At 34.8% G+C, this 72089-nt stretch overlaps 6 protein-coding genes and 1 long non-coding RNA gene across 9 annotated transcripts; 4 read left to right on the top strand and 3 right to left on the bottom strand.

Moving 5' to 3' along the window:
- Nucleotides 1–19572: 19572 nt before the first annotated feature.
- LOC125587020 lies at nucleotides 19573–22818 on the bottom strand. 2 transcript variants are annotated; one of them, XR_007323608.1, is made up of 2 exons: nucleotides 20014–22818; nucleotides 19573–19937 (listed from the first exon to the last, which is right to left on the bottom strand). It is a non-coding gene; the product is annotated as an uncharacterized LOC125587020 (long non-coding RNA). The 2 variants fall into 2 exon arrangements; XR_007323607.1 differs by having other exon boundaries at nucleotides 19573–19934.
- A 4442-nt stretch (nucleotides 22819–27260) lies between these two features.
- LOC106401813 (protein DETOXIFICATION 42) lies at nucleotides 27261–30983 on the top strand. 2 transcript variants are annotated; one of them, XR_007323606.1, is made up of 14 exons: nucleotides 27261–27606; nucleotides 28000–28052; nucleotides 28184–28346; nucleotides 28430–28551; nucleotides 28661–28876; nucleotides 28965–29149; nucleotides 29258–29393; nucleotides 29474–29570; nucleotides 29652–29752; nucleotides 29851–30014; nucleotides 30091–30162; nucleotides 30289–30359; nucleotides 30435–30652; nucleotides 30744–30983. XR_007323606.1 is itself a non-coding variant. In XM_013842413.3 (14 exons), exons 3-14 carry the CDS (start codon nucleotides 28264–28266, stop codon nucleotides 30784–30786), a joined length of 1554 nt encoding a protein of 517 aa, XP_013697867.1. In that variant the 5' UTR covers nucleotides 27264–27606; nucleotides 28000–28052; nucleotides 28184–28263; the 3' UTR covers nucleotides 30787–30983. The 2 variants fall into 2 exon arrangements, 1 of the variants encoding a protein (XP_013697867.1); XM_013842413.3 differs by having other exon boundaries at nucleotides 27264–27606; nucleotides 30243–30359.
- Nucleotides 30984–42440: 11457 nt separating this feature from the next.
- LOC106356989 (cyclin-dependent protein kinase inhibitor SMR9) lies at nucleotides 42441–43241 on the top strand. Its single transcript, XM_048757105.1, has one exon. It carries the CDS (start codon nucleotides 42783–42785, stop codon nucleotides 43140–43142), a length of 360 nt encoding a protein of 119 aa, XP_048613062.1. The 5' UTR covers nucleotides 42441–42782; the 3' UTR covers nucleotides 43143–43241.
- A 10905-nt stretch (nucleotides 43242–54146) lies between these two features.
- On the bottom strand, nucleotides 54147–59509 carry LOC125587019. The gene is made up of 2 exons (XM_048757104.1): nucleotides 59313–59509; nucleotides 54147–58988 (listed from the first exon to the last, which is right to left on the bottom strand). Exon 2 carries the CDS (start codon nucleotides 58044–58046, stop codon nucleotides 57000–57002), a length of 1047 nt encoding a protein of 348 aa, XP_048613061.1. The 5' UTR covers nucleotides 58047–58988; nucleotides 59313–59509; the 3' UTR covers nucleotides 54147–56999.
- On the bottom strand, nucleotides 59081–60079 carry LOC106353600. The gene is made up of 2 exons (XM_013793356.3): nucleotides 59797–60079; nucleotides 59081–59640 (listed from the first exon to the last, which is right to left on the bottom strand). Exons 1-2 carry the CDS (start codon nucleotides 60077–60079, stop codon nucleotides 59468–59470), a joined length of 456 nt encoding a protein of 151 aa, XP_013648810.1. The 3' UTR covers nucleotides 59081–59467.
- A 106-nt stretch (nucleotides 60080–60185) lies between these two features.
- On the top strand, nucleotides 60186–61134 carry LOC106356988 (stress-response A/B barrel domain-containing protein DABB1-like). Its single transcript, XM_013796685.3, has one exon. It carries the CDS (start codon nucleotides 60186–60188, stop codon nucleotides 61017–61019), a length of 834 nt encoding a protein of 277 aa, XP_013652139.2. The 3' UTR covers nucleotides 61020–61134.
- Nucleotides 61135–68098: 6964 nt separating this feature from the next.
- LOC111206153 lies at nucleotides 68099–69133 on the top strand. Its single transcript, XM_048757349.1, has one exon. It carries the CDS (start codon nucleotides 68099–68101, stop codon nucleotides 69131–69133), a length of 1035 nt encoding a protein of 344 aa, XP_048613306.1.
- Nucleotides 69134–72089: the final 2956 nt, after the last annotated feature.

Genomic DNA, 72089 nt, shown 5'->3' with positions numbered 1-72089 from the left:
TATTAATCTCAACAACTCCTCTGTCATTTTGAAGATCGATCCATTTTCGAAGTCCAACTTTTATTATTTTCCAAACTTTAACGACCTCTAAATGTGGGTTTTTTTTATTATAGTGAAGTTACCAAGTTTCCGTAAATATGCTGATATTTGTTGATGACTGTCTAAATGTGGGTTTTTTTTTTTTTGAAAATTACAAGATATTTACGGGGCTGTAGTAGGAGTTGGATTTCTCGAAGAATATGGGGGTGATTGGTTGAGATTGTAGGAGCTGTGCACAGCCTTTTTAATTTCTACATCCATTTTTTAAAGCAATCATGCTTTTATTTTAAAAACTAAATCTAAAACCAAAACATTATAAAAAGAAATATGTTTTCTTTATAAAGCAATCTCTCTAGAGATATTGGGTCCGATTGGTAATGGCTGTAGCTTTAAAAAATTTGCTGTAGAAAAAAATCTGTAGACTTTTTGTTGTGGCATTAGATTTTAGTGCTGTAGAATTTTATGGAAAGCGCTAAAAAATTGCTTTGGATATTTGGCTCTGCAGAACACTTGTACAGCTGTAGGTTATTTCAAGAGTTGTGGTTTCAAAAAAAAATTTAAACTTGATTGCTCTGAATTTGGTGCTGTAGAAATAAATAGGGCTGTGGACAGCACCTACAGCAACTACCAATCACCCCCATTATACAGTGTTCTGGAAAATTTCTACAGCAAAATAAATTAAAGCTAAAGCTAAAAATCTAGAGCATAAATCTAAGAGCAAAAAAATAGAAAGCCACAGCCTCTACCAATCACCCCCTATATGATAGAACCTACTCACGGGAACAATTGAGTAAGTATTTCACGTTTGAAATTAAAAGTTACTCATTTAATTACTTTTGTATTGTCTAAATGAATATTTTTCACTGATTATAGTAATGTTGTCATCAAGTGTGTCGCTTATGGAACACTTGCTCATGTTTTCCAAGACTTATGGAATTCTACAAATGCAAATGTTGTACTCTATGTGTTACAATTTTGGTAAATTAATTGGAGAGTAGGTAATATATTGTACTAATTTGTAATAAACATATTGTTGGATCTGATATTCCCTTCATATATTGCTGAATAATTTTTTTTTTCATTTTAAGGTCAATTGAAGCACAATGTGGGAACCGAAATTCGCCCTGTCGATTTCCGTTTAAATTAAGAAAGTTAGGATAACCATAATTTCCCAGAGATCTCGAATATCTGCTAAACCACACGCCAAGCAATCAGAACACGAAATAAAGACGAGAAAAATAAGAAATCGAAAAGAGAGCAAAATAGATCTTATTCCGAATCCGCGTTTGAGCGTTACAACAAGGTAAGAGCCTGGGCTACGAGAGCTGTCGGCGAGATTCCTAGTTCTAAGAACCCTAAGACTGCAAGACCTAATTGAGTCGCAGATCGAATAACAAAAACAGAAAGTTACCTAAAATTGCTTTAAGTGCTAAGTTTGCTCTGAAAAAGTTCTCTCTTTGTGCCTCTCGCCTAGGACTCCTTATATACTCACTCCAAGGTCGGTTTGAGCTTTTCCCTTCCTGCCTTTAAGGCGTCATAACTCAAAAATGGAGATATTCCATTTTTTTCCGATTTTCATGATTATCCGCGGAAACTTAACATTTATCTGCGGAGTTTTGACTTTTATCCTTTCTTGCGGATTAAATATAAACCGGCATAGTATCTATGGGCTTTTCCTTAAAAAAATCGTAAGTGGGTTTCTAATCGCATTTTAAACCTATTTGGGCCATCTTTAGATTCGAAACCTTTATCACGATTTTTATCGATAAGAATGAACTTTCCGCGATTTTTATCGTAAAGTTAAATGATAACTCCGATCGATGGGACCGAGAGGCTTGATCGGTCGCTACGTAGAGACCGATTCGTTGCGGATCTGTCGCTACGTAGCGACCGACTGTGAGGCTTGATCGGTCGCTACGTAGCGACCGACTCGCTGCGAATCAGTCGCTACGTAGCGACCGACCGAGAGGCAATCGGCTTGTTCGTGGGTCGGTCGTTACGTGGCGACCTTGTTTGCATCTTTTTCTGTCGTTTCATGAACGTGTTCTTTAGTTTCGATGAATGAACCAAGATTAACGCAATATTTCACCGCAAAACTTTTTTGTAAATGTAATATTTCTGAAGAATACTTTCGTAAAAACGTTCATGTTAATTTTTACGGATATTTGGATGTTAACTTCGTCGTGACCGTTTTTTGACCCCAACAGTTAGCCCCCTAGCCCGTTAGAATCGTGGATTGCGACGAGATTCTAGCGCGCGGTTTTGGCGAGTTAGGCAAGATAGGCCTGTTGGACGAAGTTTATATTCAAAAATTCCGCGGAAAAATATTGATGAAGAAATATATATATATATATATATATATAAATCAAAATCTTAAACTCCTACCTCTATAAGTAGTGAGCTCCCATCCTTCATTCCCTTCACACATTTCTTTCTTTCCGAACTCTCTCTAGCTTCTTTTCTCACTTTTAGCTCTCAAGATGTCTTCTTCCCAAAACGACAAGAAGAGTTCTGATGCTGAGATGGCTGAGGCCTCCTCCCAGGCGCCGGGGTCAACCCCTTCCGACAACGCTCCGGCCTGTGTCGCCGGTTTCCTCTCTTTCCGAGAGAAGATGGCTCGTCGTAAGGCTGAGAAGGAAATGGCCCGCGCCGACGCCGATCTCCCGTCCTCTTCCGTTCTGGTTGTCGCTCCGACTCACGAACTCGAGGTTCAGGTTCCGCAAGGTACGGGAGCGCAAGTCAAAACGGGCATCCGTTCATGCCAGATGCTTTGGTGCAGCCTTCTGGATCGTCTACGACTCCGATTCTCATCGAGGGCAACGAAAAGGCCACTGAGGCGATGCCTCCTCCTCCAGCTAGGAAGGAGATTGTCCTGGCATTGCGTGCTCCTAGCGCTACTCCGATTGTTCAACCAAAGGGCCGGAAGAGAAAGTGTGTTAGGTGCAACGACGGGGAATCTTCGCAGCATGAAGGATTGAATCTGGCGTCAGGACTCCACGAAAAGGTTTGTTCTTCACTTTGGCTTTTTATTCTTAGAGCGTGAGGTCTTGTTTAGCCCTGTTTTGCTCCGCATCTCTAATTGTTTTACCTCATCTCGCAGTTTGTGTCGCTGATTGATGGGATGATCAGCGAATGCGGTTCCGAGGTCAGTCGTCTTGCGAGAGATTTGACCGAGATGCATGGCATACTGTCTGAGTCTGGAGCCGTGTTGAAAGCTCTCGAGGATTCTCATTCCGTAAAGGTGTCTAAGCTTGAGGTTCAGATCGGAGAGCTTGAGAGGGACCTTGGGAAGACGGCGAGTTCTTTGCTTAAGGAGAAAAAGGCTAAGAAGACCAAGTCCTCGGAGGTATGTCGACTTCAGCGTCAGATCGAAAGTGGTGAAGGGTCGATGAACCGTGGGATTGAGAAGGCCAAGGATGCATTCCGCGTTGAGTTCCAGACCCGTTTGGCGAAGATCTTCGGCTTTCTGGGCTCCCTCGAGTGCATTCGCAGCAGGGATTTGGCCCTGGCGTCTATCGATGGTGGGATGGCCGTGGTTCAGGCACTCCAGGGTGAATCCCCTTTGTCCTTGCAGGCCGAGGAAGCCAGATTTTCCGCTTGCAAGGGAGATCTGGCGGATGCGGACGGAGTTTCGACCTTTTCTTGGCCGATCTAAAGTCCGAGTGTTTCCTCCCGACGTGTTCAGAAGACCCAGAGGGGCAAGATCATGTGGTCGGGGAAAACGGAAGCGGTGCGGCCCCGAGCTTGGAAAAGGCGATGGGTGAAGGGGAGGTTTAGATTCCAGATGACAATCAAGGTTACGATCTCGCTTGAGAGATTTTTTTTTTTTGTTATGAATTAGTACTTGCTCCGGCCTTGTATGGTCGTGTTTATGTTTTGGGACTGGCCGCTTGTGATTTTGAATCCCCGCCGCGTTGCGGCTTTTTATGAATGAATATTCAGTTTGCGTTTATGTGAGTAAGTGGAGGGTGTAGAAGGAAGCTTATGAGTTGTCATTTCATATCTTTCTTCCAAATGGAATGCTATATTTGTGGCTCGTTTCGAGAATTTTCTGCAAAGTCCTAACTTCGTGGGATTTCTGGGGACGTTGAATATAAGCATAGAGGCATGCTTTAGGATCTCGTATCTTTTGAAATCATACCTTGAGATGTTAAAGACCAGTGTGATGGGTTTAGGGTAAGACATAGGTTTAATTCTGGTTTTAATGGGTGCGATGACTAATTCGACTTACGTATCACGTTACAGTTTCGACCTAATTCCATACTGATTTAAAGTCCGCGACAGGTTCTCGGCTTATATGACTTGTCTGGTTGGAATCGAGCATCTCTCCAAGGACAATTTTTAAGTCTCCTGGAAGTGCTGACCAAAATTTTGGATTTCTTTTATAGCGTTATTACCCTTGTGTCGGATGTATGAGAGTCATCTTTGCGAGATGGCTTAGTCTGAGTAGGACGTTGGGAGTTCGATGTGTGATGTGCCTCAGTCCATGGATAAGTACATGGAACCAGCTCCGCATGGAGATCAGGACATTCTGAACAATTCAAACGAGGTTCATCCATCCAACCGTACCGATCAGTCTAACCGAGCCATGTACCGGATCGACCCGCATTAGTTCGGAATGGAGTTTCGGCTGGAACCACGATCAGACGACCGAACTGACCGTACCAGAGCTCGTCTTTCCCGACCATCTCGACATTCTAAGGACAATAGTCGAGCCAGACTTAGCTTGGGTCGTGAAGAACCTGAAGACAGACATGGATTCTCACCCGACGGACCATCCAGACAGTCCCGCAGGAGTCCTTATTGTTACCGTCGTGCATCTATCAGGTTCGGATGAACCTGGAGAGTAGCCGAAGGGTTTCCTTGACCAGAAATTGGACCCGAAGGGTCATCTTTGACCAATCTGCATGGAAGACTGAGTCTTTGACTCATTAATAATATTCTAGTCAATGTTTCTATTTTCTATGCCTTGTTTTCCCACAATTCTCTTTAATTCTCTTTGACTACAAGTAGTATAAATATGTAATCTCTTCCATGAATAAAATCAGTCTATGTTTTGAGTTTATTTTCGTTTCCTCTCTGAGTGAGAGAGAGAGTTCTTTAGCTAGTTCATTGGTGTGAACCGGCTTGTTGATTTGGTGGTTAGCCAATTCATCTTTGTGTGTTGTTTGGTGGTTAGCCAACGCACTACATTCTTTCTTCGGTGGTTAGCCTTAGATCGTGGGTATATCAAGATTCATTATGCATCTCTTGACGATCCTTTCAATCCATCTCAGTTCCAGAAGTGCCATTTGCCTTCTCGGATCATATCCAACACCCAGCTAAAGTAATCCTTCAATCTATGACATATAAAGTGGTATCAGAGCCACTTTGGCTGGTTTGTTTTCTTTTATCTTTCATCTTCTCACCTCTCCATGGTTTTCTTTTCTTATTTTTTGGATCTGGACTGTTCCTTTACTCCCTTGTGATCGCCTATTATAAAAAACAAAAAACGTTTTCGCTTGAATCACTTCTGAAGAGAAATCCAGGGGGAGTGGTGGAAGAGAAACCATGCTGGATGAAGAGAAACCAAGCCTTAGGAGACAGTTAAGGCGGATCCATATCAAAAATCTCTTCATCTTTCTTTATCTTTTCTTTTTGCCACAAAAGTTTGTTTTAGGTTTTCATTGCTGAATTTTGACTGCCTATCATCCTTTGAACCAGTGGAAAGAACTCTGAGTGATCACTTAAAAATCGTGAGCTAAACACTTTGAGAGTGTGAGGATTTTTATTTCCTAACTCTTTTGTTAAGTGTTTTCAGGATGTTTGGACTTCTCAAGAAATCAAAACCACAACAAGACGTTTACTTTCCTTTTAAAACCGTGTTAGAAAAAGATCAAATGATTTTTGGAAATAAGAAACAATTTGCTTCTAATGGGTTTGATTTTGTGCAGAAACAAAGAAACCAAAGGAAGAGACAAAACAGGTTCGATGATGATGAGAAGTGGGTCAGAAGTGGTGATAGTCCCTTCACCAAAGCCAAGAGAAGCAACCGGGATGTGTTTTATCAGAATGAGCTTCAGACTTATGTCAGTTTGGAGAAGATGTTGCATAAGGCAATTCATGCTATCCGGCAACTCAAAAAGAAGGGAAACACCAACACTTCTCCTGCACCAAAACAGCAAAGTAATTTTTCTCCTCTTTCAAATTCTGATTTGAAAACTAATGTGTTGTCTTCTGATAAAAGCAAAGCTGTGAAACCCACAAGAAAAGCTCATTCTACCAGGTACTTCAAATGTCATAGGATCGGTCATTACGCTAACAAGTGTCAAAAGCAAAGACCGTTGATGACTTTGGAGAATGAGAACGTTGAAACCGAGCCAGAAAAGGAAGACCCATAGCAAATTTTCGATGACTTCACAAATGAGCCAATGGAGGGGCTAGATGAAGAACAAATCTGTGGTCATCAAGCAAACAAAGAAGGATCTTCTTCCATTCAAAAACCGGACCGAACTCAAGGTGAGCATTGTGCTGATTATAATTCTTTTGCTTATAATCCTTTTCCATTTAATGTTACAGATTTAAGGACAAATCTTTTTGAAGAAGGAGGGAATGATGTGCCTCAGTCCATGGATCAGTACATGGAACAAGCTCCGCATGGAGATCAGGACGTTCTGAACAATTCAAACGAGGTTCATCCATCCAACCGTACCGATCAGACTAACCGAGCCGTGTACCGGATCGACCTGCGTTCGACCGGAATGGAGTTTCGGCTGGAACCACGATCAGACGACCGAACTGACCGTACCAGAGCTCGTCTTTCCCGACCATCTCGACATTCTAAGGACAATAGTCGAGCCGGACTTAGCTTGGGTCATGAAGAACCTGAAGACAGACATGGATTCTCACCTGGCGGACCATCCGGACAGTCCCGCAGGAGTCCTTATCGTTACCGCCGTGCATCTATCAGGTTCGGATGAATCTGGACAATAGCCGAAGGGTTACCTTGACCAGAACGTGAACCGAAGGGTCATCTTTGACCAATCTGCATGGAAGACTGAGTCTTTGACTCATTAATAATACTCTAGTCAATGTTTCTATTTTCTATGCCTTATTTTCCCACAATTCTCTTTAATTCTCTTTGAATACAAGTAGTATAAATATGTAATCTCTTCCATGAATAAAATCAGTCTAAGTTTGAGTTATATTTTTGTTTCTCCTTTTCTCTGAGTGAGAGAGAGAGTTCTTTAGCTACTTCATTGGTGTGAACCGGCTTGTTGATTTGGTGGTCAACCAATTCATCTTTGTGTGTTGTTTGGTGGTTAGCCAACGCACTACATTATTTCTACGGTGGTTAGCCTTAGATCGTGGGTATATCAAGAGCCATTCCGCATCTCTTGACGATCCTTTCAATCCATCTCAGTTCCAGAAGAGCCATTTGCCTTCTCGGATATATCCAACACCCAGCTAAAGTGATCCTCCAATTTAGGGCGCATCAATGTGATCAGCAACGAACTTGGTGGTAGACACTATCGTCTGGATCTTCACGAAGAGTATGTGTTTGAGAGGATGTTAATGCGTATGATAGTTCCTCTTTTTGAGACCAGGATTTCGCCTACGCGATGTTTGGCAGGAAGTAGTTTCTTAGGTGTTTTTGCGACGTCTCGCAATGCCAAAGGTTGATTTTTCCATAGTGACTGGTGAATTTGCGAATTCTTTTAGGACTCGAATATAATTTGTGGATCGAAGATGATTGTGCGGTTTGTAAGGTATAAAAGTTTCAAAAATATCGAAAGCCTGGTCAGATATTTTGAACTCATGAGTATACGAGTACGCGTATATGTACCCACTCCCCCTTTTTTAGAGAGGGGTACAGCTGAATTTGTCTTCCGACAAACTGCCTACGTACCCCTTTCGGAGATCAAGCCGTCTCGTAGTTCGGTGGTTGTGAAGTGATTTGTTAAGTGATAGTATTTTTTGAGATGCATTGCATTCTTAGTTTTTGGAATTTTTACGCCTTGCATGTTGGCTATCTCGTAGGAACCTGGTCGGACGACTTTTATGACCTTGTAGGGTCCTTCCCAGTTTGCTCCTAGTTTTCCCGCGTTTCGCTCAGCGGTGTTTTGGAAGACTTTGCGCATAATTAAATCTCCTTCGTTGAATCGGCGATTTCGAACGTTGGAGTTATAGTATTTTGCGGCTGCGTGTTGATAATTTTGAATTCGGATGAGCGCTCGATCTCGGTTTTCGTTGATGAGGTCGAGATTGTCTAGGAGCATGGCGTTGTTGAGCTCTTCTCGTTCAGGCAGTAATCTTCTTCGGACCCCGGGAAATTTGACTTCCGCGGGAATCATGCATTCTGTCCCGTACACGAGGGCAAAAGGCGTTTTTCCCGTTGCTCGTCTTGGGGTCGTACGATGTGACCAGAGGACTCCCTCGAGTTCCTCCGCCCACCTGTCTTTTTAGGGTCTAGGTGTTTCTTAAGTCCGTCTAGAACGGTCTTATTGATTGTCTCGGCTTGACCGTTGCATTGTGGATATCTGGGAGTTGATTTGTTTAATCATATCTTCCATTTTTTGCAAAATGCTTTGAACCGGGTGGAGATGAACTGTGATCCATTGTCAGTTACGATCTCGTAAGGAACTCCATGTCTACAAATAATGTTTTTCCATACGAAACTTTCGACTTGGACATCTTTTATACTTGTGTATGACTCTGCCTCCACCCACTTTGAGAAGAAATCAGTAAGGACTAAGAGGAAACGCTTTTGCTTTGATTTGTGAAGGGGTCCGATGATGTCCATGGCCCAGCGCATGAAGGGATATGGTGATGTGAGGGAAGAATGAACTTCTGCTGGTTGTCGGATGGTCGGAGCATGCCTTTGGCATTTTTCGCATCTTCGTGTGAATTTCTCACAATCTCCGATCATCGTCGGCCAGTAGTATCCGTGGCGTTTGATTTTCACTGCAAGTGACCTTCCACCGGAATGGTTTCCGCAGGATCCAGAATGGATTTCTTCCATGACTTTTCTCGCCTTTTCTCCTTCCAAACACGTCATGAGCGGTTCGGAAAATTTCCACTTGTAAATTTCACCGTCGACTGTCACGTAACGCGCGGCTTGGGTTCCGATTTTGCGGGCTGCCCATTTTTCGGGGGGTAATTTTCCGTCGATGATGTAGGCTCAAATCGTTTCCAGCCATGGCGTATCACAGCCGTAGTCGGATTGTTCTGATCTCTCTTCTGGCTGTACCGCGATCTCCTCTACATCGTCGTCTTGATCCCCGATGAGGTTGATAACGATTGGTGGTCCGATACTCGGGTGCTCGATGAATTCGACCGGAATCACTCTTTTAAGACATGGGTCTGAACTTGACGCCAGGGCCGCGAGAGCATCGGCTTGGACGTTTCCGGAGCGGGGAATTCACGTGAGATTTCGGACCAGTTTGAGATATGTATCCATTCTTTCATACCTTTCTTTGTATTCTCCGCTATATTGACTTGCGAATAGCTGAGAATCACAGTAGGCGTGGATGTTGCGTATCTTCAATTCGTGGGCTAATCGTAGCCCTGCAATGAGCGCTTCGTACTCGGCCTCGTTGTTGGACGCGTGGAATTCTAGCCTAAACGATTGTTCTAGGATTTCATTGGTCGGTGATGTGAGGCGAATTCTGATGCCTGATCCTTGCTTAGATGACGATCCGTAGATGTGAAGGACCCATGTTGAATTTGGTTCTTTGTTAGTCATGTTTCCCGTCGGTAGCTCTACCAAAAAGTCTGCTAGTACTTGGGATTTTGCACTCGTTCTTGGTCGGTATTCTATATCGTACTCACTTAACTCGATTGCCCATTTGGCTAGTCTTCCCGACTTGCTTGGACTATGCAAAATCGTCCGCAGAGGGAAGGTCTTGAGGATGACGATCGTATGGGATTGGAAATACGGTCGGAGCTTTGTGCCGATGTTACGACTGCGTGTGCTAATTTTTCCAATAGCGGATACCGTGACTCAGCGTCTAGCAAAGTTTTGCTTATGTAGAAAATAGGTTTCTGTTCACCGTGCTCCTCTCTGATCAGGACGCCGCTTACAGCCGTTGCCGATACTGCGATATATAAGAACAAGGGTTCTCCTTCGACAGGTTTTACGAGAACCGGAGGAGTAGCTAAGTAGTTTTTCAGCTGTTGAAAAGCATTTTCGCACTTTTCTGACCACTCGAATTTTTTGTTCCCCCGTAGGATATCGTAGAAAGGTAAGCATTTGTCCGTTGATCGCGAGATGAATCGGTTAAGTCCTGCGACTCTCCCGGTTAATCTCTGTACTTCCTGCTTGTTTTTGGGTGAAGCCATGTCGATCAGTGCACCGAACGGTTTTGGATTAGCTTCGATACCGCGGTATGTAACCAGGTAACCGAGGAATTCCCCTGATGCCACGGCGAATCTGCATTTCGCCGGGTTAAGCTTCATGTTGTGCAAGTTTAACCGCGCGGAACATTCCTCAAGATGAGACACGTGATCTTCCGCATGGAGGGATTTGACCAGCATGTCGTCTATGTAGACCTCCATAGTTTTACCGAGTTGTTTGGAGAACATCCGGTTCACGAGTCGTTGATAAGTTGCGCCGGCGTTTTTGAGGCCGAAAGGCATCACTTTGTAACCATAAGTTCCGCGATCCGTAATAAATGCTGTTTTTTCGCGATCGTCAGGGTTCATCATAATTTAATTGTAACCCGAGAAGGCATCCATAAAAGATAAGAGTTTGTTTCCTGCTGTTGCTTCGACTAATCGATCGATGTGCGGTAAGGGGAAGCTATCCTTTGGACAGGCTTTGTTAAGGTCAGTGAAGTCAACGCAGACTCGCCACTTCCCGTTTTTCTTCTTGACCACTACAGGATTGGCGAGCCAGTCCGGGTACCTTACTTCTGTTATCGACCCGACCTTAAGCAGTCTTTCGACTTCGTCGTTGACCGCATTAGCGCGTTCAGGTCCCGGCTTTCGTCTTTTCTGTTAGACTGGTTTGAAGGTTGGATCGATATTCAGCTCGTGGCAGGCTATGTTGTTGTCAATCCCCGGCATGTCTTCTGCAGCCCAAGCGAATGCGTAGAGATTCTTTTTTAGACAAGTTATGAGCTTAGTCTTTAAAGGCTCATGGAGGTTGGATCCGATTTCGACGCATCGTTTGGGGAATGCTTCGTCAAGACATAGTGATACCACGGGTTCGCAGGTTGGCTCGCGCTTTTTCTCTAGAAATCAATGCTTTCAAAAAGAGGTATATCCCATGAATTCATTGTCTGAATTTGGTAAGTAGGTATCTTTAGTTTGTTAAACTAATTTTTAGTGTTTTCTTGGTATAGAATTGTAAACCAGGAGGTCAAGATCTTTTCGGGGCATTTTATTTTTTTCTGATTTTTAGTTATTTCTTTATAATTTGGGATCGTTAGTACTTTTTTTTACGTATGTTTCTTCTAATATTATAATCATAATTTTATTATGACAGAAATAATTTTATTTCCTATGTTTTGTTTTGTCTTAAATTCATAATAAATTAATATAAGTTATTGCACACTATTATACATTTTTTTCCTTACAATATATCTAATTTACACATAACCAATTACACAATCTTTTTTTTTAACAATTAAGTTTACATTATATATACATGCACAATTTATGGATTAAAAAAAAAAACTCTTTTCGGTAACTCACTCCGCGCAGGACGTGGGTTATCACCTAGTTTACTATTTATATTACATAGACTCTAAGTTACATTTTACCGTCTAACATTATTATTATCATCGCCATACAATGCAATAAATTTTGGCTATAAAATATCCCTCTATATATTAATTGAAAAAACATTACAATTTCTTTTTAATGATCTTAGAATCATTAAAGAAATATGTTGGTACATCTAATTATATAATAGACTTTTTATTAAACTAACCATAAATTCATTATTAATAATATTTATTATTTTTTAAATAAAAGTTTTGTAATTTCCTAATGTGACTAAAGTATATATGACAATTAATAATTTAGAATAGTAAAGATTTGATAAAAAAATAATGCATCTTCTATCATATTTGTTTAATTTTAAACAATTGAAATATATTAAACAATCACATTAACCATATAATAAAAATTTAGAATTTTCTGTATATGTTATATTTTGAATTTTTTAAAAAGACTATAAATTACTAAAATTGTTAAAAGTCTCACATTCAAATTTTGTGATCCTTGGTTTAAAATTTTTGTTAAGACAAAATACAAATTATTACAAAATCATATAAGAAAAAAGTCTAATTTAATTAATTATTAAGATTAAAAGATATATATCATTTTAAAATAAAATATATACCATATAAAATACGTTAATATTTTAATTTCAAAATTTAATTTGAATAATTCTTTTTTTATAAAAGTTTTGAACGAAAGTTGACAACTTAATTTTTTAAAAAATTATAAATTACTAAGACTATTAATCCCACAATGAAAATTTTGTTATCAGTAATTTAAAGTTTTTGCTATAAAAGATACTAATGATAAAAAAATCATATGAGTAGAAAACATCATTCAATAGAAATTAATATTAAAAATATACTATGTATGTTAATATCATTTAAATTTAATTACATATCCTATCAAATATAAAAAAAAATTATTATTTGAATTAATAAATTAATTTATATGTTCGCACCAATTTAACTATACATGTAATAGTTATTAACTTTTAATTATTCAATTAATATATTTATTTATTTCATAATATTTAAAAATATATAATACATAAAATAATTTATCTATATAATGTTCATTCTGCGCGAGTTTAACCTGGTATACCATTATAACATAATCTAATACTACTCATGCTCCCTAAAACGCACAGGTTACGGTCTATGTCATATGTATAATCTACTGTAGGCCTTTGAGTTGATGAATATCAAATCCAAACTTGAACTATTTGTTCAGTTAAATTTCGCACCCCTAAAAAATTTGAGTAAATATTTTTTACACGTACTATGTAAATTTTAATTATATCAAGTACATTTTTGAGATTTCTTCTAACGATCTACGTGAAGAAAATATCCAATATGCAGTGTAGAGACATGGTACTGCAGACCTACCAATTGGATAGGTATCTATGATATCCTATTAAAGATATTTCTACTCAACATCTCTCTTCCTACGTGGCTCATCTTGAGGTTATTTTCAGTAGTCAAATTAAATACGCTACAGATCGTGTGGGGTGTTTAAGCCTTTAAGGGTATTTAGCTAATTTAGTCTCATTAGTATATATATCTGCCAATTGTCTCTAAAGAAAAATGAGTTTTTTTCACAGCTACAATTTTACTACTCAAACTTGAGTTGGCATTGATAATTTAACTTAGAACAACTAATGTAGCAAAGCACTGTATGAAAAGATGTTACAATCTTAGCTAAAGAATCTGAAATTCTATTTTTTTTCCCTTGGAATATGACATATCTTGAAGTCTGGAAAGCATATCTTCGGTGTTTTTATCGTCTCCAATTCAGTTGCAAAACTTGGCCAAGCGTGAGTCTCCTTTATCATCGCGATCAGATCTTTGCAATATGTTCTAAAGCTTTGACATGATGAATGTTGTAGCATGCTCTCCATTTCTCATCTCAGTGCTTCCACTTCCGAATGTAAACCAGTCTCTCGCCTTTTAAGGTTTTGCGTTCTCATAAATTGGATCTTTTTCAGGCTATCTTTTCATATCCAACCGCAACCACTGAACTGATTTGTGTGGAAGTCCATGAACCATCTACCATCAAATTAATATTAAGCTGAGGCCGAATAGTGTAGAGTTCGATACCAATAGGCCCACCATGCGATACAACACACACACACACAAAAAACTATGAAACCTGAAATAAAAATCAATATTAAAGTTTTTAGTTTCAATTTTCAAGGCATCCGTTTGTTTGGAGAGTAGAAAATGTACGAAGAAGTAAATGGTAAGGAGAATCACCTCACTGTAAAAGAAGACAAGTGTCGGGTTCTTTGTTTAGAGCCATAACACTAGATTGGAGAACGAGCATTGTATCATGATATGTCATGGATTTTACCCACTTATATCCATGATTTATATATGTTTTTAGAGTCTTTTATATGCATTTTAGAGTCTTTTTAGAGTATTTACAGGTTCAAGTACCCATTGGAGTAAAATGGTGATTTTGGGGCATTTTGGGACATTTTGGAACTTTTATAAAAGCATTGCTGAAAACATGAAAACGGAGACGATTATTGAAGAAAACATCGGATCACTATCAACGTCGATCGACAGCGAGCCTTCCGCGGAGATTAATGATGATTTAAGGAGATTATGAGTTTTACCCAGAAGTTCCAAGATTTGCACCATGAGTCTCTGGCCGTCTGTTACGCTATTTATTAGCGTTTTTTATGTTTTACCTAGGGACAGACCTTTAGAGAGATAATACTTTTGGAGGTAGACATCTCTACACTTAGAGAAGAGAGCTTAGGATTGGAGAGAGAGATCTGAGCTTCATACTAGAGAAGATCTTGAACTCCCTTTGTTTCTTACTTTACTTTGTTTGCTTTTCATCTTTATTTTATTTAAGTATTATTCAGACCATCATAATGTTTCTTATGAATATGTTTCAATAGTCTTATTGTTAGGTTTAGGTTCTTCGAAGGTAGATTTATGTATTGTTAACATGAATAGTTATTAAGGTGTTTTAAATAGTTCTTCATCTAGTTGTTTTAAATAGTTCTTCATCCTTTCTTATGACTTTTTGCAAGGAGAGAATCTTTGATGTTTTATGGTTAAAAACAATTACACGGAGTCGTCCTAAGATTCAGAAGCTTGAAAAAAATAAAACTGAGAAAGATCAAATAGATCAAAAACGAGTGAAAACACTCAAAACACATATATCTAAACTACTGGTTTCACCCGAAAAACATCACATCCATCCTGGTTTCCCGGCAGCTCTCCGGTGATTAGTGGTGGCCAAATGACCATTGAAATAAAAATATCTACATCAAGAGGTGTGATCGGTTTGGACATTAAAAAAACATATATGCTAAAAACAAATTGTCTGCTTTTTCAATGTTTGTATGTTCTTTGTTACTTTCTGCTCATATAACCAATGAATTTTCATCCATACTGTATTGTCTGTTTTATAAAGCTGAGCTGGAAAAGTTACTACTAAAGCGATGGAGTCTGTAACAGCAGCGAATAATCTTTAATACATGTTGTGATGCATGTATATGTATTCTAAAGGTAATCTGAAACCTTTTTCCGTGTCTATTTTTACTATGTTTTTATGTGCTATATGGCTTTGAACAGATAACCAAATTACATGTCTTTTGAAGTTAATCTACAACCTTGTTCGATGTGCGTTTTATGTATGTCTGCTAATCTGTAACCTTTTTCGATGTTTACTTTTGTAGTTTTTATATTGAAAGTAAAACAACATAATCAATGGAGTCTACAACAGCGGGTGCTGCAGAGTTGCAAGACCTCAATGGCGTCCCAGTTTCTACATCCAGGTTGCCTGAAAGACTATTTGGACGAGGTTGCTAACCAAATCGTTTGTGCCTCACCATATATTTCAAAGCTAACGTCATCGACAGCATTGCATCTACTCTACAAGGTACGCCCGAAATGGAAACCTTGCTATCTTCTAAGTTTGGCAGACTGTTTGAATCACCCGTAGCTAGATGCTCCAACTTTGCCAAACTATATACACGGGCTGCTCTGTTGACAATGAGTTACATCCCGCAACTACGAGACGTGGTTCCTATTCAGAAATAATCTGATTCATTTTTCACTGGCTGAATTCCAGAAGCTAACTAGCTTGAACTGTAGAGCGTTTGATGTAGTCGATGGCAAAACAGAGGAAGAATCAGTTTATACCCTTGTTCGGAAACTCGCTAGGCGCTACGCGTGCGGCGCACCCGGGCCTAGCGATTTATTGAAAAATCGGAAAAAAAAAATCGGGGAGTACGCGGGGAGGAATTTTTTGTATTTTTGTATGTATAATACCCTATTTATACGTATAATACAAAATTTTATGTATAATACATGTTTGTTCATAAAACATTATTGATACTAAAACTCAGGTATTCGTAAATATAGGAGCAAACTACAATATTGTCAATATTTATTCAAATATTCTATATACAACTTGAACAATAGTCTGGTTTGCTCACGCACCTTCGTGTCCATTGTCTGCGTTGAGCACTTAAGAGCATCATTGTGTTTTCTTCAAACACACTATGCATTGGTAAAGAGTTCCAATGCATGGCCATGAGGGCAATACCCTTTCTCCATCATATATTTCCCCAGGTTTAGTTCTAAATTGACTTCACCATTCTCAAAGAACAGCTTCATGAGCATAATAACAATGTCTTTGGAACCAAACACCTTCCCTTGACTTTGTGGTAACGCACCACTCACGTCTCCGCATCTCATGATCATCAAAGCATTATAATCTTTACAGTTTACAATCATGTGAACCTTCTCTTAGGAATTTCATCAAACAGTTGGCTTGCTTTGATCTTGGCGTGCCTTTTGATTTGTTCTCGCTACACCAACACAACCACCATGTATGTGTAACGAGGGTTCAACCTTTCGACAACCCATTTCTACAAAGCAACCACAAAAAGCCAATCTCTGTTCTGTTTGGGAAAATGAAAAAGTTGTTGATAATATCAGAGCAAGGAAACATACGAATCGGAGGAAGTTTCTTCACCATTACGCGGACGCGTTTTCTAATTCTACGCCATCCACGTCAATTCCACGGCCCACCGCGTAATGCAACCGAAGTGACTCAATTCGCCACGGAGCCCACCCGCATCACGTTTAACCGGCCGAGTAATCACCTTCCCGGCCGATTTTTTGAACAAGGGTTTATACTATGTGGAATCAGCTATTATATACTACTCTCGGTGAGATTACAGTGTCTAACGTGCTTGAAATGTTGTGAAATGCTTATCTGCCAACCTTGAAAATGCTTCCCTTGGCGATTATTGAAGTTGTCGACAATGTTGTTGCTTGCAGCAAAAAATTCCTTAATCTTACCCCGAGGTATGTAGAGATGCTCTATGACCTACAATACTTCATGGAGTTTCCAGGGGGCACAAAATCTTTCTTAAAGACTTTGTTGCATTTTTTACCACTGTGACTAAGTAAAGACATCACTAATCCCTTTGAAGAAATGTGTGTTCGGTTAGCCCTAAAAACCACAACATGTTATGGATTTACTCTAGCTCTTTAGTTGCTCGCCTTTGAAGATATCCCTAATATCACTCAAATTACTCTATAAGTGATTTGTACTCTCTCAAATAAGATGTTCAGTTGTAGTACTTTGAGATCGAATTCACAGGGAGCTAAGGCACAGAATAGATCTAATCTAGTTATGTAGTTAAGCTAGGCCGAATGGTTTAAATGTAAATAAGTAGGGGTGAACAAGTAATTGTTCAGTTGATTGATCGGGTTTTAAGGATTGTTATGGAAGACGTTAGACTTAGGGTTTCTATTCAGACAATCATGATTATAGATATATAGATTACTAAGTATATATGGATATTCTAGAACTCAAACAATTAGAATAGTTGATCAACTTCCGTATATTTAGACTATCTATAGCCGGATTTAGGACCTCAGTTGTCGCTTGTTAGTCCTGAGAAAGTGTCGATCGATTCCAACAATGGGGTATCGATCGATACACCTTTCAGCCTGTCGATCGATGCAACTAGTGAGTTGTCGATCGACGTTTCTTTCAGGGAGCGTTACGAATGGGTTTGAACGTGTTCACTAGGTTTACTAAATCAGCTTCCGTTTGTTTCAAGGAATCCTAGCACAACCTAGACTATTTCAGACAAAGAACTAAACTTCTGAATGCGCCTTAATATCTATAGACAAAGTCCTAGTTAGCTACTCTAGAACACATGCATTAAGAACAGTTTAGTTGATTAATATCCTGACACTTAGCAATTCTATATTTTGGGCTAATCCCCCATGAATATTTGAACCCTAAATCTAACAAGATGAACTACTCTGACATGGCTAAACAATTCATGACAATAGAATAAGTAAATTGCATAAATAGAATAGCATAAAGAAACTGGAGTTCCACTCACAAAGCTCTGAAGGAGTTCTTGGATTTTCTCTCCAAACCTAAGACTCTAAGTATTTTGTTGTGTTAAAAGTAGAAAGTACGAAAGCGTCTGTTGCCTAGAACAATGATAGAGCACATAAATATTAGGTTAAAACTCGTTAGGGGTAATCTGATAATTCTTGTGGGACTTGGGCTTTAAGTCAGCTGGAACCTAATCTGGCTTCTGCGCGCTTCGCCGTCTATCGACACCACAGAGTGTGTGTCGATTGATTGTTGCCTTCACCCATCGATCGATAGTCATGGTCGATGGTCAATTTCGGGTCTTTATCATTTTATCTTCAAAATCACCGTTTTCCTCCGAATCACTCCAAAACTCAAAAACATATTAAAAAGACTCCAAAACAACTATAATATATTTTAAAAAACCTATATACCATGACTAAAAATGGGTAAAATCCATGGTATATCGATCCCTCGGCTAATAACTAAAATTCCAGAATAAGACAAAACATCTTTTTTTGGAAGACCCAATGGCTTGCAAACCAGCTGCAACCCTCCTGCATATGCAATACATTAAAGACGTGGAAGCAGATCCAGCTGTAGCTAACTAGTCTCTTTGAAAAAAGTTACTTTTATTTTGGTTTCCTTGTAGTTTATGAAAACTTCATCGCTGCTATATTGTATGTTCTATCGATTAGGTATCCCAACACTCAGTCTGGTTTCAGATGCTAAAGGTAAATTGTGGGTGGACGTGGTTGAAGATGAGAAAATAACTCATTTGGGTAGTTGATGCGTCGAAGCCATAAATTTACACCTTTTGATTTTCCTGGTGGAGACACGTCTATTGCCCTAATTCCACAGCTGGTTGAGGGAACAAAAACAGAAAAGAAAAGAGCTGGGAGAAGGAGCAAAAGGTATCGTCATAGTAAATAATTGTGATAGAAAATTCGAAGGAACTCGAGCTTTTTAATTAGGTATTGTCGATATGACTTTCAATGTTTGAATTAACATTCCAACAAACAAACATTTATTCTTCACCTACCAAATTTAAATTTCCCCATTCATTACTCGAACAACATTCATTTATTTCTCGCCAACCATCCTATGGGTTTTTTTTTTATGAAAATACTAAAGATTTAAAACAAAAGATTCAAAACCTTCATTTACTCCTCACAAACCTTTGTTCTTCCTAACCAACCATCATACGGTTTTCTTATAAAAATATAACCGTTGTACTAAAATTATGAAAGTAAATACTTCATCCGGTTCATATTCAGTGTCGTTTTAGAGAATTTTTTTCGTTACAAAATAAGTGTCGTTTTCGATTTTCAATGCAAAATTTATTAATTTTATGAAAAATTTATTTTTCTATTAGTTGAAATATGGTTAGGTGTATAGGTAATAATGTTCTTTTATAGAAAATGTACAAAATTAATTGTTTCCTTAATCCGTGTACCGAAACCTAAAACGACATTTATAATGAAACAGAGGGAGTAAAATTTAACTGTTGTACAATGTTACCATTTTATGAAAATATAACCGTTACGGATAAGGCCAAAAGGTTTTCGTGTCTAGTTCCTCTACAAAGACGTCAAATGTTTGCTGTTTATTGTTTGCTTCACTTTTAAAAAATAATTTAATACCTCTTATGGCAAATCATGATCTTCCTGATAAGATTATCATAATTATCATACAAATACTTGATGTAGAAACCACATGGCTTATGGGTCCTTTCTTAAGGGCTGGAAAGCGTACTTTTTCACTCGTTCACCAAACAGTTGCGCTGAGTAAGTGCAACCTCTGGTTCATGTGTCGTGATCCTACTAACATAAACACAGGGGGAGATGTTAGGAATTCTTAGAAAAGTATTTAAATGTAGGTAATGTTGATGCGGTGTACTTTGAAGGTCTCCTTTTGGCAACTCATTTTGAAGACTTGGACGATGCTGTCGATGTTTCGGAGGCCAATGTTCCGAGCCACGCCTAGTCAACCATAGCTTGTGGAGTATTCAACGTAGGCAGTGGAAAAGATATGAAGACGAGCTTAGCTTTCTGATAGTTCACACATATCCAATTTTCAACAACTCCAGATCAGATTTGTTCATCGCTGCTTGATCGTGATTAATCCGGGTAATTGTTGATTTTTCTCAAGGCTCTTTAGCGCTAAGGGATAACAAAAGGTCCAAGAAATCCATACATGTGAACATCATGAGACCTAACACCGGGACATGCTCTCCGAAGGAAAGAAGAAAGCAGATTGAGAAGAGAACCAACTTGCATGGTGGTGATAAGGAACCTACATATATGAAGAAAAGGACAAATCCTATCGGAGAATGTCAAAGAACACTCTCCGAGACTGGGGAGTGAAATTAGAGCTCCGCTGACTAACAAAGCTTGCCAAGCACCCACACATTTCATCTCTAAGAACAAAAGGATGATTCTTCGAACTCCAAACAAAGACCAACGGTGACAAAAAAAAAAGGTCTATGAGCCTTTACGAACGGAAATTGAGAACCCATCACCAATAATGCACGAAACTTCGGTGGGGCTTACCATCTGACAAAACCGTGGACTGAATCGGACAAAGACCGGATAACTCCACGCGCCATTCGAAACTGAAAACCTACATGCTCAACTGGGAAACACCACTGTCAGAAGGGTTAAAACCGACACACGCCTAGATGAGAACAACCATTGAAGTCCAACTTGAGTGTAGAAAAACGCGGCGGAGGAGAGAAAGCCAACGGCCACCACTTCTCAATAACGAGGAACCTAATGAATATATCCAAGCCGGGAGAGCCAGATTCATCACCCATGCGCCACCAACTCCAGCCAAAAATAAATCAAAAGTTAGATTTGAAAATCCTTCAATTCGCTTGAAGCCATCCTAAATGCCAACTCCATGCTTCCTTGTCTTCCCAACCTCATCGCTACACTGGAATGGCTCCTTTTATAAGGGAAACTATCTCCGGATCTTACGATCGAAATCGAGTTACCGTTCTAAAATCTAGACATGTTGGAAAAGAACCAAAGGAAGAAGAAATAAAATTTTGTCAGAGAGAAAAAGAAAAAAGAGAAAATATAGCATTTTTAATAAGCGTTTAATAATTTTTATTTTTTTTAATTTAAATACCAATTTTTATTCATCATCCCAAATGGGCATAAGTAATGGATACAAACTGAGACTCGGATAAAATCCGTACAACCTAAAACTGCCCCACTACACTTTCGAATGATACACAGACGGGTTACTTCGCTAAACTCCGACCCAGCTCTAGGAAGGATACACAGACAAGCCGCTTATCATAACCCCGTAGCCAACATCGGTGATCACCGGCTAGTTCCGGTTAATCGGGGCGGGAGAACAAGTCTCCGCTTCCTCCTCCCCGAATGACCCATTACCACCATGAAGACCAGAGAGATTACAACGCAATATCACGATCTAAAACTATCACAACCTAAACAACACAACCTAAACACAAGAAAAAAAACAGACAACAACACAAGCAGACATAAAACTAAAAAATGGGATTGAAAGAGGCTACAACACACAAACCAACTGGAACGAAATCTGCAACGAAACGGTTAGAAACACATCCACTAGAGCATCCAAATGACTAAGACCCTAACGCTGGGATGATGAGCTTCAGCGCAAGCTGTCTTCGAGACCAGTCCACCACAAGAAGGACCGAGAACCCGCCTTGCTCAACCTCTGAGAACCAGAGGACTGCCCGCTTCAAAACCCATCCGGAAGCTCTCGAAGACAAGCGACAAACTTCCTAATGAGAGCAAGCATCGAACGCTCGGAGAGCTGACATCGCGAAGACACAACCCGAGAGCTAGCTGGGATGCCGTGACTTGAGGAATCAAAGAAGAAGCAACGGAACCCGTGATTGGCCGGAGCCATAGACGACTCGCCGCCTCCGCCGAGCTACAGACTTGCACGCGCCACCACCAAGAAGAAGCGACCGACACACGATGACCTAACCTCCTTGCACGCGTCGGTGAAAAACACACCGAAAACTTCTTGGATGACGGCGAGGTGAGCTTCCGCCGCGAGACACCAAGCGAGCAGAAAACCCACGCGCCACCACCCCACTCCTCCAGAACGGATCAAAAGAGATGATACCAGTGAAGCCCAGATCCGGGAAGAAAAGACCCCTTGACGAAGACACGCGCCACCGTTCCTTGAAACACGCCGGAGATCTAAAGGAGAAAACGAAACTCCGAGGAATCTCAATCCCTAAAACCCGACCCCCTGAGCTGAACCACCCTTACGCGCCTCACCGGACCTCCAAGCGGCTGACGAACTCCACTAACGGCGAGGCCTCACCGTGATGAGAAGCCGGCAAAAGATCAGAACTCCAAGTATATCGACCGAAGGAAGAAAGAAACAACAGGAGGCGAAAGCAAAACCAAGGAGGAGGAAGGAAGAGCACGCCTCCGGCGTCGCTTCCGACGTCGGAGCAACCGGATAAAGGAGAAAGACGAGAGCTTTTAGCGAGAGGTTTTTGAGGAGAGAGGTTTTTGACACGTTTAATAAAATTTATGATATACAAATAAGTACAGCATAGTAAAAAGGGCAAATCTCCAAAATAGCACATTTCTAAGTCTATATCACAAAAATAGCACTCAAAAACTAAAATGACCAAAATAGCACATTTCTAAGTTTATCCTTTGAAAATTTTAATTTTTTTATTTTTCAAAATTTGAAATCTTATCCCCAAAACCTCATTTCTCAACTCTAAACCCTAAACCCTAAACCTTAAACCCTAAACCCTAAACTCTAAACCCTAAACCCTAAACCCTAAAATCTAAACCCTAAACCCTAAACTCTAAACCCTAAACCTTAAACCCTAAATTCTAAACCCTAAACCCTAAACTCTAAACCCTAAACCCTAAACCCTAAATCCTAAACCCCACCCTTTAACTCTAAATCCTAAGTTTGTGACTTTTGATAAAACATTAAATGCTATTTTTGTGACTTTTGACCTTGAGTGCTAGTTTGGGAACAAAAATTTGATTTAGTGCTATTTTTGTCTTTTTCTCTAGTAAAAATGAAATTAAGAATAAGTAAAGAATATTTTATTCTTTAAAACACTTTTTGTCTTTCAAATTACACAATAGGTCAATTGTTGCTGGAAACACATTTTCTCTTTGTGCAATGTCCTATATGCCCTCAACCCTTCTTGCTGTCACTTTCTCTTTTTTTTTTTTTTCACTTTCCCTTCTTAAAAAAAACCGATTAATCAGTTTCTGATTTTTGAGTTTTCAAAAACCAACCTATATTCTCTCTCCAACTTTACTTTTTCAGATTCATATTTACTTTCTCCAATTTGACGGTCCCTTCAGTTACTAATCCTAATTCCGTGAACCCTCTTCTTCTTCATCTTCAATTTCTCCATAGAACACCGTGAAACAGAGGTCCGCGAGTTTGATTGTGTAATCTCATCTACACGGACTTGGGAACTCTCGAGAATCCTCCACCGAGATATATATGTACGACAGTCTGGTTCTGTGGTTCTCCCTTGGACGAATCTCTCTATTGTGTTGTGTCTTGATTGGATTCAGCTTAGTTCCTACTGATGAAACCAATCTCCATAGCAAAGGTAAACATTAATCTGATATACGGCGCGTAATTGTCGAAGTTCTCTCCGCAAATATACTCCCAAATTGATTTGTTTTGCTTTGTTTTGTTTTGGAAATTCCGTTCAATAACACAAACCATAAACGAAAAGTTTGAGATGAAATCATGAGGAAGTTGAGAAGTGGGAAGGAAATCAAGAAGGATTTGAGAGTTTGAGACAAGCAAAAGGTGGATTGAGTTCGTTGATTGTCTCTGTTTCTCGAAATCGTGGTAAGATTCTTTTTTGTTTTCTTCACTCATGATTTTGTGATCTGAGAAATTGATGTTCTGAAAAATTAAGGAAAACGGGTTTGAGTTTAGTTTGTTTGATGTGTTGTGTGCATTTTCTCCATGAAAATATGAACTATCTTTTGGTTGATATCATTGTATTGTATTGTTTGGTATTGAAACACACAGGGTTGTTTTCTTTGTTTTTGTTTTGTCTAATTTGATGTTCGGTTGTTGTTTCATCTTTGTATATGTCATCGTCTTTGTGTTTCTATGTCACTGTATTTTACTGTGTTTTGTGTCTCGTTTGTGGTATCATGTATGTGTGGTGTGGCAAAGAAATTGCAGACAGTGTCACCTACCAACAATGTTACCAATCGTATAATTTCTGAAAGTTTTTGTTGGCTACATGACAAGATCCTTGAGGAGAGTCTAAGAGGTCATAAAGCTCGAGAGTTGATGCTGACACCTAGTGGTATTTGTCTTTCATATTTTGTCCTTTAGTTTGGTTTGAGTCGTTGCCTCAAGACCTTTGTTCTTTCTCTTAAGTAATGAAAACGTTTTCGTCTACAAATTTTTATCAACTGATTCCATCCATATCCACAAATTTAATCCATGTCCATGTCCACATATTTAGTCCATGTCCACATATCCATTTACTATGTCCATGTCCACATATTTGTTTTACGTAAATGCTAATGAATATATATGAAATGGATGTTAAAAGATAGAAAATCTTATAAATAGATTATTATAATAATTCTATTTATTTTATTTATCTTACAATTGAAAATAAAATCAATTAAAAACATTAGGTGGTATAAACAGTAATAAAATAAATAACCAAAAAAAATTTTAAAAGAAAAATCTCATCCACTAACACAAGCATTAACTCACGTCCTAGTTAATTTACTTTATTATCACAACCACAAGTCCAACTAGTTTATTCTTCTTGGGAGAGCAAAAGAGTCCATAAATCGCCTAGGAAACGGAGAAAGTGCTCCTCAGGCACAATGTGTCTTATGATGTAAAGAAAGTGACAAAAGTGACTTATAAGGTAACTCACTCATAAGTAAACCACATTTATCTTCATGAGAGTCTTTTTGGACAATTATGTTGTCCACCGTAACTAAAAGCTTCGGCCAATTTTTTTTTCTTTCCCACTATTTTTTTTTCTTTTTCCAAGTACTTAGTGATAAGCCTAGTCTATTATCGAGTTATACCGTTCCGGTATGTCCTTTATGGGTTGATTTTTTTTATATATATATACTAAAAAAAAAAATCATTTTGTGTTCCCATAAATTTTCTTGATCATGTTTGATATTGCAAACATGTCATAGCGTAAGTTCACTTCTCAGACGACGAGTGTTTACTATATTCGTTCACTATCCTAAACAACGGCCGTGTTCGTTTACATGTCGCGCGACCTGTGACCTGCGACATGCGACCTGCGACTGATCGCAGGTTGCAGGTTATTGTTCGTTTTGCTGTCGCGTAACATGCGACTTGCGATTGGTCGCAAGTCGCAAGTCACAGGTTGTTGTTCGTTTTGATGTCGCGCGACTGATCGCGCGACCAGTCGCGGGTTCCCATTTAAGTCGCCCGAAAAAACAGCGACTAAAAATTAAGAAAATTTTGATCGCACGACTGGTCGCAGGTCGCAGGTTTAGTCGCATGTCGCAAGTCGCAAGTCGCGCAACACGTAAACAAACGTAATCTTAGTCGCAGGTCGCAGGTCGCGCGACACGTAAACGAACACGGCCAACCTAAATTCTTTCGAAGAAAATCCAAATTCAATTATTTTTTGCAACTTTAAATTCAAATATTTGGAGAGTCCAAATTTGATCCGACTACATTTCATATCCCAAGTTAATTTTACTTTTTTCTATTTGATTATTTAATTTAGCTTTTAAGCCTAAATCTTACTATATATTTTGCGATAGTCAAGAAAAAAAGTTCTACTTCAAGCAGTGTTTTGAAATCCGACCCGGATCCGCGGTTGAACCGGTAAACCCAGTGACCCCGAAAAAATTTGGTTTGGATTTTATGAAAAACCCAATATTTAAAAACTCGCAAAACCCCGTAAAAACCCGCAAAAATCCACTAAAACCTGGAACCCGATACCGGTTGAACCATTGGTTGAACCAATAAATAACTTTTACTCTTTTTTTTTAGTTTTTAGATTATGTTTTATATTATAAGTTTTCAATTAAAAAGTTAGATGCTGACGAAAAAAAGAAATTATGTTTTCCCTTTTCAGTTTTATATTTTTGATTTTTAGATTTTGATGAAGATTTTTCACTATGTCACCTAAAAAATGAAGTGAACGATGATAGAGAAAACCAAAATTAATTGATGTGATTTGGCGTTAGTTTATTTCTGTTATTAACAATTTATTACAATGATCTTTTACTTTTCGTTTATTTTGAATTTGAAGTTAATTTATTATTCACATTAGATATTTAAATATTTGTGAGTTTTATATCTTGATTTTTTTAAATGTCATAATTCTTACTTTGTTAAAGAAAATTTTAAATAGTCTAAACTATTTTTTTGATATTTTACATGTCAAATGAAAATAAAAATATAAAAACTAAAGTTAAGTATTTGTTAAATACTTTTTAAACATAAGTGTATACATATCCAAACTATTATTTTATGTTTTAAAAAACATTTAGAAAATATTAAACTTTAGTTTTATATATTTATTTTCATAGCATATATATATTATTATATAATAAAATTAATTCATTTATTAACCCGCGATTCATCCGCGGTCGATCCAGTGACCCAACGACCTGGTAAGTCGTCCGGGTCGGGTTTAAAAACATTGACTGTAAGTTATACAGATAGCTAAGAAAACCCGTCCGATGTAACCTGGATAGAAAGAGGTACATATGGGAAAGGTTATTTCTGATCAAACGTAATCAAGCTAATATCTAATTTATTTTCTAATCCCAAACATCTTAGTACATATCCTGGGAAGGTTTACACTATACACAACAAATGTTATTTAAGAAATATTCGTCCCTGTGCTAAAAATATATTATTTTGCAAATATACTTAAATTCGATGTTTGCATATCAATTTATAATTTTTTTTATTAAAGTGTAATTTGTGAAAAATAGAATTAAAAATATTGAATTTTTCTAAGGAAATTGCAAACCATTTTAGTATATTGTTTACCGAAGTCATTTTATTGGAAAATAATGGAAATATTTACATTTTTGATTGATATTTTCCTATAGGCTAATGCTCCCGTTAAAATTGAAATTCTTCTCCAATGTTCAACCTTAAAACACGTTCCACCTCCCATCTAGACCCATCGTCTTCTCTCGACCATTTATTTTCCAAATTCCTTTTTTTGTTTTGTTTTGTTTTGGCCAACTCCTTAATTACTTTGTTCTTGGTCAACTTTCCAAGTCCTTGATTGATACCATTTCATCATCTGGTTCGTATTCACTGTGATCTATTTGAAAACCCTTTATTCACGGCACAATCAACTTAGTTTTTGTTCAAAGTCTAGTGTTTACATATTCCAAACTGCTTGAGAACAAATGAAAAAGCTGAGGTGCTGAGATTGTTTCATAAAACAAGAAAAAGACATATTATTGACTTCTCCTGGTTCATATAAAACAGGTGTGTTCTTCTTACGTTGCATTTCTGTCTTTCTTCGTTAAGAATCACATGTTTAATTCTCACACATTTTGGATTAAAGTTAATTTCCTAAATGTTTTTCTTTTATCAGAAAAAAATCATACAAGTTTCATAATTTTATTGGGTAGTTTTCTGTCACTTGACACCAACTTTTTCAAAAAGTAATTGACGTTAACCAAACTTTCAAGAGATGGAAATTTGTTATAACCAAATTCTTCTTTATAATCTTTAGTTTAATATTCTTTAATTTCTTGAGTTTTACGTGTTTTTGGATATTTTTATTTAAAGAGAGAAAAATGTTTTAGTCTTTGATCGTAGCTAATTTGTTCTTGGAACAGAAGTTTGATTTTCTGATTTTTTTCTGGAACCCTCTAGAGTTCTGGGCACAAGGCAAGAATCAACAATCAATTGGAGATTGAGGTCTAAAGGTGAAGTGTAATGTGTGGTTAAACTTGAAACACCTATTTTCCTGAAAATAAATAATTAAATCGTCTCTTTTATTCTGAGGGGCATATAATGAAAAGTCACCTAACTAACCGAGAATCATTTACTTTGCTAGATTCTGTATACACAAACACACATTCTTTCATGTACTTGTGAAGCTCAGAAACACTCAAAAAACTTCAGTAACATCTCTTAATGATGTCTGAAGATGGCTACACCAAAGAAACTCCTTGTGATTTTCCAAGAAACCCTCTTTGCATCTTCCTAAGTGATTTCAGGTAATCATTTTTTGGGTAAAATTTCTGTTTTCTTTTATGTGATCAAGAATAAACTTAAAATTTGATTTTCTTTGATGTATCAGATCAGTTTTTAAATTTGATGAGCTCGGTTTGGAGATAGCAAGAATAGCTTTACCTGCAGCACTTGCATTAACAGCTGATCCTATTGCATCTCTTGTGGACACAGCCTTCATAGGCCAAATTGGTATCAACAACAACCCAAGAAAAAAACAAGTATTGATCATTTTCTTAGTTTTGTTTCAAGATGGAAATCAATTTGGTCTTCGTTTTCTTGTTTTGGTGATGATTTACAGGTCCTGTAGAGCTTGCTGCAGTTGGAGTTTCAATTGCTTTGTTTAACCAAGTTTCAAGAATCGCTATCTTTCCACTCGTTAGCATCACAACTTCCTTTGTAGCAGAGGAAGATGCTTGTAGTTCTGAGGAAAACACAAACCAAGATTATAAAGAATGTATTGAAACTGGTATTAACAACACAAAGGAGGAAACTCAAGAACTGATTCCTGGAAACAGTACGTATATTTATATATAATTATATATATTGTGAGTATTTTAATTTCTTGAAGTACTAATCACTAGTTCTTTTGATCTTTCCTTCAGTTTCTACACCAGATGAATCTAAAAACAGTTGCAGTATCTTTAGTGTTAGTGACTCTCCAGTCAAGAAAAGAAACATACCATCAGCTTCTTCTGCTTTAATCATTGGAGCCATTCTTGGCCTTCTTCAGGCTGTGTTTCTTATATCCTCAGCCAAACCTCTCTTGAGTTTCATGGGAGTTAAACATGTAAAAAATCGATCTCTCTGTCTCACTATATATATATATATATATATATATATGTGTGTGTGGGTTGTATGATTGAAATATTTCAAAAAAAAATTCAAATTCTTACAGGATTCTCCAATGTTGGGACCTGCTCAGAGATATTTATCTCTCAGATCACTTGGTGCACCCGCTGTTCTTCTCTCGCTTGCGACACAAGGTGTTTTCCGTGGATTTAAAGACACGACAACTCCATTATACGCAACTGGTAAAACGCCATGTTTTTAATATGGTCTAAGTCCTTGAAACAGAACAAAGCTGATGATCAACTTTTAATCTCTTCCACAGTGATTGGAGATGTCACAAATATAATACTCGACCCTATTTTCATATTCGTTTTTCGTCTAGGCGTTACAGGGGCAGCCACTGCTCATGTTATATCCCAGTGAGTTTAGTTTCACGTTTTGAGTGTTAAAAGTTCTATCTCTTCTCTAATAACTACGGGTTTATATATGTTAATTTTCAGATACCTTATGTGTGGAATACTCTTGTGGAAACTGATGGGTCAAGTCGATATTTTTAAAATGAGTACCAAACATCTTCAGTTCTGTAGATTTATGAAAAATGGTATTTGCAAACTTGCAGTGTGTTTTCCTTTGTGAGATCTTTGATACAATAATATCGTTTTGACTATTGTTTTCGTGTGTCGTTCTTTTTTCGCTTAGGCTTTCTTTTACTGATGAGAGTAGTTGCAGTGACATTTTGTGTAACTCTTTCTGCGTCACTAGCTGCACGAGAAGGACCCACTTCCATGGCAGCTTTCCAAGTTTGCTTGCAGGTTTGGTTAGCAACTTCACTTCTTGCAGATGGGTTCGCTGTAGCTGGCCAGGTGTAACCATTGACCTTTCACTCTATCTTATTCGATAAAGGCGGTTCTACATTTTAACAAATGGGTCTTTTTAAAGGCAATACTTGCGAGTGCGTTTGCCAAAAAGGACTACAAAAGAGCTGCAGCTACTGCTTCACGTGTGTTGCAGGTATACATTCTTATATGAAATAAGCATTTAAAGATTCGGTTTAGAATAAACCGAAAGCTAAAGACTAAATCTTGTGACAGTTGGGACTGGTTCTTGGTTTTCTACTCGCGGTTATACTTGGAACAGGTTTGCATTTCGGAGCAAGACTATTCACTAAAGACGATAAAGTGCTACACCTCATTAGCATAGGACTTCCGGTAATCAATTTTAACTTAACCTTAAACCCTTAACTAAACCAAGATTGTGGCTAAACCGGTTCTTGTTTCCTGAAGTTCGTGGCAGGGACACAACCAATCAATGCCTTAGCGTTTGTATTCGATGGAGTTAACTTTGGAGCATCTGATTTTGGTTATGCCGCAGCTTCATTAGTTATGGTGGCTATAGTTAGCGTTTTGTGTTTGGTCTTACTCTCGGCGACTCATGGGTTTATTGGTCTTTGGTTTGGTCTTACCATTTACATGAGTCTTAGAGCAGCCGTTGGATTCTGGCGGTAAAATATCTCTGAATCTCTCTTTGTTCTTGTAGTGAAGAAGGTTAAAACTGTTTTTCTTAATAACGGAATGATGTTGCAACTGTGACAGGATTGGGACAGCGACAGGACCTTGGTCTTTTCTCAGAAGATAATTAAAGGGACGTGCATTGTTTTAATTGCTCTTAAACCTTTTCTATAATGAGATTGTAATTGAATAAAATACAAAGAAAATAAATCTGGAGATGCAAATAATTCTATGCGAGTCAGTAATACTCTTGTATATATTAATGTTGAATCCATATCTAGAGGGGTTCGTCCAGATTTATAAATTTTCAAAAGTTTCACGTCTTTTGGGTAAAATGTTAAATGCTATATCGTTTTATATTTTTTTGATGTGTTACTTTATACAAAATAGAGTAATTTCATAATGGAATTGAATTTTACTATAATGGAATTGAATTTTAAATAATGCAACAAAAATAAAACAAATTATTATTTTATTTTTGGATTAATCTCGTTTTTATTTCACTATAAAGTTAAAAATAGAATAAATCCAAAAAAAAAAATTATTCCAACTTTGTTTTATAATTGAAAACTAGATCTGGACCGCGCAACCGCGCGGATTTTTATTTTCATTTATTTTTATATAAATATTTTTTTTTCAATTCTAAATTGATATATATTATAATATATATGTGTCTATCAATTTTTAAAACATAATAAGTTTACGGTATATTTTTTCATTGAATAGATTGTTTCAAACTTTCACATGTATTTGTATCTTCTTCTATATATATATTTTTGGATTATTATTTTATTATTAAAATCGTAACTATATATATAAAGATTAGTAAAATATTATTTTATTGTCATATTTAAAGATATTGTAGCATTTCACAAATTTAGAAAGTTTTTAAAAAATTAAACTTTTCGCTTCATAGATTTATATTATCGAGTAAATAATTAAACATTTAGTTTTTGTTTAATTTTAAAATAAACTATATAGTTTAAAATTTGTTTTCATTGGTTTAAGGTAGTAAAGATTAATCATTGTTAGATAATATGATTTTTGTTATTTAAAAAAAAAATCTTTATAATTTTAAAAGTTAACATCGACAAATATTTAAATATTTAACATATATAGAGGTATACTATTACAACATTAAATTAAATCTATTTAATTTATAATATTTATAAATCTAATAGATCATCTATTGTTTAAATTCAATTATTGATAGTCCAATAAAAATTACTAGTAGACCCAAAATTTAAATGATAAGATTAGAGATTAAATGTAACATGACTTTCTAGGAATAGATCCATTAGATCAATTTTTTAAAAAATTTACACATGAATCAAAGTTTGACTTCTGTTTTAATATATAAGATATAGTAAAATTGGAGATGTTTTAAAACACCACTAATCTGCTATAACAGAAAACCGAATAACAAATCAATGAATCTCTATAGCTTTAAAGCCGCAAGAAACGCAGACAAATTAGTTTACAAAAAAAAAAAAAAGAAACACAGACAAATTAATTTTTTAAAATGGCTAATTAGGCCATAGTCAGAATAGATTAGTCCTCTTATACTTTTGAATCTATAGTATTATTCCAAAATACATTTGATTATTTTTAATACGAAATTAGCCCTCTAACTCTCTAGTCTATTTTATAAGTTACATAATAAATTAATAGTTAAACATGTGTGTAATATATGTTCTATTACTTATTTAATTAATATTTTGTGTAATATTTAAATATATGTTTAATACATAATTCATTCTATATTACGTAAAACAGTAAAAGTAAAAAGATACTAATCCAAATATAATATATTCCGTATTTTTATTTGTGTAATCTATATAATATTTTAAATATATGTAAAATATATAATAAATTCTATGTTATTAAATAATAAAAGATAAAAATATATTCAACAGAATATAATTAAATTTTGTATTTTAATTTTACAGAAACAAATCTTAATAAACTTAAAACATAAAAAATTGATCAAATTAATAGAAGTACAATATAAAACTATAAAATATTATTTTTATCATATAAACATCAAACCCTTAAATACATATATAATTTTTTTTAAGTATAAATAAAAACATAACAAAACACGATAACTATAACTTCTTAATTGCATATTAGTAAAATAAATATTAATTTATTATATAGAGCATAAAAAAATTTAAAACATCAGTTACTAAATTTTATATTAATTTAGATGTACTCAAAAAAATTGGAAAAAACATTTATGGAAAAACATGAATAATATCAGTTAAGACTGTTTACAAGATTTTCTAAGATTTTAAAAATACAATAACCGTAAATATAGAATACATATTCTTAACTAGGTGAAAATAACATACGACAAGAATATAAACAATAGCCTGATTAGAACATACACAACAAGAATTTTTCAAAAAAAAAAAACATACACTACAAGAAAACATGTGTATAATGAATTTTGGTCATCGTAAATCGAGGATGAGGTGACGACTGGTTTACGAGTATAGTCAAATCTTTCGTAAATTCGATGTAAGTTTACAATGAAATTTTTTCCTCGTAAAGTAGACTTTAGTTTACGAAGAATTTACGTTATCAAATTGAAATCATTGTAAAAGTGTTGCAAATTAACGAGCGTCATTTGATGGAAATATATAAAGTTGGATGTATACACACAGATTCTTACGGAAGGGTGACGAAGGAATTTTTCAAAAGTCTAGAGATATTCTTGTACCATGCAAGTAGTACCCCGATCACACAAAAACCGATAAGATGTTATGTCTTTGTCGAAAGTGAAAGAATAAAAAATTACCCATAATGAAGTTGTATTGAACCATTTAGTAAATATATGATTTACGCTACAATACCACATTTAGTTCGAACGACCGAGCTGAATCCGTGGTCCAGTTCGGCGAACGACCGAGCTGAATCCCGTGGTCGATCCAGCTTGTTCTTTCGACGAGCTGATCATTAGACCTTTGGTAGATTTTTCTGTTTTTCGACTTCTTTCTATTTTTATGGAAGAGAAGATTTTCTCGGGAAGTTTTCTGAAGTTGATTTCGTCGTAACCGATTTTGACCCCAACAAAATTGATCATAATTTATCTTAGATTTGCATGGATGCATGAGCTGAGTTGTTTTAAAAATATTTGCTAGAGAAAAACCTAATTAATAAACCAATTGTCAACACGCGTTAAAAACAAGTTTTGATAGGTTCACAAAGCGTCTTAACATCAACTTTCACCATCTAAAGACACTCTGTTCAGAAGGATTATTTTTAGGCAATTAGACCAACTTTTGCTATCTCTAATCAACCTAAGATCAGTGAACAAAATGAACAAGAAAGTTCAAGCATAGAAAACATTTTAGGTGAAGAACTCTGATAAAAAATTTTTCTAATTTATAAACCCTAAACATTCAAATTCTTAAGTTCCATTGAAACCCTAAAATTAATTGTTCAACTATTCATGGATAGAAGTAAAAAGTCAAATCAAGGAAGAAAACATAATTATAATTAAAAATATATAACATGCGTTCAAAAATAATATCTAGTCTCCCAAAAAATCAAAACTTAGAAGTCATATACTTAGGCCTGCGACTTCGGTTTTCTGAAACCGAACCGAAACGTCGGTTTTCGGTTAACCGAAGTTTTTAAAAACAATTCTGAAATAAACTGAATGAAATTTCGGTTCGGTTCGGTTTATTTCAGTTTTCAATTTTATTATAAATGTCATTTTAGATTTACAATGCAAATATTATATACTCCCTTGTTTTTCATATTAAGTGTCATTGTAAGTTTCCAAACTTGTTTCATTATAAGTGTCATTTTAGATTTCCAATGCAAATATTAAATAAATTTTCCAGTTTTTACCCTTCGATTTAATTAATTAATTAATTAAATTAAACAAAACAATGTATTAAATAGGGGTAAAACAAAAAAAATTATTAATTTTTTTAATCTGTGTGCAAAAACCTTAAATGACTCTTATTATAAAACGGAAGGAGTATAAAATAAGCTTAACCTAAAAAAATGGCTCAAAATAGTGTATATATATGTCAAAATACGTCATGGTCGAATTTTAGGTAAAACCAAACCAAAAATAAGAAAACCGAAAAAAACTATCGTATTGAACTGGTAGATATGCCAACTTTCAATAAAAGGCGTATAACTTTTGAAATAACCGATGGATTGACCTCAAACAAATGACATTGAAAATATAATTCCATTCTCTGTCATGTATTAAAATTTGAGCTTCATCCACCGGTGGAATTCTTTGCTAAATAACTAACTCATTTGCATAGTTTTGCATCTTCAATTTCTTCTTTTTTTTTTGCATCCAATTTGATCTTTTTCCAATTAGACCTAAAACCTAAAAACGATAAAGGAGTAAAAGACTTTAAGCACACATATTTTTGACTAGATAAAAGACTCAAAACATATGTTAGAAACTAGTAAAAACATCGATATATCAATTAGACTAGGCCGCACCCCACAACCGACTCGTCTCCACGGCCACCAAAGAGCACTTCCTCAAACACTCCGCCCATCATCCTCAAAGAAAGCTGCAAGGACAGGGGAAACACATGATGGTTCTGTCAAGAAAAAAACCCCACCCCCACGTCTCACTGTTTCACCAAAAAGCCACCACCACGCTATTAGGATAGATAAGTGTAACGATCCACTTCTAGAGTATTCTTTATTTCAAAGGAAATTGATCATGTGAAGTTTATTTCTACATTGAGTTTATTTATCATGAAGTTTGAAATGAATAAGCTGGATTTTTAATTAAGTATCAGATTGTCAGTGAGCACTTAAATGCTTCTGGATCGGGCTAAGTGACGATAAACCGATTATAGGACGATCAGAGGACATACAAAGAAAAAACAAAACCGCAAAACTAGTAAAAGGAAGTTTGGCTATCAAACAATGCATGTTTCTGACGAATTTCCGACGAAATGAAAAAATTCCATAGGAAATTCGTCAAAAATTTCTGACGAAGTTTTGGCGAATCTACTCCTAGAAAATTTCCGACGAATTTTCGACGGATTGCATAACATTCGTAGGATATTCGTCACAAATTTCCGACAAATTTCCAACGAACTTGAGTTTTAGATATGAAATATTCAAAATAAATGTTAAACCGGATATATTAAGTGATAAATATGATGTGGGTTAATAATACCTCATTTATTTAAGTATATATAAATATAGATATATACTCTTATGATTGATGCATCGACGGATACATAATCTTTCTTGTTAACACTTATACACTTAAGCAAATACTTTCCGATGATCCATCTTATAATCTTTAATTTGTGTGTTTTCAAGTGCTTTTAAAAATTATGAAGATTTTAAACCCCTAAAAGTCATCAATTTATTATCAATGGCTATTATCGTTCTATTTTTTCTATGTTTTGAACCCCCAATACGAATTCGTCGGAAATTCGTTCGAAATTTCTGACGAATTTATGACGAATTTCCGACGAATATATTTCTGACAAATTTCCGACAAATTTCCGACGAAAATGGTATATTCGTCGGAAAGTGAAATTTGCCCGGGAAAAAGCCCGCCTAATGTTTCGTGAAGAACCAAAATAAAAAATTCCGATGGATTTCCGACGATTACAGTCCGTCAGAAGTTTTTAATATAAAAGAGTAAGCCCCTTCTTCTTCCCTATTTCTCATGTCTCTCTCTAAACACACACAAATTCTCTCAGATTTTCTCTCTCTAATCCGGCGATTCTAAGCCTTAAACTCCTCAAATCTACCTCACAAATTATGTAAGTCATCTCTTTCCTTTTCTCATTTGACTTATGTTACTTTTTGATTGTGAAATAGTGAATTTTAGGTTTTAAATGTTGGATTTATGTTAGGATGAAGAATTTTATGAATTATATGTTAGATTTTGTTGTTAGGTTGTGGTTTAGATAGGTTTTGATTGTGATTTTGTGGTTTGTTTATTTAATTTGTTGTTTTTTGAAATTTAAAAAGTTTTTATTATTTTATAAAATGTTTTTCAAATTTTTAAAACCTTTTTGGAGTTTTTTAATAATTTTTGAAGCTTTTATTATTGTTGTTGTTTTAAAACGTTTTAAACTTTTTATAAAAAATAATTAAGGTCTTATATTAAGTTTGTTATAATTTATAAAACGTTTTCTCGTTTCTAAAGTTTATCAAAACATTTTTCACTTTTTTTAGAACTTTGCAATCTATAAAAGGTTTTTGTGTTTTTTTAGATTTAATTAAAATATTTTTAATTTTTAGGAAATGGGTTCAATTACAAAAATATTTTTTAAAAATTTCTTAAAACGTTTTCTCTTTTTCTATAAATATTTTCAATTTATAAAGCATTTTATGTATTTAAAAATTTATAATAAAATTTATTATAAATGATTATAAAAATAATTATATTACAAAAACGTTTTCCTAATTTAAAATTTTATTTTATTTATAAATAAAGAATTAAAAATATTTATTATAAATGTTTTTGAAATTTTTTTTAAGTAATTCAGTAAAATCTTATATTTAAAATAAATTTTTTTTTAAATAGTTTACAAAATTTTGCGATGGATATCATTTGTCGGAATTTCGTCGGAAATATATCCGTCGGAATTTCGTCGGAAATATATCCGTCGGAATTGCGTCGGAAATTTGTCCGTCGGAATTTCGTCAGAAATTCGTCAGAAAATATGAAAAAATTCCGACAAATTTTTTTTTCCAACAAAATAGAACCGACGACTTTTGTCGTCGAAAATTCGTCAGAAATTATTTATTCCGACGGATTTCTGACGAAAATCGTCCGTAGAAAACAAGTTGTTTTCTTGTAGTGTAAGTTTCACTAGTTATCATTGCGGGATTAAAAATAAGGAAGGTTGATTATGCGAAAATCGGTTAAAGAAAGTATCGTAAAGAATGGATCAGACCATTGATGGTGATCTTTGATTAAACCAAATAAAAAACTGGCATGTTATTTTTCTAATTTGGTGAATAAGTTCAGAAAATCCAACACAGAAACTTTTTCAGTTTGTTTCCAAAAGAAAAAAAAAATTCAGTTTTCATTTTTATTTCGACTTAGAAAACGATTTTAGAGAAAAGGCATATCAGAAACAAATTGCTAAAGAATATCTAAATTACTAAAACTTAAATTAGTTTTGAAGCCAAGAAGAAGAAAACAAAAAGAGACTATACGGCTTTTGAGAATCGAACTCGCCGTTTGCACAGTGAATCCTATGTTTTGGATCCCATGATATGATCCAGCCTTTCTTCTACATATCTATAAATATCTGAGCTCCCCCGTATATTTATTTATTTATTTGTAAGAAAATTGAAATCGAAATGTTACCACTATTTTATAGTTTTTTTACTGATATTTAGAATTGTAAGCAATTGCTAAGAGAATCTCAACTAAACCCAAAATGGACTAGTTGGTTAAAACAAATAAAAAAGAATAGTGTTAGCCTTTTTTTTTTTTTTTTTTTTTTTTTTTTAGAAAAGTGTTAGTTGGTTTGTTGAAACCCATGCTTATATATAGTAATACATTGAATTTAAATGCCATCCCATTTGACCAAAAAAAATGCCATCCCATGTGAATTGTTTTTATATTACATCGAAGTCTTTGATTCAATTTTTTAAATTAGTTTGTTTATTCTGCATGTGCTCTGCAGTTCTTGAGGCTAATTATATAAATAAGCTAAATTATATATACCACATAATACCTCCAAAGATAGTGTTTTATAACACAGAAATATCATAATCATCAAATGTGAGACTCTTGTCTTGTTTTTAGTTAAATAATAGTACATTTTTGTTTAAATGTTTTAATCTGTAGACTGTGTATAATTGAATTAATTATTGTAAATAGATATGCATGTGTGATAGTCTGATAGAATCTCTACGTATGAGTAAGGTTGAATTAACGTTTGTTTGGTACAGTAAAATTGAATTAAAGTTTTCACATGCGTTTGAATAAACATGTACTTACAAATCCCTTTCTTATTACCTGAGAAGCATTAGATAAAACTAACATTTACTTCATGTGTTTATTACATGTGTGTCATTTCCTACGTGACATCACCACAAGCTCTTTCACACCTTATATTCAAACACCTTTTCTTAACTAGGCTAATTACAAAATTTGCCATTGGTAATTACATTAAAACTTCCGTATATACTATAAGCTTATTGACTAACAAAATAATTTATCTCATGCCCTACTACTCTTTGATTACAAACGTTTCCATTTTCAAATACACAGAGATTTTATTACCATAGCCAGAGATTCTTCATAATTATCGATTTCAATATCGATTTCAATACTTAAATATTAATGCCTTTCTATATAGTTAAACTATATAAAATGATCTACATATCTACTTATATATGTGTTGCTATATCACGAATTCGTTATATATGTGTTGTCAAACACAATGTTCAACAATTCTTACATAATCGCAAAATCTTATAGATATATACATACACTTTTTCAAAAAAATTACATAAAACGATCTAATATATAGTATTTTTAAAAGCTAATAATAGTTTCAAATCTCCTCCACTGTATGTTAACCACGTTTATCGTTTCCATAATTATCAATGCAATTGTAATCGACGATCATTTTATGATAGTTTGGATTCAAGGCAACACAATTTAATACATTGTCATTTCGAGTGTTCCGATAATATATGAATCAAAATTGATTTGTCAATCACGGGATCAAATAAATTATTGTCAATGGCAATGTTAGCGTAGGAAATGGCAACACAATTGACGTGAAAAGAGGAGTTTTCTATAAAATTTATGATACAATATTTCAAATGTAAATGTAGATTTTGTTTTCAAACAAAGAATTCCTTTTTGGGATATGTAATTACTGAGTATTTTTTTTACTCTCAGTAAGCCATATATAATAACATTGCTATGCATTTTAAAGATATAGTATACATGAAATCCTTGCTATGCATTATAAATATCTTTGCTATGCATTTTAAAGATTTTCTTACAGCAATAATGGCATTGGTGAAAATAAATATATATTAAAACTTACATATTACAATATTTTTCTACTTTCTTAATAATATAAGTTTTCACCTAAACGAAGGGATTGTCAATCACACAACACTTGATGGGACATACGATGATCTCCATGATATTTCAGATCAGGAATGTATAAAGATAAATATGACGCTATTGGAATAAATGTATGTTATAGGATTTGAACTCAATAATTTCTATACAAAAATTGCGACGAAAAATGAAAAGTTTCAAAATCAGAATTGATTATTGATTTGAGATCGATTGATTTTTTCAATCAAGCTGCAATCTTTGTTTCCTTATATTAAAAATAAGAATAAAATATTTTCTGATTTTGAAAGATCAATTCGCAAATGGAGTAATAAGGCGAGTTTCAAAATAGAATTGTAGCGCAAGTTATTCAGTATTAATTATTGAATATTACATATATTTAAAGCGATTTCGAATAAAGATAGCAAACCCTAGACCCAAAACTTCTTGTATATAAATATATAGCCGATGTTAACATCTCCTCACCACAGTCTATATCTCAAAACATTGTTACCAAAACATTAGGTTTTTCTGATTTTACCTAGGTGGTAACATTGTCATTTTACCTAGGTGATAACATCGTGATTTCACTTTATTATGTTATTCTATCACATATGCTGCAATATCATGTTTTATGATTACAGTAACGTCATCATTAAGTGTGTTTCTTATGGTGTCCTTGCTCATGTTTTTCAAGAATTTTATTAGTTTATTGCTTATATTTCGTTTTATCTTATATGTATATTTTATTTTATGAAAAAAATAATTCTATTGTATGTGTTTTTTTTTTCCTTCATAATTTAGTTTATATAAGTTTTTGATTACTCTTATAGATTAGCTTTCATCCGAATCACATACGATTTCATCATTTGAAATCCAATCCTTCCTCATCGTATATATAAATAGGTTGTTTTGAGCACATCTACTCATTACATTCTTCTTTCCAAACCTTCATTACAAATTCGATCTTGCAAGCAAAACACTTATGGTAGGTCTCAACTCATTATATAATATGTAATCTTGTGACTATAAGTTTTGCATTTCTAATATCTATAGATTAAAAGTTATAATCTCTTTTAATCCATTGACTCCGTCCAGGAGCGGATATCACCTAGTAGTGTTTTTATTTAGCGAAAGAAAAGAATGAGTTATTGTGTGTTATCTTTAACCGCTAACTTAAAGATGCATTTGGAAAATCAACACAATTAAATAATTTCTTTGGTACTATGATACCCTCTTTTTCGGGAAAAGGGTTTTCTTTTTCGATATAACCACCTTGATTCTATTTGGTTAAATCTTTTACCTTATTATAGGACAGCCAAAAAATAATACCTTTAATTTCAAATATCACAATTAGGTATTTCTCAACAAGTACACTCATTCATATGATGACAGATCTATAAATATTTTATTTTGGTACCAATCAACATTTTAGTATTATGAACCGATCTTATTTTTCTTTTTTAAAAAGAAAGCTTCTTATTTACCTGATCATAACTACTAATATGCTAGTATAAAGAATAAAAAACATGTAAAATATTATGAAAAGCTGTAAGTTTTGATAAAACGTCCATTTAACCGATGAGATCATTCTAAACCACTACTTGTATTATTTAGTATTATAGTGCGAAGAAATTATATGTTTACCACTTTTTATTTTTACCACCATTCTTATGATCTTGTTTTTATGTATTTCAAAAATATATTTTTTATTAAGAGGCAAAAGATTCTTATGTTTTTTTTTCTTTTTATATATAATATTTAAATATTTAGATAAATAAAAATCTAAAAAATAAAAAAATAAATTTTTTAATTTTTGTTAGAATTATACTATTTCGAAATTCAAACCCTAAACTCTAAAACTCAACTCTAAACCCTAAACTATCGTTTCTAAACCTTTTTTTTTAAAATACGAACCCTAAACCCTAAACCATCAATCCTAAACCCTTTTTTTTTTAAATACGAACCTTAAACCCTGAAACATCAACTCTAAACCCTAAACCCGGAAACATCAACTCTAAATCCTAAACCCTAAAACTTCAACTCTAAACCCTAAACCATCAACACTAAACCCTAAACTATCAACACTAAACCCTAAACCCTAAAAAGTAAACTCTAAACCCTAAACCCTAAAAAATTAACCCTAAACCCTAAAACATCAACTCTAAACTCTAAACCCTAAACCTTCAACTCTAAACCCTAAACCCTAAATCCTAAACCCTAAAACCCTAGAGTTGATGTTTTAGAGTTTAGATTTGAAAGTTTAGGGATTTAGGGTTTAGGGTTCGAATTTCAGAAAAATATAGGGTTTAGGGTTTATGTTTAGGGTTTAGAGTTGATGTTTTAGGGTTTAGATTTGAAGGTTTAGGGTTTAGAGTTGATGTTTCGGGGTTTACGGTTTAAAGTTGATGTTTCATGGTTTAGGGTTTAGAGTTGATGATTTAGGGTTTAAAGTTGATGTTTTAAGTTTAGATTTAGGGTTTAAGATTTACGTTTAGCGTTGATGTTTTAGAGTTTAGATTTGAAGGTTTACGCTTTATGGTTTAGAGTTGATGTTTCGGGGTTTAGGGTTTAGAGTTGATGTTTCATGGTTTAGAGTTTAAAGTTGATGATTTAGGGTTTAGAATTGATGTTTTAAATTTAGATTAGTTAATTATATGTTTTTTTTTGTTAAAGTTAATCAAACAGTTATAAATGTATTTTACCACTTATTAAAGATAGGGTAAAAAAAAAATAGTACTTTGAAAATGATATTCTCGGCAATTTCCCTTACAGTTCTATGAATATTTAAGTAAAGTAAAGCGTACCCATTTCACACTACACTTGCTTGCATTGATCCTCTACCATAAAGAAATCCTTTTTCTTTAGTTTCCCAAATACTAAGCAATCTCTCTTTTTATTTTCCTTACCTTTTTCTTTCTTGGCTTTTTCTTCTCTCCTGATAGAAACTTTTTCCAGTCAAAATTTAAGAGCTTTAAAGTAAAACTTCCACTAAGGTTTATACATATACTTAGCCACACATTTCCTCTTCTCGTTCTCTCTTCTCTTCTATCTAGGTTTGGTCTAAAATGGCGTCAAAAGGAAAGACACCAGTAAGAAGAACAACTCCAAGAAGAAGAAAAACAATCAAGAATTCATCTTCTCCATGTAGTATCAATAGTGACGTCACTTCAACGTTATCATCTACTTCAATATCTTCAACCGCTACGTCAACGTCGCCGATTTCATCCCATGGATGCTGTACGCCGAAGTCTACGAAGTCAAGAATACCGGAGATGCTGACGTGTCCGCCTGCGCCGAAGAAGCAAAGGGTTGCCCAAGACTCTGCTTTGAGGAGGAGACAAATCACTTTCTTTGCTCCTCCAGATGTAGAGCTCTTATTTGTTTTGGCACTTCGTAATAATCATGGTCAACAAATCGACAAATAAAGTTAAGTTTTAATTATCGTTTTGTGGCTCTTGTCATGGTATGATCAATCTCAAGCTTCTAGTTTGATTCAATAATACAATAATTGAAGATGTATTATAGAGAGTGGAGTGTGATGTTTTTACCCCCCCTTTTTTTTTTTCTTATCTTGCTTTAGTTTTCCCCTCTTTGGTTCTTTTTGTTTTTAGTATTTTGATAATTTTGAATTAGGTAGGCTTGAATTTGTGGTAGGGTATAACTAATCAAATGCCCTATCTCTTTTTTTTTTTTAGTTATTGGGAATTAGGTAGGTTTGAATATGTGTATTCAGATGATTGCTAACATTTCAGGCTTGTTGGCTTTGCAGTTTTGTTTGTATTTTGGTTTGAGTTAATTACGATCGAGTTGGTTATTGTTTTACATATACTTTATTGGTTATGCTAACCAAAACACAAATCCATTAAAAAGTACTTCTGGTAGATATTTCCTTTCTATTAAAGTATATGTAGAAAAAAATAATGAAATGATGTGTTACCAACATAAAAAGTCATCAGATGATACCATTTTAATGAGAATGATATAGCGTTGGGCAAAAAATCCAATTCCGAAAAACCGACCGAACCTGATCCGAAAAAAGTATTACCAAATCCGAACCGAAATTGATTAAATTTTCGAACGGGTTCAAAATTTTGGTATCTAAAGAACTGAAATCGAACCCGATCCAAACCGAAATATTTCGGATACCCGAATGTATCCAAAATAGATTTATATACCTAAATATATTAATTATTTTTAGATTTATTGTATATTTAGAACATCTAAAATATATAAGAAACTTTTAAGTCCAAAATAAATATACAAATAGTCAAAAGTAAATGTCTAAAATAGCTAAAGTGTACTCAAAACACCAAAAAAACTTAAAATATCTATTGATTCTCTATCCAAATATTCAAACGAAACTAATTTATATGTTAAGTTTATGTATTTTAACATATGTTATTCAAATTTATAAGCAATATATAACATTGTTTATAAATTTTGAGAATTTAAAATATATAATGAATTTAAAATTTTTAAAAATGATTTAAATGGATAATCCAAATCCGAATCAAACCCGTAAAGATCCAAACCAAACCCGAACCAAAATTTAGAAATATCCGAATGAGGCTAAAATTTTTGACCATGAAAACCCGAAATCCGAATAGATCCGAACCGAATCCGAATGGGTATCCGAACGCTCACCCGTAGAATTATAGCTCACATCTAAATTTTTTGATCCTAGATCAAATCTGTTAAGTTCTACAGAAAAGAAAATTTTTATTATAGCAAAATATAGTGGATTGAGGATACTATGCTTACAATTTTTTTGGATATAATCCAAAGTTATTAAAACGATTCAACTATTCCGTTGTTGGATTTATAGTTTATAAATGTTGAAAAATGAAGTATTTCAAAAAAGTGTTGAAAATTTACTATGCGAGTCTATTTGGAAATTGTAGAAATTACGTTATTTCTTATGTTTTATAAAGAGTGTCATTCAGACATGTTGTTTATATTATACAAAAAATCATTTTAAAAATTTAATACAATTTATATTTATGTTAAGTTTGATCATTGATTTTATAATTATTTTATTTATTTTAAATATTATTTGTTAAATACTCCCTTCGTTTCAATTTTGTTGTCGTTTTAGGTTCATACACACATTAAGAAAACATTTAATTTTATACATTTTCAAAAAAAAAAACATCATTACTTATACAGCTAACCATATTTCAACCAATAGAAAAATAAACAGAAGAATTTTACTAATGAATTTTTCATTGAAATCATAAAACGACACTTATATTTTGAAACGAAAATTTTCCTCTACAACGACAATTAATCTGAAACGGAAGGAGTATATGTAATTAATAAAAATAAAATTTTATTTTAATTTGTTTTATTTGTATGAAACAGATGGATGGAGTATTAATTTACACTAATTGTAAAAAAAAAAGATAAATTTTGGTTAGTAAAAAAGAAAGAAATAAGGGATCTGTTTAACACATGGCCAATGTCTGGAGCAGACGATAACATACATCTTCGAAGGGAATCCAATGGAAGGACTCGTGCGGCTTTCTTCATCATTTTCACTTTATTCCTCCCGGTTCCTTTTTAAGAACAAAATTAATTATTATTTTTGACCAACTAAGAGGTATATTGAAAGATGAACTTTAAAGGCTCGGGTTCAACAAGTTATTAGCTGCCCATTAAAGTGGCGAGAAACAAATGAAAAGCGACGAGAAATAAATGGTGAGTCGGTGGAGAAGGCGAGAAGGTCGATGTCTGATAAAACATCGTAGAGCTCTACTGTTCTTCGTCTCTGGGTGATGGTTCGAACAAGCCCTTGAGAATCTGAACGAAGCCAGATGTGTGTGTAGTTGCATGAAGCAGCATGAAGGAGAGCAATTCTGATGGCGAGGGCTTTTGCCATGATGGCGGAGGAGACTCGATCTTGTGCTAGAGATCCGTGATCTAATTCCTGATACTCCTTGTTCCGGTCTATAGGGACTGGTAGTGGCAACTTGGGGAAATGTAAGCTGGGCTTGACTCCATTCTTTGATGGCTAAGATCGCTTTGAGGATAGTGTCTTGAGGAGTAGTGGTTCAAGTTAATAATTTCAAGTTATAACGAAATTATAGAGTAATATATATATATATATAGTAGGTGAGGAAACGACAACACTAGCTATGATAGTATTGTACTATATTTAATTAAATAATTCGTTTCTCATTATGGCATTTTATGTATTTCTTTTCGATTTATTGCATATCAGACTTCAATAATGATAACAATGAGGACGTATGCATCCTATGATTGAAGTTATATAACACTTCAATAATGATACACCCCGCAGTGCCGTATTTATTCGTTCCTACGACATTCAAAAGGGTCACTTTAGAATGTACAACATCGATGCATTTTTTTTTCAATTTCACGTTTTTCTTCAACATTTTACTGAAATGAAGTCTTACAACATAATAAAAAAACAATAAATCATTCGATAAAGAAATTTTACAATAAATCATCGAACATAAACTATTGACTTACTAAGATATGTTGTAAAAAAAAAAAAAAAGAGAGCCAAAATTTGCGCCTGTTAGAGAGAGGTGAGAGAAACTTTCTTTCAAATCTCTCCCCACCCAAAGTCGTCTTTTCTCGAACCTCACCATCTTGATTTCGATTCCGGTGAGCGGCGGTGGTTGCTAATCGTCGGTCGCCAACCCAATTTTCTCCCCTTATCCAAACCTCAACCCCGTCGAGCTCCGATTTGCGCACTTCCTCCTTGCTTCATCACCTCTGGTTCTTCGTCGGATTGCGGCCGGATCCGGCGAACCAAACCGGTTTCTGGGTGTGTACCTAGCTTCTCCGGAGTGATGGCGAGGTCGTGGCTGGTCGGATCTCTTCAGGAGGCGTCGTTGGGATAGTAGATCCAGGGTTTGACTCACGGTGGATCTGGGTCTAAGCAGCCAGATTCTTCAGTGCTCTGCTCGTATGATGGGACCGGAGTCGAGCCGTATAACCTCTGCTTCCGTCAACCTGTACCTCACCGGTGCTTAATTGTTCGCTTCTTCGTGTCGGTTTGGATTATGAGGGAATGGTCTTGTTGTATTTCCGGAGTGAGCAACGTCTGGAGTGGACTTCGTAGGTTGCGATTGCCGGACCAGGGCTTGGTCTCCCCTGCTTCGCCGGTCCTCTTGTCGGAGTCGCCTTCGGGACGGTCTGCGGTCCCTCAGACTGTTCTCCGGTTGCGAACTCTCTTGATTACTTCTCTTGTTGCAGGTACCGGTGGCAAGATTGAGTTGTGATCTGCTGATACTTAACGGTTGTTCTGTTTTCTTCCATATGCCAAGCTTTAGTCTTGTCTTTAGGGACTGTGGCTAGACCTTAGTTTGTTTTAGAGAGTTCTTTTTAACTTTTTTTGTGGCTCTCTCTAACACTTTTGCTTTGATAAGCTTCTTAGATTCCTAAGGTTTGATTTCATCAAACTCTTGTAATCTCCCTGTATCATTAACAAGTTTAATGAAAATTCACATACTTAACAAAAAAAAAAAGATATAATTGTAATATTTTCAAGAACACATTTACTTTATACTCTGGCCATGTCTTAAACATATCATTCGTCTCTAAAAAATGTAAGGTTCTTAAAGTGTTTTTTTTTCTTGAAAAATAGCCTTCTTAAAGTGTTTATTATTTACATAATCTTCCGACCTTTGAAGAACATATTTTATGTTAAAACAATAATACAATATTACATAGACAATTTTATAGCCGATAATTTTACATGTTTATGAAAATTGATGTTTAACTTCAATATCCTGAACTGTTTTATTAACGTTCACGGCTATGCTTGATGGTTTAATTTGTACTGAATTGAATATCTCATGTTCAATCTGCATAATTGTTGATAATCGCCTTTTGAAACTCAAAACCAGATATATGGATATATAAACATTAAAGAACCTCCAATAAAACTGTTTGAATAAGAGGGTTTCCATTAATTAACTGTTTAAAAAATGGAAAAGTACGTATGAGCAATAATCGAGCTAAATAAGTGAAAATATGTTAATCCTCCTCATTGAAGAGAGAATGCCTTATTCCTTAACCATTATTTACGAACTGATTCGTATATGTATCATCACCACATTCATTCTCAATAAAAAAAAGAGGACATAGTTTTTGAAAAATATGACATGACATCAATCTAATTATGATATGTACATTCTTCTTATAAAGTTTTATATTTTTTGCCAACATTTTTTAAATGTGGTAATAACTAATAACTCTTACATTATTATTAAAATAATTTTTCTATGTGAATACTTATTTTTGAATTTTTTAAATATATTAAAACTAATAAATGATTTGTGTTTGTGTCATCAATACAGTCATTCTCAAAAAGATGACATGCCTTTTGAAAAATATGACATGAGATCAACCTAATTATGATATGTGTATTTTTCTTATAAAGATTTATATTTTTGGCAACATTTTTTAAATATAATGACTAATACGTTATATGTCATTATTAAAGTAAATTTTCTATGTAAATATATTAATAATTAACAATTCATATCACTATTAAACTAATATATATATATCACATTAATACATGATAAGGTTAATAAAATTATAGACATACATTTTTTACATCAACTTATATATATTATCAAAATTAATTGTAAGTTTACATCTATACTATTATTTATGAAGTGATTTTGCTGATTTGTCATGGTCTCCATAATTTTAGGTCATTTTGCTTATTTGTCATGTTTTCCATAATTTTAGGTAATTTTGGTTATTTATATGCTTAATAATTATAATTAATAGTTTTACTTAATAAACAGTTATATAATGTGGACAAACAAATTAAGCTTCCGTAAAATTAACCCCCTTTCCGCCTGAACGCAAGTAAAGAAGTGAACGATAGTTTTCAAAACACATGCAATACCAATAAGGTGATGGCAGGATAAAGTAGTAGTAGGAGTAGCATAGATAAACCAAAGGAAGAAGAATGTGGACTCGCTTTCCATCAACATTTGAGTCAGAGAGAAACTGCACTGATGAAAATTATGTTGGTGAAGAAACATCATGCCATCATTAATTTATTAATTTAAATAACGCAACTATTTCAAAATTTGTAATTGGAATTACAATTATAATTATTTTAAACAAGTTAGGACCAATCTTATTTTCATATGATGTAAGATGTTTTAAACTCTATAGTTTCATTTTTTCATTCATTCCAAGTTGTCTCGATTATAGTTTTTGACATCTATATTTATGTACTTTTGATATTTGTTTTTTTTAGTTGGAGTTTTATGTTTTCCTTTTTTCTCTGAGTTTGAAATACTAGGAGAAAATCGGCTTTATTACATGGAGTTTTGAAATGATGAATTAGGTATTCTGAATTTTTCCAGTAGTTATTTCACGTGTATGTTTTACTACTGTTTAATCTATAAGAAAAATATGCTTTTATATTAAGGTTAGAGATTTGCCTATGTAATCATGTTATGAACATGTGTTTAATGGTTTAGTTTCTAAAACGGCTAAAGTAGATATATTTGTAATGAATAATTAGATTTATCATTATGTAATTAACCATAAATTAACTTTAATAATAAGACTATCATTATCTATTGTTTCTTTTATTAAAAGTAAACTTATGAAATATTAAGATAAGTCAATGTATATATTGATCAAGTAAACCAATGAAATATTATCATTATCTCAATTTATTTTTCTTTTAAGTTTTCTTCTAAATTATCATCGAACTTTAGTTTTTATTTAGTTTTTATTTATTTTGTTCTTACTTGGATTTTGTGTGTGTTTTAGTATTTTTTTGGTAATTTAATACATGTTTCTTGTTCAAAAATCAAAAATAGATTAAGAGAGACCAAAAGTTCACATTGTTACTTTACTTAATGTGTGGAATATTTGATATGTATTATGCTATTGCGGTCTCATAATTTTATAGCTTTCCTTTGTGTTAAGGAGACGTAGAGCGAAATAAAAATCGAAGAAAACTAAAATGATTAAGAATATAAAGAATAAGTTATCATGATGTTTAAATCATATCACATATATTAATAATTATTTTTAAAACGATTATGCCCGCATGTGCGGGCAAAACACCTATTTAACAAATATAAAACTAAAGCAATACTAATCAAATAAATTTACTAACATATTATTTTTTACCAGTTTAACAAATTTTAACTAAAACAAAAAGTCCAAACTTTATTTAATTTGTATATTTAAACAGAATATCATTTTAATTAAAAACAATATTATATATAAAATTAGTTATTTCTGCGCATGACACGAGAAAACTTCTAGTTGTATTTATAATCTTATATGTCCCTAGTTTGGAGTCCATGTATAGAAAATTAAGTGTTGAATCTATTGAGCAGATCTTGGTTAAAGTTCTTGACTGCTTGGCCACATTTTCCTTGGTCACATATCTGCTCGACAAAGCTCTGGTGTGCCTCTGATCGTCTGCAATGCAGGAGCTAGAAACAACGGATCAGATATGGCATGTGCATCGATCTCTATCCTACACCTTTGTTTTTCTCTAGTTCAGTGAATATCACTTTTATTTATCACATGCGGACATAAGACGTATAAAACCTGATCAATTTATTGTATGAAATATGTGCACAAGTTTGAATTTCATATTATCAATTTATTGTAACAATCGGGTTTATGAGGTCGGTCAATTTCGTGGTAGTATGTTTGCCGGGTATACTTTGTTCTAGGCCTGCGACTTCGGTTTTCCGAAACCGAACCGAACCGAACCGTCGGTTTTCGGTTAACCGAAGTTTTTAAAAACAATTCTGAAATAAACATAATGAAATTTCGGTTCGGTTCGGTTCGGTTATTGGTTTATTTCGGTTTTCAATTTTATTTCCGAAAATAACTGAATTTTTAAATTTTTGGTTAATTTTGGTATAATTTTTCCAAAATATTCGGATATTTTCGGTTAAATTCGGTTATTTCCGTTAAATTCGGTTATTTTTGGGTTATTCGGTTTTTTTGCGGTTATTTTCGGATATTTTTGGTTATTTTCGGTTTTAATTTTTTTTTTTTGAAAATCAAAAACCGAACCGAAAACCGAATTAATTTTCAAAACCATACTGAAAACCGAACCGAACCGAAAACCAAACCGAACCAAAAACCGAAAAAACCGGTTCGGTCCGGTTCGGACAAAAATCTCAGGCCTACTTTGTTCTGTTTAACTTGTGCATACCACTTTTGTTTTAGTTTTGTCTATTCAAAATTAGTGGCACAAGTTCAAAACTGGTCAGTTGTGACTTGTCTTTATTAAATCTTCATTTTCATTGACTATTAATTTAGCCCTTTTATCATTATGTATCCAGTAATAAAACTATACTGCCAGAGAAAGAGTCAAAGATGAATCGAAGGTCATACATGTATATAGAGAGCCCTTTTATCTTTTTTTTAAAGGTCGTATAACCCTTTTATCATCCAATACTATTTTTAGTCTTGAATTCAATCATTTTTATGTGAGGAAATTATGCATGCAAAATGTATATAATTAACACATAATGACATTTGAGCTGTTCATAGGGCCGATATATGTCGTATTGATCGTTACAAAGGACAAAACTACCGCATCGAGCCTGTTCCAGGTTAGGGATCTAGTTCCAAGGGAAGGCTAGATCAAGTGCATGTAAACTATTTGTACTGTACATGTAAACTATTTGTATAAATTAATGGAAGAAGATCTCGCGCGTGTCATGTTATCAGACAAGTACAAACAAAAACCCAATTAGGAAAAAGTTACAGATCACCTTGGAATGGGGTTTGATTTGAGCACCATTTGTAGATCATCATTGATTTGAGCACCAATTAGGAAAAAGTTACAGATCATCATTTGTAGGTTCATATGATGGATAAGATACGTTCATTAACCGTTAAGGCACATTATAATATAACTAAACTTTTATTTGCTTTTGGTAATTGAATTTATTCAAATAAAACTGAAGATCAAAGAACAAAAAAAAACTTAGCACTTTACTATGGTAGCCTGTTATAGAAAATCTTGGTGTTAAAGTTGTAAAGTTTGAAAGTGTTTCAATCGACGAGAGGTATTAAAGTTGAAAGTTGTAAACTATGGCTGAGATTTCAGAGTTTCACGAGAGATATTCAATGACTATGTAGGACTTTGAAGCTTTGATTCAGATTCTGTAGAAGGGAAGCCAATCTAAGAGATGATCTTGTTTCACAAACAGAATTCTCATTTTTTATGTACCAGACTTGTTTAAATGTTTGTACCCCATTCAGTACTGTATTAAACAATATAATAGTCATGGACGAAACATGAAATATGGACAATCTTATAAATATTCTCGTGTATTTCTTTTAATTTGAACTTTGAAATCTAAAACAAATAGAAAAAAATAATCTAAAACTAATGGTGAAAGTACAAATTTCTTATTATTTTGTCTTTTAATAAGTAAACTAGGATTACTTAATTATTGATTTTTTTTTTATAATTGAACAGATTGAATAAATATACCTTTAAAACAAACAAAAAAAATTCATGGATTCATGGCAAATGTTCATGTTGCCATGGGTAAGAACAGGCACTGATCCCATTGTGGTTAAGACTATCGATCCAAAGGGAGAACTTATTCTTAAAATTTCAACCAAATGGTGCATGTGAGTAAGAAAAAAGACAGTAGGACCGTCTGTTGTGTTGGTCACACCGAAGGTACGTGGAGACACATGCGCAACAACATACAAAACGTTCAACTAATTGTAAAATAAAGTTTTAAAACATTTTTCCTGATTGTGGAAAACCTCTTTGCTCCATTTTATTAATGATTCTACTAGAATGTTTGAATTTTGAGTCCTAGAAAATGTGAATTATGAAAATTAATGGAGACCAGGATTACAAGAGATAGCATGATGCAATGTGGTGCAGTCAAACATGAATTTTAGAACATGTAAAATTGTATGTAACATTTCTTTTACTTTTGTAATACCATAATTATCTAGCGTTAAAAAAAAAACATTTTTCCGATTTATTTTTCATATTTTTCGATCATATTGGTTATAGATTTTGCATCCATGTAGAACTAATTTATTGATTAATATATGGGTTTAAAGTTTGAGCTATTCTAATTAATATTATACTAGGTTAAGATTGACTATTGTGTATACAAATTATTTTTATATACTATTACTTATTTTGCGCTTTTACATATTATAAATAATAAATTATATTAAATAATTGAGAAGTCAGTAATTATTAAGTATATAATTAAATTAGCGCGAGTACATAAATCAAAACAATCACATTTATTTATTTACAATCATTTTATGGTAAATAAATCCAAAGAATCACATTTATCTATTTTATATAGTATATAATTGGATTTAATGATATTAACATAGATATATATTATATAATTAATAAGACTATCTATTAAATAAAGCTGCATACTCATAGGATTTTATAATTATTTGTATATTTTTATTAAAAAAATTTAAACCGTTGATAACAAAATTTGCAATTTAGAACTTTTAATAGTTTTAATAATTTATAGTAATTTTAAAATCTAATGAAATTTTTTAAATTAAAACATTAAGTTCTCAATATTTGTTCACTGCATATTTCAAAAATAAAATGTTTCTATATTTTCATATAAGACTTTAAATCATTGTTTATAAAATTTTCAATGTGAGGTTTTTAATAGCTTTGGTAATTTATAATCATTTTTAATAATTCAAAATATAACATATACAGAAAAAATATTTTTTATTATTATATGATTAATGTATTTTTAATTTATTTTAATAATATAAATTAAACAAAAATGATAGAAGATTCACAAACTTTTATCAAATCTTAATTATTCAAAATCGTTAATTTATATATATATATATTAATTGTATTAGGTAATTGCGTATCTTTTGTTTTTAAAAAGAATGAAATTTTTTTTTGTACATTAATAATTAGTTTTATACGTATTTTAATAGAAAATATAATATATGTTTAGATGAAGAAACTTATTTCTCTAAAGATTCTAAAAATCATTTTAATAATGATATATGTCATAACTAAAATGTTGTAATGTTTCTAAAATAATAAATGATTACTTAATACTCATTTGTAGTGGATAAAACTTGGGCTTGATAAATATTGGGTTTTCGTGTGTATAAAAAATGTTCTTATTTTGCATTTTAGAAAACATTATGATTGTAATTTGAGGTTCTTTGTTGTTGTTGGGCTGTCTTGTTTAGAGAACTATGTAACTTTTTTTTTGTCAAACATAGAGAACTACGTAACTTTTTTCTTTTTGTCGTCGACTTATATAAACTTATACTGACTCTGTAAACCAAACTGGGTGATCTGCATCCATGTGAACGACAAAAGACAGTTGCTTTCTAACACTGCGTGCTAGTCTATCCGCCTTTGAATTTTGTGTCCTTGGTACATAGATAATCTCTGATCGGGCGAAACTCTCTTTCAGGATCTTGACATCTTCCAAATAATTTGCAAAAATTGGTCATTCTTCTGTTCCGAAACCATCTTCACCAACTGAGAACAATCCGTAGCAAACGTAACCTGATATTGACGTAAATTCCTCATACATTCCATTGTCCAGAGTAGCGCTTCCATCTCCGCATGAAGGGGAGAGAATTCCTCATACATTCCATTGTCCAGAGTAGCGCCTTGTAAGGTGCTGAACCAACCTTGTCCTGAAAAAGTATCACCTTCTTTCCATGAGCCATCCGAAAAACACCATCTTCCTGGAATTGACGGCATGATCGTATTTACTATTTGTGGTATTGTCCTCTGTTCATTCAATTTTTGTGCCTCAGCCCACAGTGTTGATTCTGTTTCTGCCAATTTAAGCGTATCCAAAGGATCCATATCTAGATTACTGAAAACTTTATCATTCCTAGATTTCTATATGTACCATAGTATCCATACAAACTGATGATCTTCCATCTGCGAGAAAACTCTCCAGAACAGATGATCCATGTTTGTGAAGAGAGAACTTGTTGGAAAAATAGCTGGATTTGATGGTATCTTCGAAAGAGCCCAAACCTGGATTACTGGAGGACATTCAAAAAAACACATAGTTTATGGATTCCTCCTGGGCTCCACATCTTCCATAACAAATACCCCCCTTGTATCCCCCTTGCTTGTAAATTCTTCTTCACTGCCATACATCCTGTCACTAATTGTCATAGGAAATGTTTTAACTTTGGTGGGCATCGTATTTTCCAGCAGAAAGCCTTCAGGACATCAACTGTGGGACCAATCAATAATGGTGGCCTTTCCCTATCTGGATAGATCCATTCTACCTGATATCCTGATTTGACCGTATATTTCTCATTTTTTGTGAAGTGATATCCATCTCTATCTACCCTCTGAGTCCTGCTCAATGGTATGCTTTCTATAAGTTTTGCATCCTGTGGATCCACCAAAACCTGAATTACCTGTGAATTCTAAGTGCGTGAGGTAGAGTCAATGAGAGACTCTACTGTAAGGTCCAGATATAAATTATGTTGATTTTTATTGGCTGGTCTCGGATGAGTGGTTAGGAGCCATGGATCATTCCATACAGATATAGAAGAACCTGATCCCACCCGTTTGATTAGTCCTTTGCTTACCAAAGATCTAGCAGAAACAATACTCCGCCAGCCATATGACGGAGAATATGAACGAATCGGTTCCAAAGGTGAAGCATTTCTAAAATACCGACCTTTGAAAACTCGAGAGAATAAAGTGTTTGGCCTCTCTATTAGACGCCATAACTGTTTACCAAGCATCGCTGTGTTGAAATCAGTGATATCTTTGAACCCCAAACCTCCTTCATCCTTATCTACACATACTTTGTCCCATGATTTCCAGTGCATGCCTCTTGTACTTTCCCCTGAACTCCATCAGAATTGTGACACTGGTAAACGATAGCAAGACATCGTATGATTTGGTAATGCCGTAATCACTGATTTAATGATCACTTCCTTTCCGCCTTTTGTGAAAAACTTGAAAGTCCACCCATTGACTCTATTATTTAAACGATCTTGTACAAAGCTAAAAACTTGGATCTTTGATCCCCCCATATTTTCTGGTAAACCCAGGTAGGATCCCATTCCTCCAAGATTCTGAATGCCCAAAATATCCCTTAATTCCTGTCTAACGGGTTCTTCAATCCTATGTCCAAATTGAATTGAAGACTTATCAAAATTTATTAGCTGCCTCATATTCCTTCAAAATCCTAAGAATGGTTTGACACTCTTTCTTTTGAGCTTTACAAAAGAAAATACTATCATCCGCAAAAAACAAGTGAGATATCGATGGGGAAGCTCTAGCTACCTTCATTCCCGTTAGTTGTTGCCCTCTCTCTGCCTTTTTTATATTTGCAATTAAAGCCTCAGTGCAGAGAATAAATAAATAAGATGATAAAGGATCTCCTTGACGTAAACCCCTATTTGGAACAATGAGGCCACGTGGTTGACCATTTATAAGAACTCGATATTGAATATGAAATACATTCCATCATCAATTTGATCCAACGAAGATCAAAACCCATTTTTTGTAATAAGGCCTTAATAAAGTCCCATTCCACTCTATCGTACGCTTTGCTCATATCCGTTTTAATTGCCATATACTTTCTTTGACATGCTTTATTGGTCTGCAATCCATGGAACATTTCCCGGGCAATAAGAATATTATCCGAGATTAATCTTCCTGCCACGAATGCCGATTGAGTTTCAGATATGAGTAAGGGAAGATAAATTTTCAATCGCTGACACAAAACCTTCGAAATAATTTTATATCCTACATTACATAGGCTGATTGGCCTCAATTCCGTCATCCTTGTAGGTCTCTCCGTCTATGGATTCATGCAGATATTAGTAATATTAAATCTTGCATCCATTTCTCCTGAAACCAAGAAATTATTTACCATTTCTACCAGATCATTCTTAATGATATGCCAGGAGTGTTGGAAAAAAAGGGCTGTCATGCCGTCCGGTCCTGGCGCCTTTTCTGGGTGCATCATAAACAAAACCTCTCTAACCTCCTCCTCCGTCGCTAGCCTCAACAAGCGTTGGTTCATCTGAGGAGTAATACCCGGTGTAACCTCTGTCAGAAAACTATCGAATTCCGATAGGGAGGTGGTAGTAAAAAGATCTTCGAAATAGTCTATTGCCACCTTTTCCACACCATTAACCTCTGTAATCCAATTCCCATCAGCATCATGTAGTCCAACAATTCTATTACGAACCCGCCGTTGTTTAGTTAAAGCGTGATAAAATTTTGTATTAAAATCCCCAGATGAATACCACATGTTTCAGCTTTTCTGGTGCCAGTAATCTTCTTCATCCTTATATGCATCTTGTAATTTCCTAGACACCTCCATAATATCCTCTTGAGACCTTGTATTATCTGTTTGTACTTCTTCAAGAGCTTGTTGTAACTCATGTATTTTTTCTTTTCCATAAGGAGGATTATTTTTCTGCCATTTAGCAATTTCATGACGACAATTACTAATTTTTGTCACTATACTCTCTGCTCTCCCTTCTACTCTTCCTTCGTTGTAGTCTATCCAACTCATTGTAATCAAATCCACGAGATCCGCTTGTCCAATCCATCTCTTATCGAACCGAAATTGTCCTTTCCTTCTTGGAACTTTATCTTCTAGATAAGCCACCACTGGCCGATGATTAGAAGCCACCATCCCCAAATACTCTGTAAAAGAACAGGGAAATAGAGTATGCCACTCTTCATTTGCTAAAGCACGGTCTAAACGACATCGAACCATCACCACCCCTTTCCCTTTTCCTCTTCTCCCTTGCCATGACATTTTGTTTCCCCAAGCCGGAAATTCTAGTAAACCACTATTTCTTTTCATGTTATTAAAAGGAATAAATGAATCCGCACTCCTCGTAAATCCTCCTTCTTTTTCATGATTTCCAGTAATCTCATTGAGATCACCAATAATGAACCAGGGTTCGGATCGCGCCAGACCATATCTAGTTAATCGTTCCCACACTTGTTCCCGCATTTTTTGAACTGGATCCCCATATACAAAAGTAAGATAAACTGTTTTGCCCAGAACTTCCGCTTCCACATCAATCATTCGGTTACTAGAATATAATACCTTAACTTGATACTCATTATTGTAAAAAAACGCTAATCCCCCACTTCTCTCCACTGGGTCCACTGTGACCAGATTATCAAAACCAAAGTGAACTTGAAAGTTTTGGACAAACTCTGAATCTTGTTTTGTTTCTGCTAAAAATAAAAAGTTCAGTTTATGTTTATGCCTTATCTCACTCAAATAGCTTATAGTCCACTTACTTCCCATTCTTCGGCAATTCCAACTTAATACCTTCATTTAAAAAAATTTATTCTTTGTTTGCTCAGGCAAGTCGACGGGTGTAATGGTACTCTATTTCCACAGTTCAACTAATTTCCTTTCTTTGTGCTCTGAACCATTCCATAGAAGTCCAAAATGATATTGAAAGTTCATTTCTCCCATATCTACCAGTTTCCCGATTTACATAAGATACATGAAATAAAAATACTCGTACCCATGGATACAGCTGAGCCCTTGAAAACCTGATTAGGAGAAAACCAATCTTTACATTAATCTTTACGTTAATGTCACATGACCTCCAATCCAAATAAACCCACATCCCGAAATATGACTTCAGAAATAAGTCTATCTCTATACCGCACCATGATAAAAAGTTGTGTAGAATCTTGAAATTACGCACGGTAAAATTGGAAACGCCTCCTATATGATTCCAAAGCCCCAACAATATAACAACAAACAAACCAAATACACCAACCTGATCATTTGCTATCAATACTATATCCAAAAAACATAAATTCTCTTTCCATCCCAATCCACATAACTCCTCCAAAACACCCCTGTTCCTTGAATTTTTACCATTGTGAAAAAAGAATATCATAGTTGAAGTTCTAGGTAATATGTAGAGCACGTCAAGGCGACATATTAATCTCCTAACAGCCCCCTTCTCCAGTTTGTTACCCATCTTGAGAGCCATTACCATGTTCGCATCTGCTCTCTGTAATTGGTTTAATGAGACCAACCAGAGAACTTGTTTCCCTATTAGCAGCTCAGCCAACCCATTCCAAAACCCCATACATTTGAACGTCCAACTTAGTGTTGACCACTTTAATTCCGAGACAACTCCTGGATCATGTCGGCGAACCAGACAGTCACATCCCTGTCTCCCTGTTCGCGCCCCCCCCCCCCCCCCCCATAATCACTACATCTCAGGCCCAATCCTGTAGTAAAAACCGCATGTGCCTGCAACAGTTATAGCAACAAGTAGAAAAATTAAGGTCTCCAAACGCTCTTTGGAAACCGTTCTTATGGTTACCGTAGAGAACTCAATAGAATAACCTCGGAACTCCTCCCCTTTCATACAATTTGAATATAAAAATATAAATACACATGAGTCTACACTATTGAGCCTTACATTCCAAGGACCTCTTTGGCTTAACCCCAAATCAAATTTATATATCTGGTTTCCAATAATTCGTGAGTAGTCCCTTAATACCATTTTCTTCATGATAACCATTATCCAAATATACGACGTCCAATAGAATTTGACCACAACCTCATACTCACCCTTACATGTGGAGTTCTCAATATGACCCTTTCTTGTCACGAAAGATAAGTAAACGTTTCCCGCATACATGTTCAAAGCGACACCACACCGTCTGGTTCCATAATTCCAACTAAGGCCATTGTCCCAACTCACTGTAAAGAGCCGACAATTGCTCTTATACCATCTTCCTCGTTTCGTTTTCCCCCATCCTACCTTGATCTTCACTTGGTTTATTGTAGACACCAAAGTCTCCAGTAAAAACCAGTGTAACAGGACGTAGGTAAGCCATATGCCCATATATATTGTACGACATATAAGTAAGCCACTGAGAATTAACTCTTGAAAGAGCTATGACACAACCAAAGTAAAACCCAACAGAAGCAATTTTATTCCAAATCATAACCATAACATAAGGACATCCAATGAACAAAAGACCAAAAGAAAGCCTAGAAACGACAACTAAAACACCTAGAGATATTCTCACAGAGCTTATGGAAATCATACCAGAGAGATCTCTCGATTGAAGGATGTGAGAAGATAACTCTCGAGATTGGTTGGAGATTGGAGATCTCTCCGATTCTCCTCGCTTTGCCAATATTGACTTTCCTATTCCCCGAAGATTCCCTTGAAGATCACAAAGATCTGTCTGAGCGCGACCTTCCTTTTGCTTCCATCCACCATTGTAACCATCATAATAATGAGAATCTGCCCACCGATTATCGCTTGAAAACCTCCAATTGCTCCTTGTAACCCTTTGATCCCCGGGATCCCAACCTTGAAAATCCATCGAACCCTAAAAAGTCGATGTCGCCGTCGCCATTATAATTTTACAGAAAAAGGAACATAGGTATATATTATTTTATAGAGAACTATGTAACTAAACTCGACAAAACATGGTTGTCTTGGATAAGGATTTTAAAATTCATTTTCTAAAATATGGATTTAGACAGAAATCTTTTAACGATTTCTTTCAGTATTTGAAATATTTTTCCTTTCCGGTGATCTTAATTATAGATTTTTTTATTCATTTGGAACTATTTATATATATGTATCTCAGTTTAGTCTTAATCATATCTCTAAGGTTCCCTTTCTCCTCAGACGCTGTCATGTCTCAAATCATCGAGCACATCGTCCTTTTCAAGGTCAAAGACAATGTCGACTCCGACAAGATTGAAGCCATGGCCAACGACCTCAAGAACCTCGGAACCATCGACCAGACGCTTTACCTCTCCGCCGGTCCTATCCATCGTCTCATATCCCCCCTGGGCTTCACTCACGTCCTTCATAGCCGGTACAAATCCAAGGAAGATCTCAACGCGTACGTGGCACATCCTGTTCACCTTCGCGCTGTCGAGGAATGGATGCCTATCTGGGAAGACGTCATGGCCTTTGATTATATCGCCGATATAGTCCCCGGGAGCCTAACACCACCTCCAAGATCCGTTGGGAAGATCACGTTACTCAAGGTGAAAGAGAACCTCTCGGACGAGGCGAAAACGGAGATCATGGAAGTGATTAAGGAGAAGTCTGCAGGAGCTGATCAGATCACAGTGGGACTGGGACAAACCTTCTCTCCGGTTAATGCAAAGGGTTTCTCGATTGCATCGGTTGCCTATCTGAAGGGTCTGGGAGAAACTGAGGCTCTCCAGGACTTGGTGAAAGAAAAGGTTGGTGATTATGTCGATGGTATCATTGTTGTCGAGTTCGTTGTACCTTTGTCCTCATAAGTGTGTAAAAAAAAAACGCTCAAGTTTCAATTACTTGAAGCCTTTGTTACTGTCGAATAATAATGTTTCAGAAAAACTTTGGACCATGCAATTATTTTGTATGTAAGCTCCTATTTATTTCATGGTAATTTAAAAAAACTATGGTTTTATTTCCGGTTTATTGATTTCACTGTTTTATGTATCTGGTTTAGCAAATATTTTGTATGTAAGCTCCTATTTATTTCGTGGTAATTTTATCACAAAATATTTCTGGTAAAATCGTACCTATTTTTAGCCACATTTTTTATCATAGCTATTTCATGATTTTTTTACCAAGTATCAGAGTCCCAATCAGATTTTCGTATGGGTTCATTCGGTTTTGGGTTTTCAGGTTCATAAATTTCAGCTCATTCGGATACTATAAAAGTTTGGATAGGATTCGGTTCGGGTTTGGCTCGGGTTTGGTTCATGTCCAAGATCCGACTAAACCCTAAAGTGTTTCAGTTTGGGATATTAATCAGTTATTCCTTTCAAAATATTGATTTGTGCTTGATTAAACTCAACATATTTCCAACAATTTCAATAAATTTGTTTATGTGGCTTCCTCAAACCATATGGTTTTCCTTCAAAATAACTTTGTAAAACTAGTTTATCAACCATGCTAGATTCTTCTTTGAACTATACGTAACAACATCAGATATAGAATGACAAACCAAAACCTTGTACGAACGAAAATCTTACATAATCAAACGTAAAGAAATTAAAATTAACAACTAGCAATTCTATATACCTAAAAACACTATTTAAACTATAGAAACATTGTTTAAACTATAGAATCAAGGGAGAATTGCCAAGTGTGACTCAAAACTTGGAGTCAAACCCAAAACAATACCCCAACTTGGGTCAAAGGCAAAAGTAACTTAAAAGGCTATTGAAATTACAACTATTCTCTTGTGACCAAACAAAAAAAGAGAATTTTTTTTACGTTTCTACCCCTCGCAAGTCGTCTGTTTTGACGACTTGAAAATAAGTCGTCCAGACGACTTAACTGAAAGTCGTCTGGACAGTTAGTCTTAAACATAATTTAAAAATTTTGTAAAAAATATTTTGATAAGTGAAAAATGGGAATTATGTAATTAACATATGTCTTAGGAGGTATAAATTAAGATATAACAAATTTCAATTGTTTTCAGCATAGATGAGTGAAAGTAGTGAGTCATGATATTCTTTAGTTTATGTTTCATCAACATATGTTGTAGTATTGTATGTGTTCTTAGGGTTAGATTTTGGAAAGCATTAAAACCGTTTTTGAAAATTTTTAAAATTACTTATGCGTGTTCATTTCTGTGTATAGTAAACACTATTTAAGTATAATTTGATTTTATAACGTGGTTAGTTAGTTAATCTAGTCATTTTAGTTTAGGGGTTCATTTTAGGGTCTAGGACGACTTAATATTTTGTCGTCTGAAAACAGACGACTAAATATTAAGTCGTCTGTTGTACATTATCAGCCAGAATAAGTCGTCTAAACCGGACCAAACCTTAAAGTTTACCAATGTACTTTTAAAGCTAACCGGATTATTTACCCAATATATAAGGTGATTTTTATTTTTTTTGTTTCATTTTTCGCGAAATTCAGAAACCCTAACAGTTCTCTCTCAAAGGCGATTTCGAATTCCCACGATTTCCGAACAAACCATCGTTCTCAACGTCAGCTATCTATCTCACTTCATTCTCACCGTTGTCGCCGCAGCTTCTTCTAACCCTAGCGCCGCCGATTCCTCTAAACCCTAGCGCCGCCGATTCCTCTAAACCCTAGCGCCGCCGCTTCCACTATTTCCGAACAAACCGTCGCCCTCGCCACCGTGGTCACCAACGTTCTCACCGCCGCTTCCTCTAAACACTAGCGCCGCCGCTTCTTCTAAACCCTAGCGCCGCCGCTTCTTCTCTGTAAACCTTAGCGCTGTTTCTCTGTAAACCCTAACGCCGCTAAGTCATCAATCTCGAGGAAAAGATGAACATAAAACGTTGTCTCTATCAATTTACTCATTCTCACCGTTTCACGTTTATTTTTTCAGATCTATAACCGCAATGACGAGTACTCCAACTCCTTCTGCGACTGGAAGACTTGTAAGTAATTTAAGTCGTCTGGAAAGTCTTCCAACTGGACGACTTTTCCAGACGACTTAGTAGATGACTTAAATATAAGTCGTCCATTTGGAAGACTTTCCAGACGACTTAAATTTAAGTCGTCTACTAAGTCGTCTGGACTTATATTGTTGTCTTTGATTATTTTGCAGACAAAATGGATGGATATTCCAGAACTCCCCCGTAGGTTATACACATCAGGGGAAGAGCCAGAAGCCCACAATAGCATTTCGTATCATACGGATAACAGCAAGTTGCATACTGCTCTTAGGAAAGCTCTTACTGATTCATAATTTTCAAATGCAATTGTTAAAATACAAAACATTAATATTAACCAAATATCAAAAATATATATTAAACTAAATATTTGAGTTAAATTTTCATGTAATAGATAATTATTTTAGATGTTCAATAATAATCTCTTAGTGTATTTTGGATACATATTATGAATTAATATCATGTTTGGTATAAGTTCTTTTTGAGATTTTAAATTTTCCGGATTCTATCAGGTATCCATTTAGGTTTAGTTCGGATAAAACTCATAACCTTAAATACCATAAAACAAGATCCATTCAAAATTTATGACGGATTAGGATCGGTTCGGATTCATTTTTATCAAATTTGGTGCGATTCGAATTTAGGGTTCAGTTTATTTGCCCAGTCCTCGTGGCAAATGGGTAGCCTTTTCGTAACTTTTGACAAATAGCCATGAAATTTTTGTGGCTATTTTGTGGCTATAATCGAAATTTGTACTAGTGCTTATTAATATTTTATATACATTTTAAAACATAATTAGAGCTTGACCCGTGCGACCGCACAGATATTTATTTTCATTTTTATAAGTAAAATTTTGTTTTGTATAAATTATATTATTTAAGTTTTGACGCATATTAGATAATTGTTAAATATAACATTTTAAACATAATAATTCTATTTATTACATTGAGTAATTATATTTTGTTTTTAACATTCAATTACATCACCATATTTTTATAATATAAATTTATTGTATTTGATTTTGAGTGAAATTTAATTTGTATAAAAATAAGCTACCAATAATATATAAATGGAATAATTTATATTTATGTATATATTATATAAATGATTATTTTATGTAGTTTTAAATTTTTAGTTATTACTAATAAATAATGAAAATATAACTATATATTTTTAAAACGATATTGTATTCTAAATTGAGTAAACGGATACCTAAATCGGTGTAGGTGGTTTTTACAAGTTTTTTTACGTTAATGTAAATTAATTATTGTTTTATATTTAACATTATATCACGTTTTAATCGTGTTTATAAATTAATGACACATCTTCCATATTCGAAATCAATTTTATATAAATGCATGTTGAGTTTTATATAATGCTATTTGACTAAAACTAATGACACACATAACTAAATAAAAATATCAGACATATTCATCATGTGAAAATATGAAAATTAATTTTGAATATCAATCTAAACATATATTTATTTACAATTATAGTTATTTTAGTTAAATATATTTTAAACTTTGACAAAATTATATTGTAAATGAAATGATTTTTTTGTTTTTCTGTACGTTTACTTAAATTATTTTAAAACTAATTTAAAAAGTTCATATTAATTTTTTTAATCATTGGTATTACTTGGTGTAATAATGTAATTATGGTTGTTAAATATATATACATATATATTATCATATTTCCATTATTTTACTATAGCATCAAAATATATTTTATAATAGTTTATAATAATTCGTATCTATATATTTATTAATGAGAAAAATTTATTTTTAAGAAAAGTTAAAACAAAGTAAATTGGAAAAGTATTGATTATAAATCTGTTAGAGTTTATTAAGTCATGTATTTTTATAATTTAAGACTTGCCAATTACGAAGATCCTAAATATATGGATTTCGAATTGTGGTGTATTCATTAAATTAAAGATTTATCATGAATTTGTTGTGAATTTATTTTACGTAATTGTAGAAAAAGGCAGTTAATGTTTAAAGATAAGATTAGTTATTACTTCAGTGGCATTGAAGCGTAAGTAAATTAAAGTTTTAAGGCTTAATTTATAAGTGTACTTCTATTTTAATAAGATAGATTCTAAATTGAGTAAACGGATACCTACATCGGTGTATGTGGTTTTTACAAGTTTTTTTACGTTAATGTAAATTAATTATTATCTTATATTTAACATTATATCACGTTTTTATCATGTTTATTAATTAATGACACATCTTCCATATTCGAAATCAATCTATTATTATAAAACAGAGTTTGCTCTCTCCTTAGAGAGACACCTTGGATGCCACTGATATCTCATAATTTTAATGATTTTTAGATTCATATTTATGCATATTATAATCGGTTGCATTTAGGTGTTAAATTGTATTTGCATACATAATTACATTTGATAGGGTCTAAAATGCACAATTGGAAGTTAATGGCGAAAATCAAAGGTTAAATCTTGAATTTTGGAAGTTACGGGCCAGATTGAGAACTATCAAGAGACGGGGGACCATTGAGCAAATTCCAATATTTCTTCTGGGCTAAATTTCACAATTGGGACTTTGGGTTTGATTCGCGGGGGCATTTCTGCACATTCCAAAGTCTGGGCCCGAATTGAAAGTACTCAAGAAGTCAGGGACCAAATGTGCAAATGAGCCAAAGATCACCATTGTCGCCTTCTTCACACGATCCCGACGGCGAGGTTCGATTCCGGTGACAGCGAGCTTGATTCCGACGATGAGCACGGCCACGGCGGTGGAGCTGAGCATGGCGAGGGGACGAGCTGTCACGTAGAGAATCCCGTGGTGGATGGCTTCAACTAAACTCGTGTTTGACGAGCCGCGACGGAGAGAGATTGAGACACGGCCACGGTCTGGTGTGGTCGCGGCTTGGAGGAGAGCTGAGGTGGTCGAGATTGATGATTGCAGCACCGGCGAGTTGAGACACGCAGAGAAGTGGAGTTCGCGGCCTAGCGAAGCAATGGAGCTTGGGCGGCGGGTGGACGTTGCGGACAGGGGCTCACCGCGGATTAATGGCAGAGACTTGAGGCAAGGACCGCGGATCTGTGGACGCGGGCTAACACAGGCCGTGGAATCGAGGCAGAGAGTTGAGTGGTGCAGAGGAGACGCCGCGGCCGTGCAACGCGGCTTGAACCTGTCCGCGGATTTCGATCCCAGACGTCGTTCTGAAGGAGCGGGCCGCGGACCATGGGTGCGGGTTGGAGCGGTCCGCGGTCGATGCCAAGACCATTTCGCCCATTTGTCTTTCGGATCAAACACGGGTTTGTCGGGTCGATTCGTTCGAGTGTGAAGTTATTATAAATACATTTTAGATCCAAAATTTAGATTAGATCTTGTTTTATCTTAAAATACATTGATACTCGAGAAAGTTGGAATTTTTAGTAATCTAATCTTGTTATAAGCCATTGATCGATCCATTTATCAGCCCGTGTAGCAAGACGGGCCAAGCCCATCCGCAGGATCATACTGGCGCCTATCTACTCTTGTGTTTATCTACATTATAGTTGGTGTTTATCTTACGTATTGATAGTCATTATCTAGTTAAGGATAAGTACGATCTCATGTCGATCCAGTACTTAGACCGTCATTACCATATGTATATAAAGACCAGTTGGTCGACCTAAATAATACACACAAGTTCCCCTCTTCATTCACAACACGTTATCAGCACGACCTTATCTCTAAACCCTTCCAAAAATCCACCACCCATAAATCAGAAACCAAACGATCTCTTGCTATTTTCCGGCGACTCCTAAAACTCTTCCAGTCGCCTCTTTTTCTCTCTGTCAGCAACCAGCAGCAGCTCTCTCTCCTCACAGACCGTTCAACTCATCACAAAAGGTTCAGGTATCTTCAGAAAACTCAAAACAAAACCAAAAAGGATTTAAACCCTCAGCCGCATACATACAGCTACATCTAGCCGTATGTCTTTGCAGAATAAAATCTAAAACCCTAATCTATTTTCAAAGCTTAAATCTCGTCTTGTTTCACCCTGTTTAAGCTTGTTTGATTTTTTTTTAATCTTCCTGATGTGAGTTAATTGCTAGAACCTTTTAGGTTGACAATTACACCAATTTTTTTACATATCCGACTGCTGCATCAACTTAATCTGATTGTTTGCTTGCATTAGAAACTTGTTCTTGAATGTTTAAAGTCTTTCTCTGATATGTTGAAATCGACAAGAACCTGTCTCAAATTTGAAAGAATTTTTTTTATTTTTAAGATAAATCCGATTTTCTTATAGATAAATCTGAAATTTTAAAGATAAATCCGATTTTTTTTTTGATAAATCCGACTGAAAACAATATATTATATATTTTAATTTGATTTTCCTATTTTTTTAAAAAACCCTTATATCTTTATCTTAAAAAAAAAATAGGATTTTCAGTATTTATCAGAAAAATATCGATTTATTTTTTTCCTAATCCTACTAGGAATAGGAATTGCTAGTATTTATCTGAAAATAAATAAATTTTGGATTATTACTGATATACTAGCATTATCAAATCATTATATTTAATCTGATAAATATCGAAAACAAATAACAGTAAGAAATGATTGCATTTTTTTTGAAAATGTATACTAATCTGATTTCATGCATGGATTTAACTTTATCTCGATTTTGTATAGGTTTAACTTTACCTTCCTGCATATCACATGAAATCATCTGATTAGGATAGATCATTCATACTGATTAGTTTACTTTCATGTCGAAAATTGATAAAACTGATCAGATTTCATGCAATGGATTTAACTTTATCCTAGATGTATAGGTTTAACTTTACCTTCCTGCATATACATGAAATCGTTTGGATCATTGAAAAAAAATATTGTTATTTACTTGCATTGCTTGTATCCGACTGAAAGAGTATGTGAATGATCCGATTATTTTCTTACTAATGGGGATAAACTACAAATATTTTTCAGATGTCAAAGATTGCGAATCTTGATTTCAGTGCTTTGAAAAGCAATGGTGACAACTACCTGGAATGGGCGCTTGATGCAAAGATCATGCTGCGATCAAAAGATCTTGGTGACACAATCACCAAAGACAACAATTCCAGTGACAAAGACAAGTATAGAGCTATCTACATGATACGCCACCATCTCCAAGAGAACTTGAAAACTCAGTACATGACCATGGAAAATCCATATGACCTTTGGATCGCTTTACAGCGAAGATATGACCACCAGAAAACGGTGTTGCTTCCAAAGGCTCAATATGATTGGAAACACATAAGGTTCTTGGACTACAAATCAGTAGACGAGTACAACTCAGTCCTGTTCAGAATTGTGTCCTTGTTAAGGTTATGTGGTGAAAAAGTAACCGAGGAAGAGATGCTTAATAAAACTCTCTCCACGTTTCCTCAAACCAACATGGTATTGCAACAGCAGTACAGAGAGAGGAATTTCGCCACATATACTGAGTTGATAGAATGTCTCTTGTTGGCTGAAGCTAACAACGAACTGTTATTGAAAAACAGTGAGATGAGACCTCCTGGTACAGCTCCATTACCCGACATCTCTAAGCTGGCTATAGAGCCAAAGAAAGAGAGTAACCTTGTCCAACACAATGACCATCCCGGTCCAAACCGTGGAAGAAGTCAAGGACGAGGTCGTGGTTCTTTTAAAGCACACGGGCGAGGACGTGGTCGCGGTACCACACCCGGCTTTAGCCGTGGTCGTGGCCGAGGCCGTAGTGTGTCTTTTAAACCACAGATCAAAGCTGATCGATGCCACAGATGTGGTATGGGTAATCATTGGGCAAAGAATTGCCGAACTCCTAAGCATTTGTGTGAGCTTTACATGGAGAGCTTAAAAAGAAACCCGGAAGCTAACATGGTTCGAGACCCGGGATATGATGGTGATGATGATGATGACTTGGAAGACGTCCAGGATCACCAGCACGAGTCAGACAAAGTTGATCACATGGAGTTTGAAACTTCAGACATACTGAAATAAGGAATTAAAATTCCATATCGTTTTTTTATTGTTTTCCCCTGGATTTGGTGTTCTTTAAGATTGTTTATCAGTGTTTGGCTTTGGATTTAACTTTATCCTTATGAATGAATAAAATTTTTTTCATTTCTCATATGCCTAAGAATTAGATCATTAAAGATACCATCTCTGAAAATTTTATTATTGTTCATTAACTTTATGATTATTGTTTTTGAAGAATGAAAAGTGGAATGGATACAATCGTGGTGGACAGTGGCACCAGCCACACCATTTTGAGAGACAAACGATTTTTCATACATCTCACACATAAGGTAGCTAACATCACCACTATAGCTGGCACGGCTAGCTTAATTGAAGGCTATGGCCACGCCAATATCTTATTGCCAAAAGGTACACATCTTGAGATTGAAGATGCTTTGTACTCACCTAGCTCAAACAGAAGTCTATTGAGCTTTAAAGACATAAGACTGAATGGTTTCCACATCGAAACAATGGGTGAAGGAAGTAAAGAATTCCTACAGATTTATAAAATCACCCAAGGCAATAAGAAAGTCTTTGAGACTATACCTGCGTGTGGGACTGGTCTTTATTATGCCCAGACCAGTCTTGTTGAGGCTAATGCCGTCTTGAATAAAGAATTCAAAGAAGAGTTCACTCTTTGGCACAATCGGCTGGGACACCCCGGTTCGAACATGATGCGAAAACTCATATCAAATTCAAATGGTCACAGTTTGAAAACAAAAAGAGTTATCCCTAAGAATATCACATGTGAAGCATGCTCACAAGGGAAACTAATTACTAAGCCATCACGTACCAAAGTGAATAAGGAAGTGACAAATTTCCTAGAAAGAATACAAGTTGATATTTGTGGACCAATACACCCACCCTGTGGGACATTTAGATATTTTATGGTCCTGATTGATGCATCCACAAGATGGTCACATGTTTGTCTCCTATCAACTCGTAATCTAGCACTTGCAAGATTGCTGGCTCAGATAATAAGACTGAGAGCACATTTTCCAGATTTTCCATTAAAGACTATACGTCTAGACAATGCAAGTGAATTCACTTCCCAAGCTTTTAATGACTATTGTATGTCCATGGGGGTAAGTGTGGAGCATTCTGTAGCACATGTCCATACTCAGAATGGCCTGGCTGAATCCTTTATAAAACGGATCCAGCTGATTGCCCGGCCACTCTTAATGAATACCAAACTCCCAGTATCAGCTTGGGGACATGCAGTACTACATGCAGCTGAGCTAATTCGCATCAGGCCATCTAGTGAGCACAAATACTCGCCATCCCAACTACTAACGGGTCATGAGCCAGATATATCCCATCTAAGAGTTTTTGGATGTGCCGTCCAAGTGCCTATAGCACCACCACAGAGAACAAAGATGGGACCTCAGAGGAGGATGGGAGTATATGTTGGATACGATTCCCCTTCTATTATTAAGTACCTAGAGCCAACAACAGGTGATTTGTTTAAGGCCAGGTTCGCGGATTGTCATTTTGATGAATCCCAGTATCCAGCATTAGGGGGAGATTATGGTAAGCTGGTACAGGATATAAAATGGAATCAAACATCCTTAACATGGCAGGATCCTCGGACTAGAGATTGTGATCTAGAAGTCCGGAAGATTATACATCTTCAAGAGCTAGCTAACAGATTGCCAGATTCCTTTGCTGACCCAAATAGAGTAACCAAGTCATACATACCAGCTGCAAATGCACCAATAAGACTTGATGTCCGTGATGGACATAATCAGGCTGCTACTACGTCTAAACCACAATTGAAACGTGGTAGACCAGTAGGTTCCAAAGACAAAGAAGTTCGGAAAAGAAAGAGTGCAAAGAAATCCGACAAAGTGGAAACTCTAGACATGGAAAAGGAAACTCATGTACCACCAAAAGATACTTGGGACGCTAAGAATCAAGGTAATGAAGTTCCTGACAATAATGAGATCTCAATAAATTATGTCATGTCTGGAAGGAAATGGAACAGAAAACATGTCGACATGAGTGATATATTTGCTTATAATGTAGCAGTCGAATTGATGGATAATAAGGATCTAGAACCCACATCTATACTAGAATGTATGCAACGACCAGATTGGTTGAAATGGAAAGAAGCCATTAATGTGGAGTTAGAATCACTGAAAAAGAGAGGAGTGTTTGGACAGATCATCCGGACACCTCACAACATAAAACCAGTGGGATACAAATGGGTTTTTGTGAGAAAAAGAAATGAGAAAGGAGAAGTTGTGAGATATAAAGCACGACTTGTTGCACAAGGATTCTCACAAAGACCAGGAATAGATTATGAGGAAACTTATTCCCCTGTGGTGGATGCTACGACCTTAAGATTTCTAATAAGTCTGGCTGTAAGAGAAGGTCTTGATATGCGGTTAATGGATGTTGTAACTGCCTACTTATATGGTCCACTGGATAATGAGATATACATGAAAATTCCAGATGGTATTGAATTGAAAAACAAAGAGAGTTCTCGAGAACAACATTGTATCAGATTGAACAAGTCTCTTTATGGATTAAAGCAATCAGGTCGAATGTGGTACAATAGACTGTCCGAATATCTCCTGAAAGAAGGATACAAAAACGACCAGATCTGCCCATGCATATTCATAAAGAAGTTCAATAAGGGTTTTGTAATCATTGCAGTATATGTAGATGATTTAAATATCCTAGGAACCTCTGGAGAAATTTCCCAAACTGTTGAATATCTCAAGAAAGAATTCGAGATGAAAGATCTTGGAAAAACAAAGTTTTGTTTGGGATTGCAACTTGAGTATATGAAAGATGGAATTTTGTGCATCAAAAGGCATATACAGAAAAAGTACTCAAAAGATTTAATATGGACCAGTCTCACCCATTGACTAGCCCCATGGTCGTGAGAAGTCTTGGTCCGGACACTGACCCATTTGGTCCGAAGAAGAAAAAT

This window comes from Brassica napus, chromosome C5, assembly GCF_020379485.1.
Source record: "Brassica napus cultivar Da-Ae chromosome C5, Da-Ae, whole genome shotgun sequence".
Classification (NCBI taxonomy): domain Eukaryota; kingdom Viridiplantae; phylum Streptophyta; class Magnoliopsida; order Brassicales; family Brassicaceae; genus Brassica; species Brassica napus.
This window is presented reverse-complemented; position numbering and strand designations above follow the sequence as displayed.

Coding starts and splice junctions, on each gene's coding strand:
- LOC106353600 (XM_013793356.3), bottom strand. CDS start 60,079: ATGGATTTTCAAGGTTGGGATCCCGGGGATCAAAGGGTTACAAGGAGC. Junction 59,641..59,796: donor TCAATCGAGAGATCTCTCTG/GTATGATTTCCA, acceptor GTTGTGTCATAG/CTCTTTCAAGAGTTAATTCT.
- LOC106356989 (XM_048757105.1), top strand. CDS start 42,783: ATGGCGTCAAAAGGAAAGACACCAGTAAGAAGAACAACTCCAAGAAGA.
- LOC106356988 (XM_013796685.3), top strand. CDS start 60,186: ATGGTTGTCTTGGATAAGGATTTTAAAATTCATTTTCTAAAATATGGA.
- LOC106401813 (XM_013842413.3), top strand. CDS start 28,264: ATGATGTCTGAAGATGGCTACACCAAAGAAACTCCTTGTGATTTTCCA. Junction 28,877..28,964: donor AGAACTGATTCCTGGAAACA/GTACGTATATTT, acceptor TCTTTCCTTCAG/TTTCTACACCAGATGAATCT. Junction 30,653..30,743: donor GCAGCCGTTGGATTCTGGCG/GTAAAATATCTC, acceptor CAACTGTGACAG/GATTGGGACAGCGACAGGAC.
- LOC111206153 (XM_048757349.1), top strand. CDS start 68,099: ATGTCAAAGATTGCGAATCTTGATTTCAGTGCTTTGAAAAGCAATGGT.
- LOC125587019 (XM_048757104.1), bottom strand. CDS start 58,046: ATGAAGGTATTAAGTTGGAATTGCCGAAGAATGGGAAGTAAGTGGACT.